The sequence below is a fragment of the Schistocerca piceifrons genome, chromosome 11 (genome assembly GCF_021461385.2).
Source record: "Schistocerca piceifrons isolate TAMUIC-IGC-003096 chromosome 11, iqSchPice1.1, whole genome shotgun sequence".
NCBI lineage: Eukaryota > Metazoa > Arthropoda > Insecta > Orthoptera > Acrididae > Schistocerca > Schistocerca piceifrons.
Genome location: NC_060148.1, coordinates 18,332,619 through 18,404,707, shown reverse-complemented (window position 1 = coordinate 18,404,707; position 72,089 = coordinate 18,332,619). Strand labels below are relative to the sequence as shown.

General features: G+C 43.0%; 1 long non-coding RNA gene across 3 annotated transcripts; it reads right to left on the bottom strand.

Annotated features, from left to right (window-relative positions):
* Positions 1–38,068: 38,068 nt before the first annotated feature.
* On the bottom strand, positions 38,069–66,381 carry LOC124720292. Of its 3 annotated transcripts, none has more exons than XR_007006115.1 (3): positions 66,122–66,381; positions 50,643–50,810; positions 38,069–40,271 (listed from the first exon to the last, which is right to left on the bottom strand). It is a non-coding gene; the product is annotated as an uncharacterized LOC124720292 (long non-coding RNA). The 3 variants fall into 3 exon arrangements; XR_007006117.1 differs by having other exon boundaries at positions 66,161–66,381; XR_007006116.1 differs by lacking the exon at positions 66,122–66,381 and adding an exon at positions 65,684–66,029.
* Positions 66,382–72,089: the final 5,708 nt, after the last annotated feature.

The following is a 72,089-nucleotide window of genomic DNA, read 5'->3' as shown; positions in this document are numbered from 1 at the left end:
CGGCACTGGCCAGTGGAGAGATTAATTATTTCTCACAGAAATTTGTCGCAGTAGATGACAGCAAAATCATTAACTGCACCAATTGAATGCTATAAAGCCACACGATCAGTGCGAAATGTGTATTAAGATTTGAAAGTTTGCTCCAGCGTGGGGAAGGAGATTGTGAGGTTACACAGAATTACTTGACATTTTTAGAACTCTAAGAAATGTCAGAGTGTGGTGTACCACAATAGACCTGGCACAGGAAGCGTAAAGCCGACTGATCACCAATTTCGTTAAAGTTTTGCACCAACTTAGTGCATACAAATGTGATTTATACTCATCTAGTACAATGTGCTGCTCAACCTTTTGTTAAGAAACAGGCACTTTACTTTCACCTGCCTTTCGGGTACCATAAAACAAAGCCACCCATCTGACAGTCATTTTACGCTACCAGTTATGGTAGCATGTCCTCATACCGATTACCAGTCTAGTCCTTGATGCTACCCTTCCACCGCAAACCTATTGCTAGGACAGATGATGTTTGAGCTTAAATAATAATAAAAATAGAAATAACAGATAAAATTGAGATAATAATAAAAATACACATTAGGGGAGTACTGTCAAGATATAATAAGGAGTTACCATTTTTCTCTCGATACACTTCACACTTATGTTATGTTATATGTGACTACATAATTTATAGATAGATATTCATTCCATCATGGCATCATAGGTCAACTATACACCTCTCCAAGTATACCACAATGATTACTGGTATAATATTTTTTCCCTTCGAAACAAATGGCTACCATAACAATACAAGACATTTGTGAAAACCCAGAAGAAAGAAACGAATGTCAAGTTTGTTGGGAGCCACCATCTCTGATTGTGCTAATACCGCTGCCCGCATCCTCCTACGGAATTTACAGGCCAATATCCTTAACATCGATTTGTTGCATGATTCTTGAACGTATTCTCAGCTCGAATATAATGAATTTCCTTGAGACAGAGAAGTTGCTGTCCACGCATCAGCACGGCTTCAGAAAGCATGGCTCCTGCGAAACGCAACTCGCCCTTTTTTCACACGATATCTTGCGAACCTTGGATGAAGGGTATCAGACGGATGCCATATTCCTTGACTTCCGGAAGGCATTTAACTCGGTGCTCCACTTCAGACTCATAACTAAGGTACGAGCATATGGGATTGGTTCCCAAGTATGTGAGTGGCTCGAAGACTTCTTAAGTAATAGAACCCAGTACGTTGTCCTTGATGGAGAGTGTTCATCGGAGGTGAGGGTATCATCTGGAGTGCCCCGGGGATGTGTGGTAGGCCCGCTGTTTTCTATCTACATAAATGATCTTTTGGATAGGGTGGATAGCAATGTGTGGCTGTTTGCTGATGATGCTGTGGTGTACGGGAAGGTGTCGTTGTTGAGTGACTGTAGGAGGATGCAAGATGACTTGGACAGGATTTGTGATTGGTGTAAGGAATGGCAGATAACTCTAAATATAGATAAATGTAAATTATTGCAGATGAATAGGAAAAAGAATCCCGTATTGTTTGAATAGTCCATTAGTAATGTAGCGCTTGGCACAGTTACGTCGATTACGTGTTTGGGCGTAACATTGCAGAGCGATACGAAGTGGGACAAGCATGTAATGGCAGCTGTGGGGAAGGCGGATAGTCGTCTTCAGTTCATTGGTAGAATTATGGGAAGAGGTGGTTCATCTGTAAAGTAGAACGCTTATAAAACGCTAATACGACCTATTCTCGAGTACTGCTCGAGCATTTGGGATCCCTATCAGGTCGGATTGAGGAAGGACATAGAAGCAATTCAGAGGCGGGCTGCTAGATTTGTTACTGGTAGGTTTGATCATCACATGAGTGTTACCAAAATGCTTCAGGAACTTGGGTGGGAGTCTCTAGAGGAAAAGAGGCATTAGTTTCGTGAATCGCTACTGAGGAAATTTAAAGAACCAGCATTGGAGGCTGACAGTAGTACAATTTTACTGCCGCCAACTTACATTTCGTGGAAAGGCCACAAAGATAATATAAGAGAGATTAGGGCTCGTACAGAGGCATGTAGGCAGTCATATTTCCCTCGTTCTGTTTGGGAGTGGAACAGGGAGAGAAGATGTCCATTGTCGTACGACCCTCCGCCACCCACCGTATGGTGGATTGCGGATATGTGTGTAGATGTAGATATTTGACAGGGTCATGAAACTTTCAAACTGTTTCTTGACAATGGTTTGGCAGCACAGTGTATTAGAGCAGCTTTTGAGAGATTTAAGTAAGAAGTGCACCAATAAGTAAGCAAAAGATGAGCAGGAACTCCTATTTGGTGTATTCATCTGTAGTATGCACTCTTCCTGCAGCAAAATGTATCAAGTAGCTGGTCTGTATATAGCAGCACATGTGCTGGATGGGAATGAGTTATTCTGAGGTTAAATGTAAATGTCACATGACCAGTCAGGTAGACCATTTGTCGGGTGCAAGTCTTTCGAATTGACGCCACTTCGGCGACTTGCACATCATTGGGGATGAAATGATAATGATTAGGACAACACAACACCCAGTCCCTGAGAGGAGAAAATCTCTGACCCTACCAGGAATCAAACCCGCGCCCTTAGGATTGACATTCTGTCGTGCTGACCACTCGGCTACTGGGGGCAGATTGATTTTATATGTATTTTTTTATGTTGAAATGTCCAGCCCTGCTAACTTTTAAGACAACTGCTCATTTGAGCCAACATCACTCAAAATTTAATTTCAGCACAGCACACTGAATTTGTACACGAGATTTTCTGTAACAAATGTTACATCATTTCAAATAACTACTTTCAGTTGAAACATAAAAATGGAAAACAGTACACATGCAAAATATACTGAACACTCGGATTAAGAATATTACTCTCTTTCTATACAAAAGCACAATTGTCCTGAGTTTTTTGGCTCTAAGTAACCAGTCTAGTCAGCATTTACCGGGTGTCAAAAAGTCAGTAGAAATTTGAAAACTTAATAAACCACAGAATAATATAGATAGAGAGGTAAAAATTGACACACATGCTTGGAATGACATGGGGTTTTATTAGAACAAAAAAAAAACAAAGTTCACAAAATGTGCGACAGATTGCACTGGACAGCAAAACGTCAGTGACTGCGCATGGCAATCGTGTATAAAAGGAGCTGTAATAAGAGAGAGAATTAGATGTGGCGGCAGTCGCAGGATGTTGACGTTACCTGAAAAGGCACTTTAAGTGAAAGTGTATCATCATAATGGGGAATGTGCTAGTTCAGCGTTACGATCCTATCGCCATAGGAAGGGGATTCGAACGGGTAAAGGTCCGTTAACAAATGCAGCTGTTGCAAGAATGATTTTGAAGTTCCAAGCCACGGGTTGTTTCGGCGATAGACCCCGTAGTGGCCGACCGAGCACAAGGCGTAATGCTGCTTAGACAGTACAGGAAGAAATGGAGACTGTAGCGGGTTCGTCTATGCACAGGGAAGTCAGCGCTCGTGCAGTCACACGTCACACCGGCATTCCATACACTACTGTTTGGTTGGCACTTAGGCGTACCCTCCGATGCTATCCGTACAAAATCCATCGGCGTCACGAAATGTTACCTGGCGATTTAGTGAAGCGCAGGGCATTTACGGTGTGGGCGTTTCAAAAGATGGCGGAAGATGACGATTGGTTGAGTAATGTGTTGTGGACCGACGAAGCTCATTTCACGCTCCGAGGGTCTGGCAACACCCACAACTGCAGAATTTGGGCAACCAAAAACCCTAGAACTGTCGTGGGAAATCCATTGCACGGCGAGAAAGTCACGGTATGGGTTGGATTTACCAATCTACTGTTATCGGGCCTTTTTTTCTTCAAGGAAATGCGTGATGCTGGTTTTGTAGCTGCTACCGTGACGGGTGAGAGGTACGCAGATATGTTACAGAATCGCATCATCCCCAGCCTGGCTGATAAACACCTGCTGGAATGTATGATGTTTATGGAGGATGGCGCTCCACCCCATATTGCTAGATGTGTGAAAGATCTCTTGCGCGCGTCGTTTGCTGATGGTCGTGTGCTCAGCAGCCACTTTCGTCATGCTTGGCCTCCCAGGTCCCCAGACCTCAGTCCGTGCGATTATTGGCTTTGGGTTTACCTGAAGTCGCAAGTGTATCTCTAGGGATGCTAGGTGTTCCAGGTGCCAGCCAGCCATCCGCCGCAGCAGCAGTGGTCCCGTTCCCGGTCCCGGCCTGCAGCAGCGGTCCCACCGGCAGCCAGCCAGCCTGCCAGCCAGCCAGCCAGCCAGCCAGCCAGCCTCCTGTGGCAGCAGCAGCAGCAGCCCCGGCACCGTCCGCGGCAGCAGCAGCTGCGGCGTTCCTGCCGCCCATCGTCGCCGTCCGACCCTGGTCATCCCACCCTGGTCTTCATTCGTCTGCGTCTTCGTCTGCGTCTTCGTCTGCGTCCTCATCTTCATCTGTTCCCAGTTTGTGTCCTTTCCTTTTCGTGCTGTGCATTTTTTCTCCCTGTCGTCATGTCCGCCCCCAACACCACCGCCACCACTACCACCACCGCCACGTCTATACCTCACCTTCCGCCGCCTCCACTACTAGGTGTGCCCAGTCACACCCCCCTCCTTCCATCCCTCCTCTCCTCACTCTCCCTTCACCCTCGCTGTTTGTCGCCCCCTCTCCCCCTTCTTCCTCTCGCTCCTCTCGTTCTGACCCTTTCCCCCCACTCCCCCAGCCTGTCACTGCCGCTCCGGCTAGGGTGGTGGCCCGTCGGGCCACTGTCCACGCCCAGCTCTCCCCGTCGCCTTCGCCATCACCGCCACCACCGTCATCATCGTCGCCGTCACCGTCGCCTTCGCCCTCGCCTTCACCGTGACCGTCACCATCTCCGGCGCCGACTGCTGCATCCACACCGGGACCTGTCCCTTCCCGCCACCTCCCCATCGCTCCCGTCCCTCATGTCACCACCCGCCCTTCTGCCGCCGTCAAACGCCCTAGTGGCACCCCCACCTCCTCCGCTCCCAAAAAGGCCCCGCCCCGACCTCCACCCCCCCCCCCCCCAGGGTGCCATGGATGTCTCCCCGCCTGGCCCTGCTCCCACCTCCTCCTCCTCCTCCTCCTCTCCCCCCAGTTTATACAAGTATCTCCTGTCCCATCCCGATCCTTCCTTTCTCGAGGCCCGGAACCTCTCCCTCCTCCTCCGCCAACATTTCCCTGGTGCCCCCATCTCTCTCCTTACTCCCAGACGGGATTCTGTTCTCATCTCCTCCCCCAGCCCAACCCTCCATACTGACATCCTCTCCCGTCTCCCCATCACCTGTTTTGGTCCCAACGCCTCCCTTACCCCTGCTCCTTCTCCTTCTCCTACCCGCCAACCCCAACCCCCGTGTCGCCTATCGACCCTCACCACCGTGATCACGCGGCTCAGTCCGTCGATCACGGAGGAGGAGGTGTTGGCGGAGCTCAAGGCCCATCCCACACTGGAGGTGCGGACGGTCTGCCGCATTTTCAACTCGGCCGGCCCCACCCGCCTCATGCGGGTTTTCTCTGAGGACACCCCCTCCATTGACCGTCTCCTGAAGGAGGGTGCCCTCCTCTTCCACCAACGGTACAAAGTCGACCCCTCCCGTTCCCCTCCTCAATCCCTGCGCTGCCAGAGGTGTCTGCGCTATAATGCGCACCCCACAGCTGAGTGCCGCGAGGCCCCCACCTGCCCGCATTGTCGGCAAGCGCACTTCCTCCGGCAGTGCCCTAACCTCCAATCCCCTCCCTCCTGTAATACCTGCAATCTCCCCCGTCGCACCTACTCCCAAAAGTGTAAAGCCCAACCCCCTCCAACCACTCCTGAACTCACAGTACCTGTCCGTCCTCTGGACGCCCCCACCCCTTCTGGCAATTCCCTTCGTCCCCCCCCCCCTACCGCTGAGGACATCATCAGGTTCCTCACCATCGTCCTCCAGAATGTTCATCCCTTTCAGCGCCCCCACACCCTCCAACAGATCTCCGTCGCCGCCCGTTCCATTTTTCACCTTAAAATGTATGCCACCTATTCCAACAACCAGGCCCATTTCACCTTCTCCCGTCTTGACACCCTCGTCTAAATCCCTGTCATGGTGTGACAGCACCGTATCCTTTTCAACAACATCCGCTCCCTTCCCGCCAACAAGAACCTCTTTCTGCACACCCTTGCTACCCACCGTGTGGATGCCTTCCTCAATGAAACCTTCCTCCAACCCCACCACTCCATCCACACCTCCCCCTATCTCCTCCACCGCTCCGATAATCCCCTCCCAGTTGCGCGTGGCGGAGTTGCCATTGGTCACCACAGCCAGATCCCCGTTCGGCTCCAACCTCTCCTTCCCGACCCCAGTGAACACCTGATCCTTAGTCTCTTCTTCCCCGGCCTTACCATTACCTGTGCCACCATCTATGTCCGCCCCAACGCCCCTCTTCCTTTCGACTTCCTCTCCCACATCGATCGTACCTTCTCCTCCTACGTGATCGCCGCCGACCTCAACATCCATAGTCGCTCCGCTGCCCAGTTACGGCGGTGACATCGTTTCCTCTCCTCCCTTCACGGCGACCTCATCCCCATTCCCCAGCACACCCGTCCCGAATCCAATTCCACTCCCGATGTTCTTCTCTCCTCCCCCAACCTCCTTGGTCGCATTACGGTGGAGCCTATTGGTAGCGACCATCTCCCTGTCCTCCTCACCGTTTCAGACGGTCGTCGCCCCCGCCCTGACCCTCGTAATGACCCTCCCCCTAAGTACATCCACGAATATTCCCGTGCCAACTGGAATGCCTACCGGGATACCCTCTCCACCCAGGTCGATAGCCACCCTCTCACCTATCGCCTTCCCAATGATGTCACCCATGCCGCCTCCTTTCTCCAGCAGACCTTGTCTGAGGCCGTGGAGGCCCACGTCCCTACTGTTGCCATCCACACCCACCGTCCTACCTTACCCCCACAGGCCGTCGTCCTCCTCCGTGAATCCCATCGTCTCTACCGTGCCTTCCTCCGCACGTGTGACCCGGACACACTACGACGCCACCGGCAACTCCAGCGACACGTTCGTAATTTGCTCGCGGCTAAGAAACGCCGGGACTGGCGACAGACATGCATCCGTTTAAATGCTACCCTCCCTATACACTCGTCCAAGTTCTGGTCCGCCTTCCGTCGCCTTACCGGAACTAAGCCCTCCCCTACTATCCTCTACTCCATGATGATCACCCCTTCCCTGACGCCCTTAGTAAGGCTAACCACTTTGCCTCCTACCTGTCCGATGTGTTTTCCATCCCCGATGATCCCCAGTTCGACTACTCCCTCTTCCCAGATATCCGCGATCGAACTGACACCTCTGTCCCTCCCCTCGCTCCTGGTTTCCAGTACTTGGACAATATTGCTCACACGGACCTCAATACTTCAATCACTACCCGGGAACTCATTACTACACTCCGCACAAAACGCAACACCGCTCCTGGTCATGATCGTGTCATCTACCGTCACCTTCGTGAAGCTCCTGTCTCTTTTCTCTCCACCCTGGCCAGGCTCTACAATGTAGTCCTGTCCACCAGTTACTACCCCGACCTGTGGAAAACCTCCCGTATCCTCATGTTCCTTAAACCCGGCAAACCACTGTCCGCCGTCTCCTCCTACCGCCCCATCAGCCTTACCTCAGTCTTCAGCAAGGTCCTGGAATCTATCCTCACCCAACGCATCCACCAGCATCTCCGCCAGCACCGCCTCCTTCCCGTTACCCAGTGTGGCTTTTGGCCGTCCTTCTCTTCCGACGATCTCCTCCTTCACCGCACTCATCTCCTTTCCGAACAGCTTAAACCTCGTCGCTCCGCAATCTTCCTCTCCCTGGACCTCGAACGTGCATATGACCGCGTATGGCATTCCGGTCTCCTCTTCAAGCTCCAAACCTTCGCCCTTCCCATTAACTACGTCCATCTGATCGGCTCCTTTCTCTCCCGCCGTCCTTCCTATGTCACCGTCCACAACTCAGATTCCTACACCTTTTTCCCTTCTGCCGGTGTGCCCCAAGGCTCCGTCCTCTCCCCCCTCCTGTATCTTTTGTACACGGCGGACATGCCACTGCCGTCACCCCCCGTCCACTTTCTCCAGTTTGCCGATGACACCGCCTTCCTTGCCCTTGCCCCCACCCTGCAATGCTCCCAACGCCTTCTCCAATCCCATCTTGACCGGTTCACCGCTTGGTGCAACCAGTGGTTGCTCAAGGTCAATCCTTCCAAAACCCAGGCGATCATTGTGGGCAAAACCACCCCTTCCTTCCGCCTCCTTGATTTCTATCTCACCGTCTATGGCCGTCCCATCGCCCTCACTCCCACCCTTAAGTACCTTGGCGTCACCCTCGACCGTCGCCTCTCCTGGACTCCCCACCTCCGGACAATCCAAGCCAAGGCACGCTCCCGACTCAGTCTCCTCAAGCTCCTCTCCGGCCGTACGTGGGGTCTGGACCCCTCCACCATCCTCCACACCTATAAATCCCTCATCCGCCCTATCCTTTGTTATGCCCATCTGGGTTGGATCTCCGCCCCCCCCTACCTTTTATAAATCCCTCCAAATCATTGAACGTCATGCTCTCCGCCTCGCCTACCGCATCCGTCTCCCCTCCCCCACGCGGATCCTGTATGATCTCCTCCCCTTCCCCTACATCCTCCTTTTCCTTGAAAGGATCCGGATCCTGTACATCTCCCACAATCTCGATCCTCCTCACCCGCTCGTCTCCCCGATCCTCTCCCACCCCCGCCCGCTGCCGCGCCTGTATTCGCATATCCCACCCGGTCTCCATCTCTCCACCCTCCTTACCCTCTCCCAAGGTGGCTTCCGCCAGCTCCCTCTCCCTGATGATGCCCTCCTCCCCTCCATCTACCCCTCCTACCAACTTTGATCCTCCCGCCCTCCTCCTGTGCTTACTCCTCTGGGCACCCTTCCTCCCTTTTCCCTCCCTCCTCCTTTTCTCCCCCCTCTTCCCCCGGGCCTCCCCTCCCCTGTCTCTCACCTCCTGTCCCCGCCTCCTAAGCCGTGGCATCCTCTTTTCCTCCCCTCTCCCCCTCCTCACCCCTGTTCCCCTCTTGGCAGGTCCCCGGACTCGCACACGCTCAGTGGACATTCGCGCGCCGGAGATCACCGCCATCAGTGTATCGTGTGAGCCGTCATGTTTAGTGTTCAGTTTCACCGTCACGCTCCATTGTTCACCAGTGCCATTGTCTTCTTCATTGTTTGTGCGTCGGGTCTACAGTTCGTAGTGTGGATTGTCATCAAGTGTGAATGGCTTCTTGTGCTTTTATGTTCTTGTGTCTCCTGTTTTTACCCGCCGTTTTTTCTAAGTGATGTCTCTTCTTTGTTTATCTCCTTGTACTCTCTTCGGCTGAAGGGCGGCGTATTGTGCTGCTGCCAGCCTACGTGATTGTTCAGGTATCAAAATTACAATAAAGTAAAAAAAAAAAAATAAGCCCTTTATATTATATGACGACATGCACATTCAGCATCAGTTATGGTTGGTCAAATACTGCTGTGACTCTGAATGTATTATATTAATAAGAAGCAACATTGCCTTTTTCTCCCGAAAATATCAAGTATCGTAACAAATGTGTTTGATTCTGCTTCCAATATGACAGTTTTGGTTAATACTCCACATGCCTACAGGACTTTGCAATGTTAACACAGCAGAACTCAGACATCTGTATAAGTGTAGAGAAATGAAAACAGTCATATGAATGCCTCACTTTTGTTCCGACACAGTTCAAGACTCGGGAGAAACGTTTTACACCTGGTGTTCTACATGGCAACTTCACACACAAGAATTTTTTGCCGACACTACTACCACCTACATAAGTAAGCTTTTCCTGTGTCACTTTCAAGTAATGCACTTAAGCTATTCCTGATTTAACTGGAAGATCTGTACTTCCCCACTTTCATAACAACAGCCTCAAAATGCATATTGTAGACTTCAGGATATGTTCCAAGTCAGTGTCACACCAAGATTGTGGAGAAAGGGGGGGGGGGGGGGGGCACGTCTGTATCCAACAAGTGTTTACCAATAAATAAGTGGCGGAAAATTACGGGTATAGGACGGCTTAACATGTGGAAAATGAGATTTTTATTATTCACTCAATGTATTTAACATTTATTATTCCTTTAAAATCGCACAACAACTTCAATAAAACACTTTAATCAGTCGCACACTTATTTCATAATTACTTCACTTTTAAACTGCAAATACTCTAAGAGCTGTCTTGAATCTTCACGAGTCTCTCTCAACAGCCTTGATGTGGATAGATATGTACAGCAACCAGTAATCAGTCAGAACTGAGTCTGCAAAAACACAAGGATTATTAAACAATTTTTGCTGTCACTAATTACTAGCAATATAACTGACAGAGTAGATTGCTAATATTTGCTATATCACATTTGCTAATATTTGCTATATCACATTTGCAAGAACGATCTCACTGAAGTAATTAAGTCCATCAAAACGCTTAGAAACTAATCACTGAGTGACTGAAATGTAGTTCAGGTACCTATGAACATAACAATATGTTAGAATTCATTTTCTGAACACGAACTATTACGGTACTGTGCGGCTACTTACATATTAATGACACTATTAATATTTTCACAGTTGTTTCTTTAATACAAAATTAAAACCAACGGAAGAATAAACGTAAAACATACTTACCAATGACAGGTTTGTTGAGATGCAATTTTCTGTGTGGACAGATGTAACTTTTTCATACGGTGGTACGTCACAGAAATCGCAGAAGTAGCAGAAATCGCAGAAGTAGCAGAAGTCGCAGAAATCGCGGAAGTAGCAGAAATAGCAGTGGTGGAGGGATACGCGACTTAGGTTCCTTAACTGCGACTCTTAACTGCGACAAATCACAGTTAAGAATAACAGATACTGAAAAGTAGCATTCACAGAAATCACAGATATCGGAAAATCGCAGTTTAGCCCATCACTAATGCTATTGCTTACTAAATTTCTGCGTTCTTCTATCAGATTTATAGACACAGACTGAAACTTCTGTTGTTGTTGTTGTGGTCTTCAGTCCTGAGACTGGTTTGATGCAGCTCTCCATGCTACTCTATCCTGTGCAAGCTTTTTCATCTCCCAGTACTTACTGCAACCTACATCCTTCTGAATCTGCTTAGTGTATTCATCTCTTGGTCTCCCCCTACGATTTTTACCCTCCATGCTGCCCTCCAATACTAAATTGGTGATCCCTTGATGCCTCAGAACATGTCCTACCAACCGATCCCTTCTTCTGGTCAAGTTGTGCCACAAACTTCTCTTCTCCCCAATCCTATTCAATACTTCCTCATTAGTTATGTGATCTACCCATCTAATCTTCAGCATTCTTCTGTAGCACCACATTTCGAAAGCTTCTATTCTCTTCTTGTCCAAATTATTTATCGTCCATGTTTCACTTCCATACGTGGCTACACTCCATACGAATACTTTCAGAAATGACTTCCTGACACTTAAATCAATACTGGATGTTAACAAATTTCTCTTCTTCAGAAACGCTTTCCTCGCCATTGCCAGCCTACATTTTATATCCTCTCTACTTCGACCATCATCAGTTATTTTGCTCCCCAAATAGCAAAACTCCTTTACTACTTTAAGTGCCTCATTTCCTAATCTAATTCCCTCAGCATCACCCGACTTAATTAGACTACATTCCATTATCCTTGTTTTGCTTTTGTTGATGTTCATCTTATATCCTCCTTTCAAGACACTGTCCATTCCATTCAACTGCTTTTCCAAGTCCTTTGCTGTCTCTGACAGAATTACAATGTCATCGGCGAACCTCAAAGTTTTTATTTCTTCTCCATGAATTTTAATACCCACTCCGAATTTTTCTTTTGTTTCCTTTACTGCTTGCTCAATATACAAATTGAACAACATCGGGGACAGGCTACAACCCTGTCTTACTCCCTTCCCAACCACTGCTTCCCTTTCATGTCCCTCAACTCTTATAACTGCCATCTGGTTTCTGTACAAATTGTAAATAGCCTTTTACTCCCTGTATTTTACCCCTGCCACCTTTAGAATTTGAAAGAGAATATTCCAGTCAACATTGTCAAAAGCTTTCTCTAAGTCTACAAATGCTAGAAACGTAGGTTTGCCTTTTCTTAATCTTTCTTCTAAGATAAGTCGTAAGGTCAGTATTGCCTCACGTGTTCCAGTGTTTCTACGGAATCCAAACTGATCTTCCCCGAGGTTGGCTTCTACTAGTTTTTCCATTCGTCTGTAAAGAATTCGTGTCAGTATTTTGCAGCTGTGACTTATTAAGCTGATAGTTCGGTAATTTTCACATCTGTCAACACCTGCTTTCTTTGGGATTGGAATTATTATATTCTTCTTGAAGTCTGAGGGTATTTCGCCTGTTTCATACATCTTGCTCACCAGATGGTAGAGTTTTGTCAGGACTGGCTCTCCCACGGCCGTCAGTAGTTCCAATGGAATATTGTCTACTCCGGGGGCCTTGTTTCGACTCAGGTCTTTCAGTGCTCTGTCAAACTCTTCACGCAGTATTGTATCTCCCATTTCATCTTCATCTACATCCTCTTCCATTTCCATAATATTGTCCTCAAGTACATCGCCCTTGTATAGACCCTCTATATACTCCTTCCACCTTTCTGCTTTCCCTTCTTTGCTTAGAACTGGGTTTCCATCTGAGCTCTTGATATTCATACAAGTCGTTCTGTTATCTCCAAAGGTCTCTTTAATTTTCCTGTAGGCGGTATCTATTTTACCCCTAGTGAGATAGGCCTCTACATCCTTACATTTGTCCTCTAGCCATCCCTGCTTAGCCATTTTGCACTTCCTGTCGATATCATTTTTGAGACGTTTGTATTCCTTTTTGCCTGTTTCACTTACTGCATTTTTATATTTTCTCCTTTCATCAATTAAATTCAATATTTCTTCTGTTACCCAAGGATTTCTACTAGCCCTCGTCTTTTTACCTACTTGATCCTCTGCTGCCTTCACTACTTCATCCCTCAAAGCTACCCATTCTTCTTCTACTTTATTTATTTCCCCCATTCCTGTCAATTGCTCGCTTATGCTCTCCCTGAATCTCTGTACAACTTCTGGTTCTTTTAGATTATCCAGGTCCCATCTCCTTAAATTCCCACCTTTTTGCAGTTTCTTCAGTTTTAATCTACAGGTCATAACCAATAGATTGTGGTCAGAGTCCACATCTGCCCCTGGAAATGTCTTACAATTTAAAACCTGGTTCCTAAATCTCTGTCTTACCATTATATAATCTATCTGATACCTTTTAGTATCTCCAGGGTTCTTCCATGTATACAACCTTCTTTCATGATTCTTAAACCAAGTGTTAGTTATGTCTTGCAAAACTTGATTATAACTGCGACTCTTAACTGCGACAAATCACAGTTAAGAATAACAGATACTGAAAAGTAGCATTCACAGAAATCACAGATATCGGAAAATCGCAGTTTAGCCCATCACTAATGCTATTGCTTACTAAATTTCTGCGTGCTTCTATCAGATTTATAGACACAGACTGAAACTTCTGTGTCTTGCAAAAATTGATTAGATAACCAAAATGCATTTAAAATTCCATCCGCTAGCTGTTTTTTTTTTTTTTTTTAATTGAATTTCAATTCCCCCCAAAGGGGGCGGGCTGGCAGCAGCTTAGGACGCCGCTCTGCAGCCTACAGATTTTCTGACAAAGAGCAGGAGAATAAATAATAATAAAAAACAGGCGATAAAATCGGGGACTTAGTGAGTAACAAGGTGAAAAGAAAATGGGGAAATTAAAATAAGCAACAGAGGGATGATGAAGCGAATAAAAATACATACGGAGCAGACAGGGAAAACAACAGACAGTTAAAAAAACACGGCGACAGTCTGGATTCTGTTCGCAAAGTATATAAAATTCACACCCAGCGACAGCATGGTTTCTGTTCGCAACACAACACTGAATAGGCACTAGAACACAGCACGAAAAAGTCGGCAAAGGTGACACCACAGTCGAGAGCAGGTGGGGGAAACTGGACAGGAGATGGGAAAACAAAAGGGGGGAAAGGAGAGTAAAAGCGAAGGGGGGGGGGAACCGGGAAAGGAGCTGATGGAGGATGAGGACCCATAAGAGGGGTAGGGGGCAGACGCGACAGGGAGGGGGGTAGGTAGAGGAGGGGAATACAAAAGGACTGGGGGGGAGAAGGGAGGTAGGGAGAGCCGTAGTGGGGAGGAAACAGGACGGAAGGGGGGGGGGAAGAGGGAGCCCAGGGAAAGGACAGAGGAAAGGAGGGGGAGGGAGGATCAGAGTTGATAGGAAGGATAAATGGAGGGAGAGAGGGCATCATCCTGGAGGGGGAGCTGACGGAAGCCACCTTGGGAAAGGAGATGGAGGGTGTAGAGATGGAGGGTAGGGGGGACACAACGGTGAAGACGTGGCAGGGGGCGAGGATGGGAGAGGAGAGGAGCAACCAGGGGGTGAGGGGGTTCAAGACGGCGGGAGGTGTAGAGGATGCGGATATGTTCGAGGAAGAGGAGCAGATGGGGGAAAGGAATGAGATCATAGAGGATCCGCGTGGGGGACGGGAGGCGGATACGGAAGGCGAGGCGGAGTGCATGACGCTCAAGGATCTGGAGGGACTGATAGAATTTGGGGGGGGCAGATATCCAGGCAGGACTGGCATAACAGAGGATGGGACGGATTAAGGATTTGTAGGTGTGGAGGATGGTGGAGGGGTGCAACCCCCATGTCCGGCCAGAGAGGAGTTTGAGGAGGCGGAGGCGGTTGTGGGCTTTGGATTGGATGGATCGGAGATGAGGGATCCAGGTGAGGTGACGGTCAATGGTGAGGCCAAGGTAGGTGAGGGTGGGGGTGAGACGGACAGGACGTGCGCAGACAGTAAGGGAGAAATCCAGGAGCCGGAAGGAGCGAGTGGTACGACCTACGATGATTGCCTGGGTCTTGGAAGGATTTAGTTTCAGGAGCCATTGGTTACACCATGCAGAAAAAAGGTCAAGGTGATTCTGGAGAAGGCGTTGGGACCGTTGGAGGGTAGGAGCGAGGGCGAGGAATGCGGTGTCATCAGCATATTGCAAGAGGTGCACTGGAGGGGGGGTTGGGGCATATTGGCCGTGTACAGGAGGTAGAGGAGAGGGGAGAGGACAGAGCCCTGGGGCACACCGGCAGAGGGGTAGAAGGTGCGGGAATTGGCATGATGGATGGTAACGTATGAGGGGCGGTGGGAGAGGAAGGAGGCCACCAGACGGATGTAGTTGATAGGAAGGGCGTAGGTTTGGAGTTTAAACAGGAGACCGGGATGCCAGACACGGTCGTAGGCCTTTTCAAGGTCAAGTGAGACAAAAATGGCGGAGCGACGGGAGTTAAGCTGGAGGGAGAGGAGATGAGTGAGGCGGAGGAGTTGGTCATCAGCAGAGAAGGAAGGTCGAAAGCCACATTGGGTGTTTGGGAGGAGGTGGTTTTGGTGGAGGTGGAGATGGATGCGCCGGGAAAGGATGGATTCCAAGAGCTTGCTGAACACCGACGTGAGACAGATAGGACGATAGGAAGAGGCATCAGATGGAGGCTTATTGGGTTTGGAGAACATCAGGATACGGGAGGTTTTCCACAGGTCGGGATAGAAGCCAGTGGCAAGGATGACATTGTAGAGGGCGGCAAGGAGGGAAAGGAAGGAGGGAGGGCAGTGTTTGAGGTGGCGGTAGGTAACGCAGTCGAGGCCGGGAGCAGTGTTGCGTTTAGTGCGGAGTGTGAGGCTGATGTCCTGTGTAGTGATGGGAGTGTTAAGTGCAGATGGTGGGGTGTGGCCCAAGTACTGGAAGCTAGGAGCAAGGGGAGGAACAGAGGTATCCGTACGGTCCACGACATCAGGGAAGAGGGAATAATCAAAGTGGGGATCATCTGGGATGGAAAAAACATCAGAGAGGTGGGAGGCAAAGTGGTTGGCCTTACTGAGGTTGTCAGGAAAGGGACGGTCATTAAGGAGGAGAGGGTACTGGGGGGTGGGGCGGTTCCCAGTAAGGCGGTGGAAAGCAGACCAATACTTGGAAGAGTTGATGGGGAGCGTGGTGTTGAGGTGTGTACATGTCTGGCGCCAGGCTCGGCGTTTCTTCGCAACAAGCAGGTTGCGGATGTGTCGCTGTAATTGCCGGTGGCGGGTAAGTGTATCCCGGTCACGAGTGCGGAGAAAAGAGCGGTAGAGGCGGCGGGACTCCCGAAGGAGAAGGACGGCCTGTGGAGGCAGGGCAGGGCGGTGAGGGTGGATGGCTTTGGTGGGGATATGGGTGGCGACGGCGTCAGACAAGGTCTGGTGCAGGAAGGCAGCAGTGCGAGATATGTCATCAGGAGACTGGAGGGTAAGGTCGTGGCTGTCAACCTGGGTGTGAATGGAATCCCGGTAGGCATCCCAGTTGGCACGGGAGTAATCATGGACAAGTTTAGGAGGGACGTCAGGGCGAGGAGTGTGGCGGGGATGGCGACCGTTAGAGATAGTGAGGAGGACAGGAGCATGGTCACTGCCAATGAGGTCAAGGACATCCGCGGTGATGCGCCCAAGAAGGTTGGGAGAGGCAAGGACTACATCAGGAGTGGTGTTGGATTCGGGCCGGGTGTGCTGGGGCGGGGGAACCAGGTCTCCCTGGAGAGTGGTGAGAAACTGATGCCACCGCCGGAGGTCGGCAGGATCACGGCTGTGGTAGAGGCGGCGGGACTCCCGAAGGAGAAGGACGGCCTGTGGAGGCAGGGCAGGGCGGTGAGGGTGGATGGCTTTGGTGGGGATATGGGTGGCGACGGCGTCAGACAAGGTCTGGTGCAGGAAGGCAGCAGTGCGAGATATGTCATCAGGAGACTGGAGGGTAAGGTCGTGGCTGTCAACCTGGGTGTGAATGGAATCCCGGTAGGCATCCCAGTTGGCACGGGAGTAATCATGGACAAGTTTAGGAGGGACGTCAGGGCGAGGAGTGTGGCGGGGATGGCGACCGTTAGAGATAGTGAGGAGGACAGGAGCATGGTCACTGCCAATGAGGTCAAGGACATCCGCGGTGATGCGCCCAAGAAGGTTGGGAGAGGCAAGGACTACATCAGGAGTGGTGTTGGATTCGGGCCGGGTGTGCTGGGGCGGGGGAACCAGGTCTCCCTGGAGAGTGGTGAGAAACTGATGCCACCGCCGGAGGTCGGCAGGATCACGGCTGTGGTAGAGGCGGCGGGACTCCCGAAGGAGAAGGACGGCCTGTGGAGGCAGGGCAGGGCGGTGAGGGTGGATGGCTTTGGTGGGGATATGGGTGGCGACGGCGTCAGACAAGGTCTGGTGCAGGAAGGCAGCAGTGCGAGATATGTCATCAGGAGACTGGAGGGTAAGGTCGTGGCTGTCAACCTGGGTGTGAATGGAATCCCGGTAGGCATCCCAGTTGGCACGGGAGTAATCATGGACAAGTTTAGGAGGGACGTCAGGGCGAGGAGTGTGGCGGGGATGGCGACCGTTAGAGATAGTGAGGAGGACAGGAGCATGGTCACTGCCAATGAGGTCAAGGACATCCGCGGTGATGCGCCCAAGAAGGTTGGGAGAGGCAAGGACTACATCAGGAGTGGTGTTGGATTCGGGCCGGGTGTGCTGGGGCGGGGGAACCAGGTCTCCCTGGAGAGTGGTGAGAAACTGATGCCACCGCCGGAGGTCGGCAGGATCACGGCTGTGGTAGAGGCGGCGGGACTCCCGAAGGAGAAGGACGGCCTGTGGAGGCAGGGCAGGGCGGTGAGGGTGGATGGCTTTGGTGGGGATATGGGTGGCGACGGCGTCAGACAAGGTCTGGTGCAGGAAGGCAGCAGTGCGAGATATGTCATCAGGAGACTGGAGGGTAAGGTCGTGGCTGTCAACCTGGGTGTGAATGGAATCCCGGTAGGCATCCCAGTTGGCACGGGAGTAATCATGGACAAGTTTAGGAGGGACGTCAGGGCGAGGAGTGTGGCGGGGATGGCGACCGTTAGAGATAGTGAGGAGGACAGGAGCATGGTCACTGCCAATGAGGTCAAGGACATCCGCGGTGATGCGCCCAAGAAGGTTGGGAGAGGCAAGGACTACATCAGGAGTGGTGTTGGATTCGGGCCGGGTGTGCTGGGGCGGGGGAACCAGGTCTCCCTGGAGAGTGGTGAGAAACTGATGCCACCGCCGGAGGTCGGCAGGATCACGGCTGTGGTAGAGGCGGCGGGACTCCCGAAGGAGAAGGACGGCCTGTGGAGGCAGGGCAGGGCGGTGAGGGTGGATGGCTTTGGTGGGGATATGGGTGGCGACGGCGTCAGACAAGGTCTGGTGCAGGAAGGCAGCAGTGCGAGATATGTCATCAGGAGACTGGAGGGTAAGGTCGTGGCTGTCAACCTGGGTGTGAATGGAATCCCGGTAGGCATCCCAGTTGGCACGGGAGTAATCATGGACAAGTTTAGGAGGGACGTCAGGGCGAGGAGTGTGGCGGGGATGGCGACCGTTAGAGATAGTGAGGAGGACAGGAGCATGGTCACTGCCAATGAGGTCAAGGACATCCGCGGTGATGCGCCCAAGAAGGTTGGGAGAGGCAAGGACTACATCAGGAGTGGTGTTGGATTCGGGCCGGGTGTGCTGGGGCGGGGGAACCAGGTCTCCCTGGAGAGTGGTGAGAAACTGATGCCACCGCCGGAGGTCGGCAGGATCACGGCTGTGGTAGAGGCGGCGGGACTCCCGAAGGAGAAGGACGGCCTGTGGAGGCAGGGCAGGGCGGTGAGGGTGGATGGCTTTGGTGGGGATATGGGTGGCGACGGCGTCAGACAAGGTCTGGTGCAGGAAGGCAGCAGTGCGAGATATGTCATCAGGAGACTGGAGGGTAAGGTCGTGGCTGTCAACCTGGGTGTGAATGGAATCCCGGTAGGCATCCCAGTTGGCACGGGAGTAATCATGGACAAGTTTAGGAGGGACGTCAGGGCGAGGAGTGTGGCGGGGATGGCGACCGTTAGAGATAGTGAGGAGGACAGGAGCATGGTCACTGCCAATGAGGTCAAGGACATCCGCGGTGATGCGCCCAAGAAGGTTGGGAGAGGCAAGGACTACATCAGGAGTGGTGTTGGATTCGGGCCGGGTGTGCTGGGGCGGGGGAACCAGGTCTCCCTGGAGAGTGGTGAGAAACTGATGCCACCGCCGGAGGTCGGCAGGATCACGGCTGTGGTAGAGGCGGCGGGACTCCCGAAGGAGAAGGACGGCCTGTGGAGGCAGGGCAGGGCGGTGAGGGTGGATGGCTTTGGTGGGGATATGGGTGGCGACGGCGTCAGACAAGGTCTGGTGCAGGAAGGCAGCAGTGCGAGATATGTCATCAGGAGACTGGAGGGTAAGGTCGTGGCTGTCAACCTGGGTGTGAATGGAATCCCGGTAGGCATCCCAGTTGGCACGGGAGTAATCATGGACAAGTTTAGGAGGGACGTCAGGGCGAGGAGTGTGGCGGGGATGGCGACCGTTAGAGATAGTGAGGAGGACAGGAGCATGGTCACTGCCAATGAGGTCAAGGACATCCGCGGTGATGCGCCCAAGAAGGTTGGGAGAGGCAAGGACTACATCAGGAGTGGTGTTGGATTCGGGCCGGGTGTGCTGGGGCGGGGGAACCAGGTCTCCCTGGAGAGTGGTGAGAAACTGATGCCACCGCCGGAGGTCGGCAGGATCACGGCTGTGGATATTGAGGTCGGCCTAGCTTTTTTTTTTTTTTTTTTTTTTTTTTTTTTTTTTTTTTTTTTTTTTTTTTTTTTTTTTTTTTTTGAATTTCAGTTCCCCCCCGAAGGGGGCGGGCTGGCAGCAGCTTAGGACGCCGCTCTGCAGCCTACAGGTTTTCTGACAAAGAGCAGGAGAATAAATAATAATAAAAAACAGGCGATAAAATCGGGGACTCATTGAGTAACAAGGTGAAAAGAAAATGGGGAAATGAAAACAAACAACAGAGGGATGATGAAGCGAATAAAAATACATACGGAGCAGACAGGGGAAACAATAGACAATTAAAAAGACACGGCTACAGTCTGGATTCTGTTCGCAAAGTATAGAAAACGCACACCCAGCGACAGCATGGTTTCTGTTCGCAACACAACACTGAATAGTCACTAGAACACAGCACGAAAAAGTCGGCAAAGGTTACACCACAGTCGAGAGCAGGTGGGGGGAAACTGAACAGGAGATGGGAAAACAAAAAGGGGGGAAAGGAGAGTAAAAGCGAAGGGGGGGGGGGGAACCAGGAAAGGAGCTGATGAAGGATGAGTACCCATAAGAGGGGTGGGGGCATAGCTGTTTGCGGCAGTTGGGAAATATGTAGAATGTGTTACCACAAACATTGGTGAGTATGAAATATTTTCGCCCGAAATAATGAGGAGGTATTGGCGCTTCTAGCAATCCCATTAATTAAATATGTTCAAACAGTTGATATCGCGCAGGAGATGTCAGTTATTTCTGAGATGTTCTTGTGAAACTTCCAAATGCGAAATGGGTCAAGTAATATGCGAGAGGCTCTCAATGACACTTGTTTCTTGACGTTGCCAACAGATGGCAGACCAACACGTTGGCTTCGTACTCACGCAAAAACGTCAGAGCGCAAAGCAGAATGCATCTCAACTCACCGTGCTGCAAACTTCTGCCTTTCCAGCAAAACGGCTTATGTGTTTTAAACCCTCATTTATGCAACATGTTAGATCGGCAAAGTTTCACAAATGGGCAGACAGAAAGAGAAGTGTACGGGGGACAGATTCTATAAGGATTCAACGTTCACCTTTTGCATTGTAAACAACACACATACAGTACTTGTTAGTAGATCCCGCAGCAGTCCAGAATTTTTTTAAAATTTATTTAGCAGCTTATGATGTACATCTAAGGAGTAAGTCCAAGTACATATTTGCTTTGTCAGTTTTCCAATAAACTACATTACTCATACTGATACTAACTATAGTTTTGTTAAGATAACTAATAAATTTTAGTCACAACATTTCTGGAAATTAACATCATAGTTACAAAATTTTAGATACTGTAAACTGAACGGATTTTATGAGCCATACGTAATATATGTACCTAAGTTACAGAACATTTAATTGCAATAATTATGTACTATTGGTCCATTATTTTGTATATACGGTATTTCTCTGAAGAAGGGAAATTTGTTAACATCGAGTATAGATTTAAGTGTCAGGATGTCGTTTCTGAAACTATTTGTATGGAGTGTAGCCATGTATGGAAGTGAAACGTGGATGATAAATAGTTTGGACAAGAAGAGAATAGAAGCTTTCGAAATATGGTGCTACAGAAGAATGCTGAAGATTAGATGGGTAGATCACGTAACTAAGATGAAGTATTGAATAGAATTGGGGAAAAGAGGAGTATGTGGCACAAAGTGACAAAAAGAAGGGACCGGTTAGTAGGACATTTTCTGAGGCATCAAGGGATCACAAATTTAGCATTGGGGGGCAGCGTGGAGGGTAAAAATCGTAGAGGGAGACCAAGAGATGAATACACTAAGCAGATTCAGAAGGATGTGGGTTGCAGTAAGTACTGGGAGATGAAGAAGCTTGCACAGGATAGGGTAGCATGGAGAGCTGCATCAAACCAGTCTCAGGACTGAAGACCACAACAACAACAATAACAACGGTATAATACAGCCACACGGCACATACATATTCTGGATCCTGTTTTGTTTACAATTATAAAAAAATTAACAGTAATAATACTGTAGAAAAACGAAATCTTTAGATAAATAAATGCTGTCAAGAAGTTAAGACCTTTTACTTTCTCTTTTTCTCTATACTTGTGTACTTTTTTTTAGTGTACTATGCCTGTTTGCTCCAGTTATTTTCGTTTGAAATAAGTTCTGTGATTGAATATAAAGGGGTTTGTGATAGCAGTTGTTTGATTGCCTGTTTAAACTTATCCTTCAATTTGGCATTAGTGATATGTGCCATGTAACCACTGCTTCTCTCATATTGAGTTGTGTTTTGCTGCGGAATTCTTAATTTCTTGCTGTTTCTGTTTTGTAAGCATAACTAACTTAGGTACAAGATTCTACACTGCTCATGGTCTTCATCTGAATCAACTCGGAGAGAAGCATGTGAGTAATGAATCATATAAGTAGCCAATGAGTTAGGCATAGCAAAAATCGAAAGCTCTGAGTCAATACCACTTAGATTTGGTGAAGACTCTTTTTTATAGGTAGCAAAGAAGGGCCGAGAGTAACAGGTTTGCCCAGATTCACACTGGACGACCAGATTAAAGATACGAGTAATATAATAAATGTCAGTAACACTAGAAAGAAGAGTAGCAGTAATGACGATTGCCCCCATAAAAAAAAATACTCACCAACTTTGCCTCTCAAGGTAGGTTATCTCAATATTGAAAGTATAAGAGGAAAACAAGTAATTTTAAACGAATTTGCAAATGAGAACTTATTTGATGAGTTATGCCAAAGTGAGCACTGGTGCAAAGGAAATGAAATATCTTTTCATGTACTAGATGATTTCCTCTTAGAAAATAGCTTTAGCATAGAGCAGCATATTCATGGGGGTGTATCAATTTACATTAAGAAAGAATTACTAAATCGTACTAATGAACTAGATCTATGATTTCTAGGCAGTGAGATACATTTTGAAGCCACAGGTGTATATCTGGATCATTTAAAAATTGCTGTTGTATCTAATTATAGATCACCAGACGGAAGTCTACTAATGTTTTTAGAGAAACCTGAGATTTTACTAAATTTCTTTCGTAGTCCTCACTGGAAGAAATATAGTATAGTTATTGATGGTGACATCAATGCTGCATTTGATGTATACAAAGATGTGCACACCGTAAATGAATTTAAAAACCTGTTAGGACAATTCAACTTCATTTTTACGAACTGCAAACCCACAAGACAGTCTGCTTGTCTCGACGACATACTTACAAATGTCAATAGAGAGTTACTATCTTCAGATGTAGCTGTCTTTGATTTCTCAGAGCATGACTCAGTTTGGGTAAAAATAGGTACAGATAAGCGTAATAAGGACTATAAGGAGTTTAAAGAGCCGAAAATAGTCATCACAAGACACTTAACGCAAGAAAAATTGTCTAATTTCATGGTCTCAATCAGTAATTGTGACTGATCACATATGTTTAACAATAATGCCCAGGGTTCTGCCAATACATTGTTCGACAGAGTTTTTCATTCTTTCTTAAATATATTCAAGACCATCTGCCCTCAATATAAATGTAAAGTTAACATTAAAAGTAACAGTAATAGACATAGGGATAAGAATCCATGGTATACCGCTCAACTATCCAATATGAAAAGGAGGTTGTTGTTGTGTAGAGATTCTTACAGACTTCAGAAAACTGATATGGCTAAACAAAGGTAATCAAGAGCAGAAAAGGAATATAAGTATGTTTTAAATGAGGCCAAAAAACAAGAAATCTAGTCAGCATTGAGTCATCAAAAAATAAATGCAAAAAAGCATGGACCATAAGAAATTCAGTGGCTGAAAGCAAGCAGAAAGCTGAGGTAGAAATTTCAGCAGACGAATTTAATAACTACTGTATAAAATCTGTTTACCAAATTATGGGAAGCGTTGGGAGGCCGCAAGAAACTGTAGCTGATCTCATTAAATATCATAATGTAGACTACACCCTGAAAGACAGATTCCTTTTAACAGATGGCGCCGAATGAAATTCGCGAGTGTGTTAGTTCCAGTAATAAATGTAAATTTAATGAAGAAAAGTGTGCATTTTGCAGAAATGTCGGTTGGTATTGTGACCAGTTATGTATTACGTGTTATATTGTGTTAAAAGTATCTGAAAAAAACTGTGATGCATCTATAGACTGTGAAAAAGAAACCATGTTGACGATCGGTAAACAGAACAGCATGAGTTCCGCAAATAAAAGCAAACAATCCGAAGTTTGTGTGAAGTGTAAGAAGTTCGACGTATTTAGTGATGGGAAGTGCATCTCTTGTTATTTAATTATGAAGGTCGTAGTAAAAAATGAGAAACTCAGTGTTTGCTTAGCATCAACTTCATCATACAGCCCCGAAATTGCGCTTCAAGAAATAACAAACAGCAAACTATGCTCATGCAGAAAGAAAGTCGTTACAGGTATTATGTGCTTTAAGTGTAAAATTGTTTATCATTATAACTGTGCAAAGGTGGACTCAAAACAAGTGATATGGAAATGTGATAATTGCGTAAAAGTGGGCACTATAGACAGCAAGGAAGAAATAATTTCCGTGTTGTTAGAAGAACTGCAAAGACTGAAAGCTGAAAATGTCACATTGTCTGCCAGAAGTCAACAGAACAAAAGTGAATCCCAAGACGAGAGCACAAATTGTCACCAGCCCAAGAAGATACCAAAACATCTCGTTTCTCAGCAGTTATATCATCTGAATACAAGCAACCGTTTTAGTGCCTTAAGTGATAAAATTGATGAAACAGAGAAATCTACTCAGGTGGTAGGACGAGACAATGTTCCTAAAAATTCGACAAAAAGACCAATTGAGAGTCAGCCAACGAATAAGATTTTATTACTATCGGACAGTCATGGGCGAAACTGTGCATCATTGCTAAATGAATTTTTGAAACCCAAGTACTACACATCATCTGTTGTTAAACCAAATGCATGCCTCAGTGGTGTAGTTGAAGGGGCATCAGATCTTACTAGTGATTTCAATTTGGACGATGCAGTTATTATCCTTGCAGGAATAAATGACATTCGTAAGAAAAACAACTTTATTCCAGACTTAGAAAAGTTGACTGCAGCACTTGATCATACAAAGCTATTGTTATGTACCGTTCCCTACTGTTATGACAAGCCAGAAGTCAACGAAACAGTGTACAGATTTAATGAATATATAATGAATTTGTCATCTAATTTTGTTAATGTGAAAGTAATTGATGTCAATTTATTCTTGCAAAGGCCTGATTACACTAATCATGGACTACACCTGAACAAAACAGGAAAGCTCAGACTGTGCAGGAACATTGCTTCATCAGTATCAAACCCATGGAAACGGTGTGATGTAGTAAAAACACTTACAACCAGCTCTGCAAGAAAGGTCAGATTTTGTACCGGTACTGTAGAAACCAATTCATGCCAAGATAGACAGGGAACCAATGTGAATACAAGAAACAGATGTATAGCTGTGTCTCACCCTGTCACTGCCAATGACATATTAATACCATATGATGAAGTTCCACCCAAAGAACCTCAAGGACTGGAAAATAATTCCGATGCAGTATCTCCAAGGATAAAAGGTAATCTCTGATTTTCTACGAGAGAAAGAAGAATTCCAAAAAGAAACAGTGATTTTTTATGGCCAGCACCCACCCGACCTCGCCAACGACATCTAGTGAACAAATCTCCAGCTGCGACATAGGTCTTAATGTATCCAACACAGTTTTGAGTGCAACGGGGACTAACGGTGTTAATGGACAAGCAGACCAGCAGAAGGACAGTAGAGGTAGCTATAAGAATCTTATTATTCTTCATCAAAATATCAGAAGTCTCAAAAGTAAATTAGAGTTTTTATCCGTAAATTTAGGGGACATGGACACTGTTGACCGTCCTCATGTTTTATGCCTTACTGAGCATTATGTAACAGTTGGAATTGATGGGCTGCAGCTTGATGGGTATGATCTAGCTACTGATTACTGCAGAACAAGTAAGGAGAAAGGTGGTGCTGTAATTTATATAGACAGTAAAATCATTTATAAATCTTTAGATCTAAGTAAGTATTGTGTAGATCAACATTTTGAAGTTTGCGGGACTGAAATTTCTGCAAAGGACATGTTACTTACTGTGCTTGCAATTTACAGAGCTCCAGCAGGGAAGTTTTGCATCTTTATGAATAAGTTAGAATCTCTTTTGGCCAAATTGTTCTCTAAAACTAGAAATTTAATAATTGTAGGTGACTTTAATGTCAACTTCTTAACTGATAACAACCTCAAAACTGACCTGGACCACTTAATGAATTCTTACAACTTGGCTGCGATGGTTACCTGGCCCACTAGAGTTACAGAAAATTGCAAGAGCCTTCTAGATAATATTTTCATTGACAAGAATAGAGTCAACAGTGTTAGTGTGAGCAAAGTAATTTATGGCCTGTCTGACCATGATGGACAACTTCTGAAAGTAAATAACATCAGTTTGTGCAATAAAATCTCCCACACCTATAGGTCCTATAGATGTATAAACACTGAAACTGTGTCTGCCTTTAACGACTATTTGTCACAGATAGATTGGGAGCCAGTGTACAGCACATCAGATGTTAATGATAAATTTAACCTTTTTTTAAATGAATTTATATCTGTATTTGAAATGACTTTCCCAAAAAAAACTGTCAGAAAGAACAATGAGGTTTCTTCCAGTAAACCATGGATTACTGGAGGTATAAAAATTTCTTGCAGGACTAAGAGGGAGTTACATGCCTCACTAAGAGTATCAAATGATCCCCTTCAAAGGTCTCATTTTAAGTTATATTGTAAAATTTTAAAAAGGGTGATAAACAAATCCAAGAGCCTGTATATTAAGTCTGAAATTGATAAATCTGAGAACAAAATAAAAGCAGTTTGGAATGTTATAAAGAGAGAGTGTGGCAAGAGTAACAAGAATGTTAATACCACAGAGATAAGCTATAAGGATGAGGTTATTCATAACCCTGTAACAGTTTCCAACATATTCAACAATCACTTCATAACTGCAGCAGAACAAGTAGGTTGTAACGGTTCCTTAAATGCTGCTACGCATTTATTACACAGAGCTAACCCTAACACGTATGACCCAATTTGTATTGCCCCAGTTACTATTACTGAAGTTAAAAATACCATCAAGGCCTTAAAAAATAAAAATTCCACTGGTATTGACAACATTTCACCAAAAATACTGAAGCATTGTAGTGACCACATATGTCAAGTCCTGTGTCACATTTTTAATGAGTCTATCCAGCAAGGTGTTGTCCCAGAGAGATTAAAGCTTGCCGTTGTGAAACCACTTTTCAAGAAGGGTGACAAAACTAATTTATCTAACTACCGTCCAATATCACTACTAAGTAGTTTCTCAAAAGTATTAGAGAAACTAATGTATACAAGAATTGTAGAACATCGTAACAGCCACAACATACTCAACAGAAACCAGTTTGGTTTCCAAAAAGGTAGATCAACTGAGCAGGCTATTTTTTCTCTCACAAATGAAATTTTAGAGTCAATAAATAATAAAATGTCACCTATTGGAATTTTTTGTGACTTGTCTAAGGCCTTTGACTGTGTGGACCACAACATTCTCTTACATAAGGCTAATTTTTATGGCTTGCGAGGTAGCATTGGTAGATGGATAGAATCATATCTGCAAAACAGAAAACAGAAGGTGATAATTAATGGTGCCAATGATAGTCCCATTTCTTCTGATTGGGGCACATTAAAGTGTGGTGTGCCTCAGGGATCCATCCTAGGACCTTTGCTTTTCCTTATCTTCATCAATGATCTCCCACTTTGCACAGACACCGAGTGTAAATTTACTCTTTTTGCCGATGACACCACTATTCTGCTTGAAAGTCGAACTAACAGTGACCTAGAAAATAAATGTAATGCTGTACTCGTTGACATCCTACACTGGTTTAAGTGCAACGGACTAACTCTAAACATTCAGAAAACTCAGTATATGCAATTTCACACATCTCAACAAGAAAATGAAGTATGCCACTTAAACTGTGGTAACCAAAATATACTACACTGTGAATCATCTAAGTTCTTGGGCATTCTAATTGATGGCAAGCTGAACTGGTCTGAGCATATCTTAGACCTACATAGAAGGCTCAGTGTAGCAACTTATGCTCTGCGTGTAATTACCCCCATTGGTGATGAGGACGCTACTAAAGCTGCCTACTTTGGTTATTTTCATTCTATCATGTCGTATGGCATAATATTTTGGGGCAACAAGCCTTTAGCCAAAAAAATATTTACTGCACAGAAGAGAGCTGTTAGAATCATGAGTGGTGTTCATCCAAGATATTCTTGCAGAAGTCTGTTTCATAAGTTACAAATATTAACACTTACCTCTCAATTCATATTTTCTTTGATGATTTTTGTTTCTAACAACCTATCTCTTTTTAAAACTAATAGTGAATGTCATGATCATAATACTAGGTCTAAAAATGATCTACACAGGGATCTGAAACATTTAAGTCTTGTTCAGAAAGGTGTTCATTATTCAGCCACAAAAATTTTCGACTCCCTTCCATCAGGTATTAAAGATCACATTAATGTCTTACCTACTTTTAAATGTAAATTGAGAGAATACCTAATGGTAAATTCCTTCTATTCTCTTGATGAGTATCTACAGATAAAGCAATGATTTTTTATACTGATAAAAATTTGTTTGCTATAGATCACATTAACTGTTTAATTTGGAAAATGTACTATATTTCCTTTTTAGGTATTGTTTTATATTACTTGAGCTATACCTTTGATTTGATTTTAACCTACAAACTTATTCATAATCTTATGGTACATTTTTGTCATTTTATATATGTGTATTATTTGTTTAATTTGGAAAATGTACTATATTTCCTTTTTAGGTATTGTTTTATATTACTTGAGCTATACCTTTGATTTGATTTTAACCTACAAACTTATTCATAATCTTATGGTACATTTTTGTCATTTTATATATGTGTATTATATCTGTTGTATGTAATCATGACTCATTCCACATCCTTGTGATTTATCACAATACGGATTAATTGAATACGAAATAAATAAATAAATATAAATAAAGAGGTCACACCAGATGTTGTTTTAACTATTGTAAATAATTTTAGGCCCTCTGATAGTGATGATATATATGGTCTTTCTTGTAACATGTTAAAAAAGATAATTGGGCACATAGTATATCCTCTTACTAAATGTATAAACAGATGTCTAATTGAAGGAGTATTCCCAGATGTATTAAAATTATCCAGGGTAGCTCCCATTTACAAGAAAGGAGACAAAAATTGCCCCTCTAGCTATCGGCCAATATCTTTGACACCTATTTTATCTATAGATTGAAATCCATCATCAACTCCCAGTTGTGTGATTATCTGACATGTAATAACATAATTACTGCGGTACAATTTGGCTTTAGGAAGTCCATGCCATTGACTCCCTGATTAAAAAAGTGCTAAATGCTTATGAAGGAAAATATTTTGCTCAGGCTACCTTTTGTGATCTTAGCAAAGCCTTTGATTGTGTGGAGCATATTTCACTCGTCAACAAACTAGTTTATTATGGAATTACAAACAGTATTTACTTCGTGATACATTACCCGTGTTAAAATGGACCATTTATCAGGTGCAGAAAAGGTCGATATCGTGTTGATGTATGTCTATTGTGATCAAAATGCCCAACGGGCAAGTGCTATGTATGCTGCTCGGTATCCTGGAGGACATCATCCAAGTGTCTGGACCTTTCGGTGGATGGTTACTTTATTTAAGGAAACTGGATGTGTTCAGCCAAATGTGAAACGTCAACCACTACCTGCAACAAATGATGATGCCCAAGTAGGTGTTTTAGCTGCTGAAGCGGCTAATCCGCACATCAGTAGCAGACAAATTGCGCGAGAATCGGGAATCTCAAAAACGTCGGTGTCGAGAATGGTACATCAACATCTATTACATCTGTACCATATTTCTATGCACTTGGAATTGCATGGCGACGACTTTGAACGTTGTGTACAGTTCTGTCACTGGGCTCAAGAGAAATTGTGGGATGATGACAGATTTTTTGCACGCGTTCTATTTAGTGACGATGCGTGATTCACTAATAGCGGTAACGTAAACCGGCATAATATGCACTGTTGGGGAACGGAAAATCCACGATGGCTGCTACAAGTGGAACATCAGCGACATTGCCAGGTTAATGTACAGTGCGGCATTATGGGAGGAAGGATAATTGGCCACCATTTTATCGATGGCAATCTAAATGGTGCAATGTATGCTAATTTCCTACATAATGTTGTACCGATGTTACTACAAGATGTTTCACTGCATGACAGAATGGCGATGTACTTCCAACATGATGGATGTCCGGCACATAGCTCGCGTGTGGTTGAAACGGTACTGAATACCATATTTCGTGACAGGTGGATTGGTCGTCGAAGCACCATTCCGTGCCCCGCACATTCACTGGATCTGACGTCCCCGGATTTCTTTCTGTGAGGAAGGTTGAAGGATATTTGCTATCGTGATCCACCGACAATGCCTGACAACATGCGTCAGCGCATTGTCAATGCATGTGCGAACATTACGGAAGGCGAACTACTCGCAGTTGAGAGGAATGTCGTTACACGTATTGCCAAATGCATTGAGGTTGATGGACATCATTTTGAGCATTTATTGCATTAATGTGGTATTTACAGGTAATCACGCTGTAACAGCATGCGTTGTCAGAAATGATAAGTTCAGAAAGGTACATGTACGACATTGGAACAACCGAAATAAAATGTTCAAAAGTACCTACATTCCGTATTTTAATTTAAAGAACCTAACTGTTACGAACTGTTTATCTAAAATTGTGAGCCATATGTTTGTGACTATTACAGCGCCATCTATCACAAAGCGAAAAAAGTGGTCCAACTAAAACATTCATATTTCTTTACGTACTACACGAATATGTAATAAAATGGGGGTTCCTTTCTAAAAGAACTCAGTTAATATCCGTTTGACCTATGGCAGCGCCATCTAGCGGGCCAACCATAGCGCCATCTGGTTTTCCCTTTCAAGCCAGACGAGTTTCGTTCTTTGTAGTTTTTTCGATTGACATTTATTTCGTGAGATATTTGGCCCGGTCTCTATCAATAGTCCACCCTGTATAATTACACTATAGCTTGCAACGTATTGAGGTCGTTTCTAAGGTGCTGTTCACGGTCAAATAGAAATACACAATCTGCAGGCTTAGGTAGCCAGCACCTGTATTTATGCTGAACCAAACGTTTTTCGCAGCTACCGCTGAGGACATCATCAGATTCCTCAGCATCGTCCTTCAGAATGTTCATCCTTTCCAGTGCCCCCACACCCTCCAATAGATCTCCCTTGCTGCCCGTTCCGTTTTCCACCTAAAAATGTACGCCACGTACTCCAACAACCAGGCCCATTTCACCTTTTCCCATCTTGACACCCTCATCTAAATCCCTGTCATGGTGCGACAGCACCGTATCCTTTTCAACAACATCCACTCCCTTCCCGCCAACAAGAACCTCTTCCTGCACACTCTTGCCACCCACCGCATGGATGCCTTCCTCCTCAATGAAACCTTCCTCCAACCGCACCACACCGTCCACACTTACCCTACCTCCTCCACTGCTCCAATGATCCCCTCCCGAATGCACATGGTGGAGTTGCCATTGGTCACCACCGCCAGATCCCAGTTCGGCTCCAACCTCTCTTTCCCGACCCCACCAAACACCTGATCCTCAGTTTCTTTTTCCCCGGCCTTACCGTTACCTGCGCCACCATCTATGTACGCCCTCACGCCCCTATTCCCTTTGACTTCCTCTCCCACATTGACCGTACCTTCTCCTCCTACGTGATCGCCGCCGACCTCAACATCGATAGTCGTTCCGCCGCCCAGTTATGGCGGTGGCATCGGTTCCTCTCCTCACTTCAAGGTGACCTCATCCCCATGCCCCAGCACACCCGTCCCAAATCCAACTACACTCCCGATGTTATCCTCTCCTCCCCCAACCTCCTTGGCCACATAACGGTGGATGTCCTGGAGCCTATTGATAGCGACCATCTCCCTGTCCTCCGCACCATTTCAGACGGTCGTCGCCCCTGCCCCGACCCTCGTATTGACCCTCCCCCTAAGTATGTCCATGACTTTTCCCGAGCCGACTGGAATGCCTACCGGGATACCCTCTCCACCCAGGTCGATAGCCACCCTCTCACCTATCACCACCCTGACGATGTCACCCATGCCGCCTCCTTTCTCCAGCAGACCTTGTCTGAGGCCGTGGAGGCCCACGTCCCTACTGTCGCCATCCACCCCCACTGTCCTACCTTACCTCCACAGGCCGTCGTCCTCCTTCGTGAATCCTGCCGTCTCTACCATGCCTTCCTCCGCACGCGTGACCCAGACACACTATGACGCCACCGACAACTCCAGTGACACACCCTTAGTAAGGCCAATCACTTTGCCTCCTACCTCTCCGATGTATTTTCCATTCCTGATGATCCCCAGTTCGATTACTCACTATTCCCCGATGTCCGAGATCGAACTGACACCTCTGTCCCTCCCCTCGCACCTGGTTTCCAGTACTTGGACCACATTGCACACACGGAACTCAATGCCCCTATCACTACACAGGATCTCATTGCTACACTCCGCACAAAATGCAACACCGCTCCTGGTCATGATCGTGTCACCTACCGTCACCTTCGTGAAGCTCCTGTCTCTTTCCTCTCCACCCTGGCCAGGCTCTACAATGTAGTCCTGTCCACCGGTTACTATCCCGACCTGTGGAAAACCTCCCGTATCCTCATGTTCCTTAAACCTGACAAACCGCCGTCTCCTCCTACCGTCCCATCAGCCTTACCTCAGTCTTCAGCGAGGTCCTGGAATCTATCCTCACCTGTCGCATCCACCAGCATCTCCGCCAGCACCGCCTCCTTCCCATTACCCAGTGTTGCTTTCGGCCATCCTTCTCATCCGACGACCTTCTCATTCACCTCACTCATCTCCTTTCCAACCAGCTTAATTCCCGTCGCTCCGCAATCTTCCTCTCCCTGGACCTCGAATGAGCTTATGACCACGTATGGCATTCCGGTCTCCTCTTCAAGCTCCAAACCTTCGCCCTTCCCATTAACTATGTCCGCCTGATCGGCTCCTTTCTCTCCTACCGTCCTTCCTACGTCACCATCCATAACACAGATTCCTACACCTTTTTCCCCTCCGCCGGTGTGCCCCACGGCTCCGTCCTCTCCCCCCTTCTGTACCTTTTGTATACGGCGGATATGCCGCCGCCGTCACCCCCCATCCACCTTCTCCAGTTTGCCAGGGACACCGCCTTCCTTGCCCTTGCCCCCACCCTGCAGCGCTCCCAACACCTTCTCCAATCCCACCTTGACCGGTTCACCACTTGGTGCAACCAGTGGTTGCTCAAGGTCAATCCCTCAAAAACACAGGCGATCATTGTAGGCAAAACCACTCCTTCCATCCGCCTCCTTGATTTCTATCTCACCATCTATGGCCGTCCTATCGCCCTCACTCCAACCCTGAAGTACCTTGGCGTCACCCTTGACCGTCGCCTATCCTGGACTCCCCATCTCCGGACAATCCAAGACAAGGCACGCTCCCAACTCCGTCTCCTCAAGCTCCTTTCTGGCCGTACGTGGGGTCTGGACCCCTCCACCATCCTCCACACCTATAAATCCCTCATCCGCCCTATCCTTTGTTACACCCATCCAGCCTGGATCTCCACCCCCCCTACCTTTTATAAATCCCTCCAAATCTTTGAACGCCATGCTCTCCGCCTCGCCTATCGCATCCATCTCCCCTCCCCCACACGGATCCTGTACGATCTCATCCCCTTCCCCAACCTCCTCCTTTTCCTTGAAAGGATACAGATCCTGTACACCTCCAGCAAACTCAATCCTCCTCATCCGCTTGTCTCACCCATCCTCTCCCAATCCCGCCCGCTGCCGCGCCTGTATTCCCACATCCCACCCGGTCTCCATCTCTCCACCCTCTCCCATGGTGGCTTCCGCCAGCTCCCACTCCCTGATGATGTCCTCCTCCCCTCCATCTACCCCTCCTATCAACTTTGATCCTCCCCTCCCCCACTTCCTGTGTCTTTCCTTTAGGCACCCTCCCTCCCTTCTCTTTCCTTTTCCTCTGTGTCCTCCCTCCACCCCTCTTCCCCTGGGCTTCCCCTCCCCCTTCCTCCCGTCTCCCTATCTCCCCTGCCCGTGGCATCTGCTCTCCCTTCTCCCTCTCCCACCCCCCCCCTCCTTCTCTCTTGGCAGGTCCCCGGACTCGTACACGGTTAGTGAACATTCGCGCGCCAGAGATCAACGCCTCATGTTCTGTGTGTGCCGTCGTTATGTGCTTAAGTGATTCAGTGTTATTCGTTTTGTGCACCTACATTGAGGTGAGACAATTTTCGTCTATGTATGTGTCGAAGTGTCTGAACAAATTTTGTCTTGGACTCTACGCCCGTGAACGGCTCCATGTATTTTAAAAAGTGCTTGTCTCCGTTTATATGTCTACCTTATTTTTTTCTTTAAATGTCTTCATTTGTATCTTTTGTGTTTCTCTGAGGCCCAAGAGCGGCATAGTATGCTGCTGCTGGCCTGCCTGTACACAGGTTTCAAGATAACAATAAGGAAAAAAAAAGAAAACACAAAATGTTGGTTAAGAGTTTCTTTATTCAGGTAATATTTGGAATTTCACGGAGCAACAGTTCCATGCCGGTGAAGTAGATGCCAACAATGGGTTGTAGTAGTATCTGTAATACATAATTCTGACCACGTATGATTAATCTTCTGCTTGCATAGTCGCATCCCATCTCCGTTACGGCAGTAATTATGTTTGCTAGTCTGCTCTGGAGTCTGGCGCATTTGTGTATATCCCTGTCTCCTCCTGAAATTCCCAACAAGCATCTCCACAAGAACGGTATTTGAAGACCACCAGCATATCTCGTCGCTATAAGTCAAAACTGGTAATATTTGCAATATTCGCCTTTCAAACAAATCGGAAACTTAGTTTTGGAAAGCCTATATCGAGTTTAGAGTAAAGCAGGCCAGGTTACTTTTACTTTTCTGTTTATTTTTCTTCTCTGTACAACTTGCAACTTTATCCATTTGCTCCTTGCGTGATAGTTTAGCTTTTTGTATCGAGTTTCGAGCATACTTTCAAACTTTCTGTTTTAGGTTCTTACCTCGACTGCCCTCCACGTGCATGTGGATTACATGTAAACACATTGCTGTAAGCCAAAGCAGGGTGTTTCACGTAAAAATACATCCCGCGTTTCGTCTCACCCTGTGGAACTCGCGGATTAGGACGAAAAGTGTTGGTTAAATGCCATGAATATATGCTTTCATACCAACAGGTTCGGGATTAGTCTTCCCTCGCTCCAGTACTGAAATCGCAAATTTTTCCCTGTCAGTTGTGCTCAGGTTTGGAAATCCAGGCAAGCAGAACACAGCAGGTGGTGTAATGGCGGAGATTCTAACCCAGCCAGCTGCACGTAGTGTAGAGGAGTAACGCGAGAGTGCAGTACCTGCCCGCATTGCAGAGTACCCGGAGTCGCGTAGTACGCACTGTCACCAACAGATGGCATGCGCGAGCTGCAAAGCATACAGCTTTGTATAGGGAATGTACGGCCAACTTGCAAGTGGCACTGAACTCCTGGGGATATATTGACTTCTGCAGCATGATTAGCCGTGTACATTTAAGAAGTGCACTCTGCCGTCTAATGCACTGCTAAAACTGATCTGTGGCATGTTAGATATTTAGCAATAAACTTTAGCGAAATGAGTCGAAAAGCATTTGTTGTGGCGAGCATGAAACAGATTTTCCTTGCTATTCTTTATTAATAGCGAAACCAGATTTCGCAGTTCTTGTTGCGGTATCGAGTTTAAAAGCCTGTAGCGAAATTAGCGTTAGTTTAGTCCTATCCAATAGTCAGCGGGAGACAAGGGAACCAATATTATTCCACAGGTGCAAGGAAAATGCTATCGTTAATTTTAAGCTCTATATCGACTTCTTGTTCCTGCTACTTGGTACTACGAAAATACGAACACTGTATCTTCTTCTTTAATACGAAGTGAAGCATTGGATTCAAATATATATGCAAGGTTCCTTAGTAAATAGAACTGATAAACGTTCCTATACGATTACACATGCCTTTTATTTTAGTCAGATCTATCCCGTAAAATGTTGCCTGCAAATTGTTCTATGACATTAGAAGAATGATTATGAAAAGAAAAGAAAAAAAACTGTGTTCAAACAAAACTAGGCCTACGATCAGAAGGAGCATGTAGGAAACAGTAACAATTGTACTAGCCTTAATACAATTCATTTTAGCAACCAGGTTGCAATTGTAATAATAGTCTCCTGGTAACAATGATTACTGAATAGTAGGTCATAGGTTCGATATTTGCACAGTGCATAATTTTTTTTTTACTTTTTGTACATTATATTGTGTGGAACAAACTACAATTTATTATTATGAACATCCTAAATATAAGTTTAAACCATACTGTACACTCAATGAGGTCAAATTTTTTACCAGTCATGATGACTTTGTACGGCACCACTCACTATTTCTCATTTAGTATGCTAACAGTGGAAGCTTTATCTCTTTAAGATTTCTATTTTGTAGTTAAATTACCATAGAACCAAACTGTTAGCTCTTCTGACTTTTTTGCTATTCGAATGGATTGGAAACTAAGTAACAGAAATGTAGAAAGACAAAAGGCCAGAAACGAATAAATTTAACTGAATGGTTAAGTCAAGTTCCTGCAACCTTTCCCATTGTGACTAAAATCAACCCCAAAACAAGAAAATGTATAAGGACTTATGCTGCAGTGGTCAGATATTGAGATTAAAATAACAGGCCTGGAGGTGCTCCTGATAGTAGGAGCATGAAATTAGCTGAATTAGCAGAAACGTGCTCACAATCACAGGAAACTTACAACCAATAACAGAACATGGTTCTGGGTTTGCTGATGGATTTGCTCCCCAAATTTAAATTAATTTTTGAATATGGCTTTCAAATAAATGATTGACATTACACTGTATGATGGTAAATCATATGCTGGAAAAGTCACTGCAGCAGATATATAAGGCAAGTTTTTTAAATAAGTTGCATTTCTAGGACCAAGAAAGGAATAAAGAAATAGGTTTTGGCCAGAAAGCTAAAATGGAGTTTTGTACTGTAAAGAAAGTGTATTAACAGAAAAGATAAATCTCACCCAATATCTGTAAACAGAAAGGGGATTGGTGCATTATAGCAGTGAACATCTACACTAAGTATCTGAAAATATTTGAGGGAATGTATTTACTATATAGTATTACTGAAAGTGTTGTTCAACTTGTAAGACAATATGTGCACTATTATTTGTAATGTGTGTTATTAAAAATATCCTGAAGAAATCTTATTTTTACATTTTTGTCCACTTAACTTAAAAACTGTTAATAACAGGTGTACATAAATATCTTTGAATTTCAAACTAATCCTGCATTACTGACCTAGAACAATTTCTTTAAGTTTCTTATTAACCACTAACTTACTTTTGGGATTGCTAATAAGTTACTCAGAGTATTCCATGTAGGTAAAATAAGTGTTGTCTAAGACTAACCTAAACTTAGCAAGAATGGCAGTGTAACTTTATCAGTATAAATATTAAAATATTACAGCAATGGGTTAACTTGTCTATATTTTTACTATCAGAAGCATTCGGTAACTTTAACTACAGCATGTACCACAGTTGACTGCATTTCCGCTCACACATTCGTGATTTCAACATAAATTGTCAGATTATGAAGAGAAATAAAAATAGCAGTTACAATACAAAATGTGCATGACATTTACATGAAATAACCTTCAAATTTCACCATGTTTTGAAACAAGTATTCTTCAAAAAGGGTGGCCTACCTGTGAACCATCACCAGATTTTGTACGTGCTATTTCATTCTGGGCTAGGAAAGAGTATGGAGTACAAGCTAATTTCTTCCTGGAAGTATTTATACTTTTTCCCTCTCTACAATATTACATAAAATGTAGATACACCGTATGTATAAAAGCCTATTAAAACTCAGAGAAACAAATTAATGAAAGCAAATGAAGCACAAGGAAGAAACAAAGGTGATGGTAAAGCACAAATGTCAAATATGTACACAGGTTGAAGGATGAAGTTTTTATTTATATATGTATCATTCTTAACCCTTGACAGGGACAGAGTCTGCTTGCAAAATGTAACAAATATTACATGAGATAATAATAACATTCCACACTCAGAAAGAATCATGGAACAAAAATTTTATAAAAATCTCTAAGTCAAACAAAAATGAGATTATTTGAAGAGAAAATCTTACCACAGATTTTGTACCTCAATACGTTAACGACAACCTTAAGAAGTTTCAATGTCAATTTTCCAAATTATTTAGTAAAAAGTGAATCTGGAAGTCGCAGATTCTGCAATAATTTTCTCATGGCCAAGCTTCTACTGCCCTGTGTCACTACACTCTGGTATCTTTTATTTGCCTCATTTAGAAGCATATGTACTCTTGTTGCCAACAAAGTGTATTATTTTCTTCTGTATAAAGTGGCTGGCTGGGAAAACTACTTTCTCCTCCACTGATGCAAACACAGAAGTGGCTATATCAGAGACCAAAAATTCACTTGTGAGTAACTTCTTCTTGTTGCTTCTCAAATGAACTTTTGCCATTTGCAATACACTGAAAACCTCACTTGGTGGCTGAATAAGTGAGGTATCTGTAAAGGACTTCAGATGTAAAAGCATGTTCACAGACGTACAGGGATTTTCTTTAGATGCGATTAGGCTCTCCTCGCAAAATTTCCAAAGTGCAAGGCGCTTCATAGCTTGCCTAACACTGTGACAACATAAATAGTAGAGAGACTGGTGCTCATCATCACACGCCATGTTACAAGTGGCTCGTCAACTTCCTCAGCACACTTACCCTCATCTTCACTTACAAATTACCCCACTAATTCTGCCAGGAATCTACTGTCTTAATTTTCATTATCAGTGGTAGAAATAAAGAATTAAGAAAGAGTAACAATCATCAGTGCTGTTTTCAGTTCTGATGGTGCTGATACTGGATTTTTGAAGAAGACCATTGAAAACAGATTTCCTAAAGCATCTTGTGCAAATCTACTTGTCAGCAGAAATTTAAAATTCTTCTCATTCATGAATGTGTCCTGCAATTCCAAAATACCTACAGTTGACAAAACTACAAAGACTGAACTGGTTTCCAGGCACCCTTCAGGCCAATTTTCAAGTTTTCAAATAAACACAGAGTGTCCTCCAGATGACAGAGAGCCTCACTGTATGTTTGTTCATCAGAATGACTCAGAGCCATAACTGGAGCTCTACATGTCATGAGGCGAAACCACTTATGAACGTGCTTTAGAAACCGTGCTGTGGTTAAAGCATTTTTCTGCAGTTTCTCTGTCCTGACACCATACTCAATGGCTGCTGCAGTCTGGCTGTTAATTAGGGCAGTAGCCAAGCCAACTTTCATTTTATCATAAAGGTTTGGCATCAAACACCTCTCATGTAGTTGTGGTGCCAGTTTAAGACTTAAACCATTGTCTATCTCAAGCAACTGTTTTACACGATTTATATGTACCTCATTACAAGGTAGATATCGTTCCTCAACAACATTTTGTGAAAGGAAGACTTATTGCCCGGTGACTAAGTGGTTCCTCATATTTTCTAAATGTGTGGTGTATCTCTGAGGAAAATTAGCTTCCTGTTATCACAAGGATAATGGCAAAAATTGACTAATTTTGAAAACCTGCCAACAACAATTCAAAATTCTTACCATACAGCTCGATTTTGCCCTGCCGTATCTGACACGACGTAGTGAACATTGATACCGAGTGCCTCAGATTCACTAAATGCTTATAGTGATGTTTTTGACATGAGAACTGGAAAATGATGGCCTGTGTAATGGTAAACTATTGTATGTTTCCATTTTCAGGTAATACCACCCAGTATAACAACTAATGCTCCAATCATATTCCAATGATGGAATGATACGACCCTCATCCATGAGGAGAGGAGCACATTTTTCATCTGGCAGCATGAGGTCAAACTTAACTTTCAGGAAACTCATTAGCTCCCTCAGCACACCAGGTCTAAATTACATCTCAGGGTTCTGTCTGAAGGAAACGGAAATTTATTTTCTGCCATGTACAACCACAAGCTAGTCTTAATTCTCAGCCCTTTCTGGAGTGATTCCACTGACCATTTGCTACCTTTACATGTCCCCTTTGTTAATACTGCAAACAGATCTGCACCAAATAAACCATGCAGGCTGGCAAGAAAGTTGTCTTATTCTAAACACACTCTTGTCTCCCCCCTTTCTGAGAGAAGTTGAGTTTTCTCTTCAAAGCTAAAATTTCAGCCCGAAGCTGTTGTACTAGGTTCTTCAGAGTGGTGACTTCATCTCCTGTTGCGTCCAGATTCTCTGGAGGACTGATGTCACTGGTCACATTTGAAGGCTCTCCAACCTCTGGAACACAAATTTGCAATATTACAATCTTCAAAAATGAAAAAGTATTTAATACTATAATATGCTTTCAAGCAGCCAGAAATTGTTTCTCAGTAGGATGTGGTATGTGATTTAAAGATTCATCATCATCATCATTTAAGACGGATTTTGCCTTTCAGCGTTCAGTCTGGAGCATAGCCCCCCTTATAAAATTCCTCCATGATCCCCTATTCAGCGCTAACATTGGTGCCTCTTCTGATGTTAAACCTATTACTTCGAAATCATTCTTAACCAAATGCAGGTACCTTCTCCTTGGTCTCCCCCGACTCCTCATACCCTCTACTGCTGAACCCATGAGTCTCTTGGGTAACCTTGCTTCTCCCATGCGTGTAACATGACCCCACCATCTAAGCCTGTTCGCCCTGACTGCTACATCTATAGAGTTCATTCCCAGTTTTTCTTTGATTTCCTCATTTTGGACACCCTCCTGCCATTGTTCCCATCTACTAGTACCTGCAATCATCCTAGCTACTTTCATATCCGTAACCTCAACCTTGTTGATAAGGTAACCTGAATCCACCCAGCTTTCGCTCCCATACAACAAAGTTGGTCGAAAGATTGAACGGTGCACAGATAACTTAGTCTTGGTACTGACTTCCTTCTTGCAGAAGAGAGTAGATCGTAGCTGAGCGCTCACTGCATTAGCCTTGCTACACCTCGCTTCCAGTTCTTTCACTATGTTGCCATCCTGTGAGAATATGCATCCTAAGTACTTGAAACCGTCCACCTGTTCTAACTTTGTTCCTCCTATTTGGCACTCAATCCGTTTATATTTCTTTCTCACTGACATTACTTTCGTTTTGGAGATGCTAATCTTTATACCATAGTCCTTACATTTCTGATCTAGCTCTGAAATATTACTCCGCAAACTTTCAATCGAATCTGCCATCACAACTAAGTCATCCGCATATGCAAGACTGCTTATTTTGTGTCCACATATCTTAATCTCACCCAGCCAGTCTATTGTTTTCAACATATGATCCATAAATAATATGAACAACAGTGGAGACAGGTTGCAGCCTTGTCTTACCCCTGAAACTACTCTGAACCATGAACTCAGTTTACCGTCAACTCTAACTGCTGCCTGACTATCCATGTAAAGACCTTTAATTGCTTGCAAAAATTTGCCTCCTATTCCATAATCTCGTAGAACAGACAATAACTTCCTCCTAGGAACACGGTCATATGCCTTTTCTAGATCTAAAACATAGATACAATTCCCTGTTCCACTCATAACACTTCATTATTTGCCGTAAGCTAAAGATCTGGTCCTGACAACCTCTAAGAGGCCTAAACCCACACTGATTTTCATCCAATTGGTCGTCAACTAATACTCGCACTTTCCTTTCAACAATACCTGAGAAGATTTTACCCACAACGCTGATTAAAGAGATACCTCTGTAGTTGTTACAATCTTTTCTGTTTCCATGTTTAAAGATTGGTGTGATTACTGCTTTTGTCCAGTCTGATGGAACCTGTCCCGACTCCCAGGCCATTTCAATTATCCTGTGTAGCCATTTAAGACCTGACATTCCACTGTATTTGATGAGTTCCAACTTAATTTCATCCACCCCAGCTGCTTTATTGCACTGCACTCTATTGACCATTTTCTCCACTTCCTCAAACGTGATCCTATTTCCATCATCATTCCTATCCCATTCTACCTCGAAATCTGAAACATTACTGATCGTATTTTCACCTACATTGAGCAACTCTTCAAAATATTCCCTCCATCTGCCCAAGGCATCCACAGGATTCACCAGCAGTTTTCCCGACCTGTCCAAAATACTTGTTATTTCCTTCTTACCTCCCTTTCGAAGACTGCTAATTACACTTCAGAATGGTTTTCCAGCAGCTTGATCCAATGTCTCCAACCTGTTTCCAAAGTCTTCCCAAGATTTCTTCTTGGATGCTGCAATTATCTTTCTTTCTACAACATAACTTTCTCTGTCTACCTGAGTTCTAGTATGTAGCCATTTTTTATACGCCTTCTTTTTCCTTTTACAGGCTGCCTTGACTGTGTCCTTCCACCAAGCTGTTTGCTTCCTCCTACTTTTACACACTACTGTTCCAAGACATTCTTTAGCCACTTCTAGTACTGTGTCCCTGTACCTTGTCCATTCCTTTTCCAATGACTGTAATTGACTACATTCAACTAACTGGTACCTTTCTGAGATCGCTGTTATGTACTTGTGCCTGATTTCCTTATCCTGAAGTTTCTCCACTCTTATCCTCCTACATATGGACCTGACCTCCTGCACTTTCGGCCTCGCAATCCCAATTTCACTGCAGATTAAATAATGATCAGTGTCATCAAAGAATCCCCTGAATACACGTGTGTCCCTCACAGCCTTCCTGAATTCCTGATCTGTTAGTATATAGCCAATGACAGATCTGGTTCCCCTGCTTTCCCACGTATACCGGTGAATGTTCTTATGTTTAAAAAAGGAATTTGTGATTACTAAGCCCATACTGGCACAGAAAGCCAAGAGTTGCTTCCTGTTCCTGTTGGCCTCCATATCCTCTCCAAATTTACCCATAACCTTTTCATACCCTTCTGTTCGATTTCCAATCCTGGCGTTAAAATCACCCATGAGCAGAACACTGTCCTTGTCCTTTACTCTAACAACTACATCACTGAGTGCCTCATAAAAACTGTCCATCTTATCTTGATCAGTCCCTTCACAATGCGAATATACTGACACAATCCTAATTTTCTTGCTAGACACTGTCAAATCTATCCACATCAGTCGTTCGTTTACATACCTTATTGCAACTACGCTGGGTTCCATTTCTTTCCTGATGTAAAGCCCTACACCCCATTGTGCAATTTCTGCTTTGACTCCTGACAAGTAGACCTTGTATTCTCCCACTTCCTCTTCTTTCTCACCCGTTACCCGAATGTCACTAACAGCTAAAACGTCCAGTCCCGTCTTACTTGCAGCCTCTGCCAGCTCTACCTTCTTCCCAGAGTAGCCCCCATTGATATTAATAGCTCCCCATCTCATTACCATTTGTTTGCCAAGTCGTATCTTAGGAGTCCCTGGTTTGTCAGTTAGAGGTGGGACTCCATCACCTCCAAAGGTCCGAGGCATTTTGCTCTGATTGTTGCCAGCATCATATTTAAAGTACCAGGGAAGCAGGTTGCTAGCCTTACTTGCCCTGAGTCCCATTGGGTTTTACCCCTAACGGCTGAGGGACTAACCGGTGGATTTGGTAGTCTTTGCCGTATGAGCACAAAGGTGACCACGACTCAGAATATGTCCGAGATGCCCAGCCTTATTCCAAAGTAACTGGTATCCCGACTGTCGGGACCACTTACTTGGCCACTCATACGTTGCCCATGGTTCATGAACTAGGACATGACTACAGGAACCCACACCATGAACCATTAAAGATTCATAAGATGCCAAAATCTTAGTTTCAAGGGACAGAGGCAACTCTGTGACAATATGAGTTGTAAAATTCCAGGTGGGCTCTTTTTGTTGTTGTTGTGGTCTTCAGTCCTGAGACTGGTTTGATGCAGCTCTCCATGCTACTCTATCCTGTGCAAGCTTCTTCATCTCCCAGTACCTACTGCAACCTAGTCCTTCTGAATCTGTTTAGTGTATTCATTCTTGGTCTCCCTCTACGATTTTTACTCTCCACGCTGCCCTCCAATACTAAATTGGTGATCCCTTAGATTAGATTAGATAAGATTAATACTAGTTCCATGGATCACGAATACGATATTTCGTAATGATGTGGAAGGAGTCAAATTTTCTAATACATGACATAATTAAGTTAATTTAACAACATAATTAAGTTAATATAACAACTTTTTTGTTTGTTTTTTTCTTTTTTTTTTCTTAATTTATATCTAAAAATTCTTCTATGGAGTAGAAGGAGTTGTCATTCAGAAATTCTTTTAATTTCTTCTTAAATACTTGTTGGTTATCTGTCAGACTTTTGATACTATTTGGTAAGTGACCAAAGACTTTAGTGGCAGTATAATTCACCCCTTTCTGAGCCAAAGTTAGATTTAATCTTGAATAGTGAAGATCATCCTTTCTCCTAGTATTGTAGTTATGCACACTGCTATTACTATTGAATTGGGTTTGGTTGTTAATAACAAATTTCATAAGAGAGTACATATACTGAGAAGCTACTGTGAATATCCCTAGATCCTTAAATAAATGTCTGCAGGATGATCTTGGGTGGACTCCAGCTATTATTCTGATTACACGCTTTTGTGCAATACATACTTTATTCCTCAGTGATGAATTACCCCAAAATATGATGCCACATGCAAGCAATGAGTGAAAATAGGCATAGGAAGCTAATTTACAAAGATGTTTATCACAAAAATTTGCAATGACCCTTATTGCATAAGTAGCTGAACTCAAACGTTTCAGCAGATCATCAATGTGTTTCTTCCAATTTAATCTCTCATCAATGGACACACCTAAAAATTTTGAATATTCTACCTTAGCTATATGCTTCTGATTAAGGTCTATATTTATTAATGGTGTCATACCATTTACTGTACAGAACTGTATGTACTGTGTCTTATCAAAATTCAGTCTGTTTACAAGAAACCACTTAGTAATTTTCTGAAAGACATTATTGACAATTTCATCAGTTAATTCTTGTTTGTCAGGTGTGGTTACTATACTTGTATCATCAGCAAAGAGAACTAACTTTGCTTCTTCATGAATATAGAATGGCAAGTCATTAATATACAGATTATATAATGGTAAGACAGAGATTTAGGAACCAGGTTTTAAATTGTAAGACATTTCCAGGGGCAGATGTGGACTCTGACCACAATCTATTGGTTATGACCTGTAGATTAAAACTGAAGAAACTGCAAAAAGGTGGGAATTTAAGGAGATGGGACCTGGATAAACTAAAAGAACCAGAGGTTGTACAGAGATTCAGGGAGAGCATAAGGGAGCAATTGACAGGAATGGGGGAAATAAATACAGTAGAAGAAGAATGGGTAGCTTTGAGGGATGAAGTAGTGAAGGCAGCAGACGATCAAGTAGGTAAAAAGACGAGGGCTAGTAGAAATCCTTGGGTAACAGAAGAAATATTGAATTTAATTGATGAAAGGAGAAAATATAAAAATGCAGTAAGTGAAACAGGCAAAAAGGAATACAAACGTCTCAAAAATGAGATCGTCAGGAAGTGCAAAATGGCTAAGCAGGGATGGCTAGAGGACAAATGTAAGGATGTAGAGGCCTATCTCACTAGGGGTAAGATAGATACCGCCTACAGGAAAATTAAAGAGACCTTTGGAGATAAGAGAACGACTTGTATGAATATCAAGAGCTCAGATGGAAACCCAGTTCTAAGCAAAGAAGGGAAAGCAGAAAGGTGGAAGGAGTATATAGAGGGTCTATACAAGGGCGATGTACTTGAGGACAATATTATGGAAATGGAAGAGGATGTAGATGAAGATGAAATGGGAGATATGATACTGCGTGAAGAGTTTGACAGAGCACTGAAAGACCTGAGTCGAAACAAGGCCCCCGGAGTAGACAATATTCCATTGGAACTACTGACGGCCGTGGGAGAGCCAGTCCTGACAAAACTCTACCATCTGGTGAGCAAGATGTATGAAACAGGCGAAATACCCTCAGACTTCAAGAAGAATATAATAATTCCAATCCCAAAGAAAGCAGGTGTTGACAGATGTGAAAATTACCGAACTATCAGCTTAATAAGTCACAGCTGCAAAATACTAACACGAATTCTTTACAGACGAATGGAAAAACTAGTAGAAGCCAACCTCGGGGAAGATCAGTTTGGATTCCGTAGAAACACTGGAACACGTGAGGCAATACTGACCTTACGACTTATCTTAGAAGAAAGATTAAGGAAAGGCAAACCTACGTTTCTAGCATTTGTAGACTTAGAGAAAGCTTTTGACAATGTTGACTGGGATACTCTCTTTCAAATTCTAAAGGTGGCAGGGGTAAAATACAGGGAGCGAAAAGCTATTTACAATTTGTACAGAAACCAGATGGCAGTTATAAGAGTCGAGGGACATGAAAGGGAAGCAGTGGTTGGGAAGGGAGTAAGACAGGGTTGTAGCCTCTCCCCGATGTTGTTCAATCTGTATATTGAGCAAGCAGTAAAGGAAACAAAAGAAATATTCGGAGTAGGTATTAAAATTCATGGAGAAGAAATAAAAACTTTGAGGTTCGCCGATGACATTGTAATTCTGTCAGAGACAGCAAAGGACTTGGAAGAGCAGTTGAATGGAATGGACAGTGTCTTGAAAGGAGGATATAAGATGAACATCAACAAAAGCAAAACAAGGATAATGGAATGTAGTCTAATTAAGTCGGGTGATGCTGAGGGAATTAGATTAGGAAATGAGGCACTTAAAGTAGTAAAGGAGTTTTGCTATTTGGGGAGCAAAATAACTGATGATGGTCGAAGTAGAGAGGATATAAAATGTAGGCTGGCAAGGGCAAGGAAAGCGTTTCTGAAGAAGAGAAATTTGTTAACATCCAGTATTGATTTAAGTGTCAGGAAGTCATTTCTGAAAGTATTCGTATGGAGTGTAGCCATGTATGGAAGTGAAACATGGACGATAAATAGTTTGGACAAGAAGAGAATAGAAGCTTTCGAAATGTGGTGCTACAGAAGAATGCTGAAGATTAGATGGGTAGATCACATAACTAATGAGGAAGTATTGAATAGGATTGGGGAGAAGAGAAGTTTGTGGCACAACTTGACCAGAAGAAGGGATCGGTTGGTAGGACATGTTCTGAGGCATCAAGGGATCACCAATTTAGTATTGGAGGGCAGCGTGGAGGGTAAAAATCGTAGAGGGAGACCAAGAGATGAATACACTAAGCAGATTCAGAAGGATGTAGGTTGCAGTAGGTACTTGGAGATGAAAAAGCTTGCACAGGATAGAGTAGCATGGAGAGCTGCATCAAACCAGTCTCAGGACTGAAGACCACAACAACATATTAAGAACAACAAAGGACCCAAGACCGACCCTTGTGGAACCTCATTCTTGATAGTTCCCCAGTTTGAGGAATGTGCTGATCTTTGCATATTATGAGAACTGCTTATTTCAACTTTCTGTACTCTTCTGGTTAGGTACGAATTAAACTATTTGTGCACTGTCCCACTCATGCCACAATACTTGAGCTTGTCTAGCAGAATTTCATGATTTACGCAATCAAAAGCCTTTGAGAGATCACAAAAAATCCCAATGGGTGGTGTTCAGTTATTCAGATCATTCAAAATTTAATTGGTGAAAGCATATATGGCGTTTTCTGTTGAAAAACCTTTCTGGAAACCAAACTGACAGTTTGTTAGTACTTCATTTTTACAGATATGTGAAGCTACTCTTGAATACCTTACTTTCTCAAAAATTTTGGATAAAGCTGTTAGAAGGGAGATTGGACGGTAATTGTTGACATCAGATCTATCCCCTTTTTTATGCAAAGGTATAACAATAGCATATTTCAGTCTATCAGGGAAAATGCCCTATTCCAGACAGCTATTACACAGGTGGCTGAGCATCTTACTTATCTGTTGAGAACAAGCTTTTAGTATTTTCTGGAAATGCTATCAATTCCATGTGAGGTTTTGCTTTTAAGCAAGTGTACTATTTTCATAATTTCAGAGGGAGAAGTGGGTAAGATTTCAATTGTATCAAATTGCATAGGTATGGCCTCTTCCATTAACAGCCTAGCATCTTCTAATAAAGATGCCTCAGAACATGTCCTACCAACTGATCCCTTCTTCTAGTCAAGTTGTGCTGCAAACTTCTCTTCTCCCCAATCCTATTCAATACCTTCTCATTAGTTATGTGATCTACCTATCTAATCTTCAGCATTCTTCTGTAGCACCACATTTCGAAAGCTTCTATTCTCTTCTTGTCTAAACTATTTATCGTCCATGTTTCACTTCCATACATGGCTACACTCCATACAAATACTTTCAGAAACGACTTCCTGACACTTAAATCTATACTCGATGTTAACAAATTTCTCTTCTTCAGAAACGCTTTCCTTGCCGTTCCCAGTCTACATTTTATATCCTCTCTACTTCGAACAACATGAGTTATTTTGCTCCCCAAACAGCAAAACTCGTTTACTACTTTAAGTGTCTCGTTTGCTAATCTAATACCCTCAGCATCACCCTACTTAATTCAACTACATTCCATTATCCTCGTTTTGCTTTTGTTGATGTTCATCTTATATCCTCCTTTCAAGACACTATCCATTCCCTTCAACTGCTCTTCCAAGTCCTTCGCTGTCTCTGACAGAATTACAATGTCATCGGCAAACCTCAAAGTTTTTATTTCTTCTCCATGTCATTACTTTTCCATTTCATAGTATTAAGAGCCCAAAATATTCCGGAGATGGGCTCTTAATACTATGGAATGGAAAAGTAATGCCATATACTAAAGTGAAATTGTAGGCGACCAGTTATATTTAATTCCCAATAAACACTACCACAGTGTTTACAAAAATCCTTAGCTCTTTGCTAAGGCACCAAAGAAATCTGACAGCACTGTAATTTAACAGACCTTCACTATACAACAGTTCAATAATAAAAGAGCTTGTGTGGCCTGAATACTTAAATAACAAGAGCTGTGAAGCCAGTCATACTTCCTGATGTGGGTTGTAGCGCGGAATACAGTTAAGTGCAAGTAAATATTCTTTACAATAAAAGATTAAATAATGACCAAACTCAACCACAACATTAGACATCTTAGCACCTGTTGTGCCACGTATTGCCAACAAATGTAATGCTCTGTATACAGAGTTAAAAAAAAGGTACAGAAAAGCCACAGGCTTTGACATAAAATATAAACAGCTGTGGTAACTAATCAAACTATCAATTTTCTCACTGTAGTATAATGTTTGACTGTGAATTTGAATATGGTATTTACAGTATCCAATGGCAAGCAGTAGAAGAAACATAGCTAAAACGCATGAGAAAAGACTTATTTCATCAGATACCAATAGAAGTGGACTGTGTACGTAAGAGATGTGGCCGTGCTTGCTAAATTAACTTGTGACAAAGTATTTTGTTCCCACCACTAACAGACCCTGGACGTGCCAGTTTGAAAAATATACAGTTGTTGTAAATGAAATGTTTGAGTCTGTTTCTGTACACAACTGAGAGTTTAAATGAGAGTATTAAATATAACTTCAAAAGAAGAAACTCTATTATATTATTTTGAGCTTTTCCTCATTACAGAGGCTTATCTCCAACATAATAATTTACTTGGAAATTACAATACAAACAATCAACGTTCTTAAACAATATTCCTCCAGGTGTTTCGATCTTGTGTGTCTTCTTCCTCTGTGCCCATTCTCCTCATTGTGTGCTGTACATTTTGGAGCCAGGTGGTCATAGGTCGTCGTCTTCTTCTTCTCCCCTCCGGTTCCCACTCCATTATCAATTTTGGTATTCTGGTTTTCTCCATTCGTCATACATGCCCGTACCACTGTAATTTCTTCGTGTCCATTACGTCACATATTCTTTCTTTTATTTCCGTTCTCCTTATTACTTCGGTGTTCCTTATCTTTTCTTTCCTGGAGATTCTTGCTGATCTTCTCCAAAAGTCCATCTCTGGGGCTTGTAATTTTTTAATGTGCTTCATGTTAATCGTCCAGGTCTCCGTTCCATACAGAACCACACTCTCCAATATGGATTTGTATATTAATTTTTTAGTTCTGCTCATTATATTCCTGCTCCATAAGACTGAGTTAAGCATCCCAATGACCCTCCATCCGCTACTAATTCTTTTATTGATTTCTGACCCTGATTTTCCCTCCATTTCTAAAATGGATCCCAAATAACAGAAAGTGTTTATCTTTCTGATTTTCTTTCCTTCAATGTATAGCTCATCTGAATCATTAGTCAAGTATTCTGTTTTTTGGTAATTAATCTTCAAACCCCAAGTTTTGTATGCTACTGTTAGTTGATTGCACATATAGTTAGCATCCTCCCCATCTTGTGCTATGACTACTTGATCATCAGCAAAGAATAAATGATGTAGATAAACTCCTTCTCTTATTTCTAAAGAAGAAACTCTAAGCTATGTATTTACAACAACTATTAAAAAGTAAATGCATATTGTACTCAATTGACAAAGTATTTACTACAACAACTTCTACGATACAAGTACGCCCACTATTTGCAAGCATAATGCTGTGAAGGGAAATTCTGTGTGTCCTACTGATCAAAACAACAAATGTGAACCGTTAGCAGTTACACAAGATATTCACAGTACTGTAATTCAGCAGCGTGTGACAGCATGACATATATAAAAAGCTACTGAAGTCGTGAATGTTATTTTCCAGTTACCAGTATCCTCAGTTTGTTTCTCTAGTGGGCCAACAGGTTTCTCTCAGAAGGAGCTTTACATCCCACTGGTGGCTTATGATGACAAAAAATGGTTGTCAGAGCATTTGGTTTAAGTTTTACCACTCCACAAGCTCTTTTGGTTTCAAACTGGTCTCGAGTGAAGTGATTCTGGTAAACAGAAACAGTACTATCAGCCAATTTAATTACCAACTTCATTATTTAAGCGATATAAAAATTTCAAAACTGTACATATAACTATATTTTATAATATAAAATATATGAATCTGCAATATCAATAGAACTGAGCACACATTACTAAAACTATATGCAGTGCAAGGTGGTCAGAGGCCTGTGAATTAGGTACAGTAGCTATACACAAACACTGTCGTTCTAATCAATCTCTCAGCTTCTACCTGCAAAATAATTGAAAAAAATTTTATTTTACATGAGATAACTAACATCTTTCAGGTAATGTATCTTTGTTTAAGTTTAGTTTTCATGAGATTTAGGTTTCCTGTGTATCAACATATATTGTACGATGCACATAGTCTAAGTCTACCTATAGTCTATTCAAAATTACTTTTGTATATACAGCTGCGACAGAAGGGGGGGGGGGGAGGGGGGGAGAGAGGGATGATGATGATGATGATTATGATTGGTTTGTGGGGCACTTAACTGCTCGGTTATCAGCAACTGTACAAATCCCCAACTTTTGCTCACTCCAAACTCTCCACTTTTATGAATGATGATGAAATGTTCAGGACAACACAAACACCCAGTCATCTCGAGACAGGTGAAAATCCTTGACTCCGCTGGGAATCGAACCTGGGACCCCACACTCGGGAAGCGAGAAAGCGACTGCAAGACCACGAGCTGTGGATAGGGGGCGGGAACGAGGTCAGGTTACAGTTGGAAGGAAGGGTAGATGTCACGGCGAAGTTCAACATCCGAAAGGGGGCGGTGCTGGAAATTGCCCTGATGAAGGAGATGGAGGGTGTGGAGCTGGAGAGAGAGAGAGAGGTTTTTTTTGTGGTTTTAGGGCGCACAACTACAGTGGTCATTAGCGCCCAGACTAAATTATGAATGCACTGCGAGGCACAAGGTTAAAACAGCAACTAAAAAGGACAACACTATAAAAGGCACATTAACAGGCAAGGGATGAAAAGAAAACAGCATGATCAAATGTCCTCAGACAAGTTTGTCAAGTGGATAAAACGAAGAACGTGAGCACCTGCTCCTGGGTCATCCGCTAAAATTTCACACAGAGTACATGGCAGGCCGAGATCAACGCACAGTGTATTAAAATTCGGACAGGACGTTAAAATGTGGCGCACCGTCAGCAATTGCCCACACGGGCAGAACAGCACTGATGCAGCCGTCAGCAGATGGCAGTGGCTGAACCGGCAGTGTCCAATCTGTAACCGGGCGAAAACGACCTCCTCCCACCGAGAAGGGCGTGAAGAGGTTGTCCGAGCTGCGGGGAGAGGTTTCGAGGCCCGAAGCTTGTTTCCAGTAAGTGGAGCCTAATCGGCATGCCACAGTGATAAAATGTGCTGACAAATGACCCTGCTACAATCGGATGAAGGCTCACAACGAGAAGCTATCCGAGGCTGGAGGACCGCAGCCTCGGCCACAGCATCTGCAGCTTCGTTCCCAGGGATACCGGCACGGCCAGGAACCCACATAGAGGTAACCGGAGAACCGTCGTCTGCCAGCTGCCGAAGAGAGTGTCGGATCCGGTGCACGAAAGGGTGAACCGGATATGGATCACTGAAGCTCTGGATGGCACTCAGGGAATCGGAGCAGATGACATAAGCAGAATGTCGGTGGCGGTGGATGTAAAGAACGGCCTGGTAGAGGGCAAATAGCTCAGCTGTGAAGGCCGAACAATGGCCACGGAGCCGTTATTTGAAACTGTGCGTCCCGACAATAAAAGAACACTCGACACCGTAATTGGTCTTAGAGCCATCTGTATAAATGGAGATCGTATTAATGTACTTCGGACGAAGTTTGACAAACTGCGAGCGGTATTCCGAAGCTGGGGTAACCTCCTTTGGGAGCGAGTCGAGGTCGAGGTGAACGCGAACCTGAGCCTGGAGCCAAGGTGGCGTTTGGCTCCCGCCCACTCTGAAGGTTGCAGGGAGTGGAAAATCAAGTTGCTGAAGGAGGCAACGAAAGCGAATTCCAGGGGGTAGCAGGGCAGATACATACAACCCGTATTGACGGTCGAGAGAGTCGTCAAAAAAGGAACGATAAGACCGGTGGTCGGGCATTGACAGTAGCCGACAGGCCTACCGACAAAGCAGTATAACGTGCCGGTAGCATGAAGACTCTCGACAGGACTAGTATAGAACGCTCCGATCGCAAGACGTAACCCCCGATGTGGTATAGAGTTGAGGCGGCGTAAGATGGACGGACGTGCAGAGGACTGCACAAAGCTCCCATAATCCAGCTTTGAGCGGACGATCGACCAATGTAGGTGAAGTAGGACGGTTCGAGCCGCTCCCCACGACGTACCACTGAGAACACGGAGGACATTTAGGGAACGGGTACACCGGGCAGCCAAATATGACACATGTGGAGACCAGCTAAGTTTCCTGTCAAATGTAAGACCTAAAAATTTTGTTGTCTCCACGAATGGAGCACAACAGGACCGAGATGTAAGGACGGTGGGAGAAACTCTTCGTAGTGCCAGAAGTTAATATAGACCGTCTTCTCGGCAGAAAAACTGAAGCCGCTGGCGACACTCCTGGAGTAAAGACGGTCAAGACAACGCTGAAGACAGCGCTCCAGGAAACGTGTAGGCTGTGCACTGTAGTAGATGTTAAAATCGTCCACGAAAAGGGAGCCTGATACATCAGCTGGGAGGCAATCCATTACTGGATCGATCACTATGGCGAAGAGAGCGACGCTCAAAACGGAGCCCTTTGGCTCCCCATTCTCCTCGCGAAAGGTGTCTGACAGGACAGAACCCACACATACCCTGAACTGTCGATCCATTATAAAGGCACGAATAAAAAGAGGGAGGCGACCGCGACATGGCACAGGTTGTAGGTGTTGGTTTGTTGTTGCTGGAGTAGGTGGGGATGCTGGGACGCTGCTTCTGGACCCACATGTAGTGATGGTGATGTGGAAATGGAGCAAGAGTGAGGGTGAAGGCACAGCTGACTGGTGCAAGTGTCACAGCTGGCACAGTTGGCAGTGTTGGCAAAGGAGCTGTAGTCCATGCTGGACAGATGTCATACGCAAATGAGCAGACTGTTACATGTGGGAAGGCAGAGAGATAGAGGTAGAATGAACATGCGCATGCGCATTTGCATTTGTGGGAAGACGGATGGAGTCATCTGAGTAGTACGATAGGAGAGAAGATCAGTTCACGGCCGAAACATGTTTTGGAATAAATAACAATAACAAATTTCACTTTTATCTCAATTGAGTTCCATGGCAGTATTGGAATGGCCTCCTGTCTTGTTCACAGCACTACCGTATGTTACAAAGGTACTTCTCACTGTCTTTCCTTCTTTTGAGTTCAACTCGAAGTCTGTACCATCGTATGTTACGGGACCACTGCTTTTCACAATATATATAAATGACCTAGTAGATAATGTCGCAAGTTCCGTGCGGCTTTTCGCGGATGATGCTGTAGTATACAGAGAAGCTGCAGCATTAGAAAATTGCAGCGAAATGCAGGAAGATCTGCAGCGGATAGGCACTTGGTGCAGGGAGTGGCAACTGACCCTTAACATAGACAAATGTAATGTATTGCGAATACATAGAAAGAAGGATCCTTTATTGTATGATTATATGGTAGCGAAACAAACACTGGTAGCAGTTACTTCTGTAAAATATCTGGGAGTATACGTGCAGGACGATTTGAAGTGGAATGATCATATAAAACTAATTGTTTGTAAGGCGGGTGCCAGGTTGAGATTCATTGGGAGAGTCTTTAGAAAATGTAGTCCACCAACAATGGAGGTGGCTTACAAAACACTCGTTCGACCTATACTAGAGTATTGCTCATCAGTGTGGAATCTGTACCAGATTGGGTTGACAGAGGAGATAGAGATGATCCAAAGAGGAGCGGCGCATTTCATCACAGGGTTATTTGGTAAGCGTGACAGTGTTACGGATATGTTCAGCAAACTCGAGTGGCAGACTCTGCAAGAGAGGCACTCTGCATTGTGGTGTAGCTCGCTGTCCAGGTTTCGAGAGGGTGCGTTTCTGGATGAGGCATCTAATATATTGCTTCCCCCTACTTATACCTCCAGAGGAGATCACGAATGTAAAATCAGAGAGATTCGAGTGTGCATGGATTCTTTCTGGCAGTCATTCTTCCCGCGAACAGTACACGACTGGAACAGGAAAGGGAGGTAATGACAGTGGCACGTAAAGTGCCCTCCGCCATACACCGTTGCGTGGCTTGCAGAGTGTAAATGTAGATGTAGATTACTCATAAGTCTGGTTTCTGTCACTGGAAATCATTCATAGTGAAATCAAACTTACCTATACTATTTGACACGAAAAAAGAAAACAGCTTATAGATATTGTAGCATCGTTTGTATGAAGCATTCCACATTCACCCGCCATGTTCCCCCCCATGAACCATGGACCTTGCCACTGGTGGGGAGGCTTGCGTGCCTCAGCGATACAGATGGCCGTACCGTAGGTGCAACCACAACGGAGGGGTGTCTGTTGAGAGGCCAGACAAACGTGTGGTTCCTGAAGAGGGGCAGCAGCCTTTTCAGTAGTTGCAGGGGCAACAGTCTGGATGATTGACTGATCTGGCCTTGTAACATTAACCAAAATGGCCTTGCTGTGCTGGTACTGCGAACGGCTGAAAGCAAGGGGAAACGACGGCCGTAATTTTTCCCGAGGGCATGCAGCTTTACTGTATGGCATGGAGAGCTGCATCAAACCAGTTTCAGGACTGAAGACCACAACAACAACAAAAACAACAACAACACCATGTTCTAGTAAGAGTGAGAGGAAAACTGTGATCTGCGATGTAAAACGCAAAACTTTCAAATGAGAGTTTAGAAGTGCAAACTTTTTCTTGCACTGGTGTCAAATGTTGCATGCCCCGTGCTCATGAAGATGATACACCAACTTTATATATTATTTATTAATTGAGTAGAACCTGCCAGTCAAGAGGACAATAGCAACATAGATTTTGTTATTTTTAATTTTTTTCTTTTTTATATAAAGCTAAGACAACTCTAGGTTTTGAACTGTAAGCTCCAAAATTGCTGCAAACAGTTGGAATTCTTAAGGATATGTTTGTGATTCAGATATATTAGCATGTGATATCTGTAGTTATAGGTACAATGATAAATTTATGGTTAATATAAATAGCAATTTCGAAAGATTTCATGTATCATCATCTATTTCATTGTATACGTGATTGATGAGTTGTCACGTGTGATGTGAAGTGTGGAGACACAGAAAGACCAAGTTTACAATTTGTAGCTACAAATATTTATAACAATATAAACATTTCAGTGAATCATTTATAAGTTACAGTCATATTAAACAAAATTTCTTCCCACACAGTTAAAGAAACAAATTTTTGCCTCTCCTGATATATTTGTACAGATAAGTAAGGTCTTTATACTAGCTCTAAGCATCCTGTGGTTGAGCAGATGCAGTTTTGAGCAGCATGAGAAGAATCTAACTTAAATAATAGTGAAACGAGCATTGTGTGTGTGTGTGTGTTGCTAATTAACATGTAATTCAGTTCTGTAGGCACTTCATATAAACGTCATTTCTTCTGAATTCTTTCAAGTTAAGTGTCCATGAAAGATATGTCCTATCTCTGATATGGAGAGCTTTTGTGTGTATTTTTTCTGGACTACTGGACTTAAAGACTACAGCCTAATTATATAGAAGAGTAAAAATGGGTTAGGGAGCAGACTGGCGGGGTGGACGTAATTATGGCTGTAATGCGAATGTATTGCAAGTGGACAGGACAGGTAGCCAATTGAATTAATGGTTGGTTGAACAAGGAAGGTTTCCTCGCATTCAAAGACACATGGTGAAAATATGGACATGAGGACTTCCTGTGGGATTTCAATTGAGAAACAAATACCTCTTCATAAGTTGTCCAATCTACACATCTAATTCAGCACCCTTCTGTAGCACCACATTTACACAACTAGTTTTCATCCTATGTATGTATTTGTTGTCCATGGTTCACTTCCACATCCTGTTACACTCCAGACAAATACTTTCAAAAAAAGACTTTCCAGTAGTCAAAATTATAATTACGTGATGTAAATATACCTCATTCTTTTTCAAAGAAGCTTTTTTATATACTGCCACACTCCATTTTAGTCCTCTCTAGTTTGGCTGGTGTCAGGTATGTTGCTGCCAAAACAGCAAAATTTGTCCAATACTAGTAGTGGGTCTTTTCCCCCTCTTAATTCCTTGTACATTACCTGCTGTAATTCGACTACATCCCTTTACCTTGTTTTAAATTTTCCAGTGGTTTCTGTTTACTTGCATCCAGACTCGTGCAGGGCATGCCAAGTGATTTGGCTAAGCCCTTAACCTCAGTACTTCTGAAGCCACTATACGGAAGTATATTCATTCACATGAAACAATGTGTTTACAGTTACCAGTCACTGTTTAATTTATTTCCTCAATGTGCTTCAAAGATTTAAACCTCAATATCAGGTGGATTATTTGTATTAATATGATGTATGTATTGGGTTATGATTTTTTGCTAACCTGAGGCACTGCCTGTAGGGAAACAAATCACTATTTGGAACATGACTCTGTGGGGATCTTTGACTAAAACCTAAACGTAAATCTAAATGTACACACAAAACTGTTGTTTTAGAATACCCCTGTTTACCACAGGCTAGTTTCTGTGTCACTATACATCACAATAAACTGACACACTTCGTTGACAAAGATGATGTTTAGAAACTGATAGACACAAAGACTGTACAGCAGAAACACTATTTCAAAATACTAAGAGCATACAGTAAAAACGCCCAGAATTTCTGAGTATGCGTTAAAGTATTGTGCATATCTGTGGTTGAGTACATGAATAGATATTTTAGATTTAGTATTTAAAATGGTACATGAATCTTTTCTTCTAAATTTACATAAATTAAACTTTGTACTCATTTGTGTGTTCAGGTGACCTGTTAAAAACATGAAATGTGATAATTATAGTGCTAAAAATGGTATAATTATACATAAATAACAATTTGGTTTGGGATTCAGAGACAGAGGACAAAAGGAGTGGCAGAAGAAGAGAGAAATACTGGTTATCCTAGAGCTATGGGTTTGCTAGGATTCCATCTGTTGCATGCTATAACCAATTAGGATGACAAAGGATCCAAACTCTTTTGTCATTTTAAGTAGATCTAGTGAGTACTGGAAGTATGCTAGTCAAATGTTCATATAGAAAATATTAATGAAACATAAAAATTACGAAATTCATGGTGAATATGAAGTGGAAGGTAAAGGTAGTGTATATGTGTAAGAGAGAGAGAGAGAGAGCTTGTGCAAGTGCATCGAGTGGTGTAGGGTGCTGTTAAAACCAGAGATGACAGACACTGTTATATATGTTGGCAATTAGGATGGACTCAGTCTGTTTTCTTTGATACACTACTGGCCTTTAAAATTTCTACACCAAGAAGAAATGCAGATGATAAACAGGTATTCATTGGACAAATATATTATACTAGAACTGACATGTGATTACATTTTCATGCAATTTGGGAGCATAGATCCTGAGAAATCAGTATCCAGAACAACCACCTCTGGCCGTAATAACGGTCTTGATACGCCTGGGCATTGAGTCGAACAGAGCTCACATGGCGTGTACAGGTACAGCTGCCCGTGCAGCTTCAACACGATACCACAGTTCATCAAGAGTAGTGACTGGCGTATTGTGACGAACCAGTTGCTTGGCCACCATTGACAAGACGTTTTCAGTTGGTGAGAGATCTGGTGAATGTGCTGGCCAGGGCAGCAGTCTAACATTTTCTGTATCCAGAAAGATCCGTACAGGACCAGCAACATGCAGTCGTGCATTATCCTCCTGAAATTTAGGGTTTTGCAGGGATTGAATGAAGGATAGAGCCACGGGTCGTAACACATCTGAAATGTAATGTCCACTGTTCAAAGTACCCTCAATGCGAACAAGAGGTGACCGAGACGTGTAACCAATGGCACTCCATACCATCACGCTGGGTGATACGCCAGCAGGGTGATGACGAATACATGCTTCCAATGTGCGTTCACCGTGATGTCACCAAACACAGATGCGACCATCGTGATGCTGTAAACAGAACCTGGATTCATTCGAAAAAATGACATTTTGCCATTCGTGCATCCAGGTTCATCGTCAACTACACCATTGCAGGCGCTCCTGTCTGTGATGCCGCGTCAAGGGTAACTGCAGCCATGGTCCCCAAGCTGATAGTCCATGCTGCTGCAAACGTCGTTGAACTGTTCGTGCAGATGGTTGTTGTCTTGCAAACGTCCTCATCTGTTGACTCGGGGATCGAGACGTGGCTGCACAATCTGTTACAGCTGTGTGGATAAGATGCCTGTCGTCTCAACTGCTAGTGATACAAGGCCATTGGGATCCAGCACGTCATTCCGTATTACCCTCCTGAACCCACCGATTCCATATTCTGCTAACAGTCATTGGATCTCGACCAACGCTTGCAGCAATATCGCGATACGAGAAACCGCAACCGCGATAGGCTACAATCCGACCTTTATCAAAGTTGGGAACGTGACGGTACGCATTTCTCCTCCTTACACGTGGCATCACAACAACGATTCACCAGGCAGCGCCGGTCAACTGCTGTTTTGTATGAGAAATCAGTTGGAAACGTTCCTCATGTCAGCACGTTGTAGGTGTCGCCACCGGCGCCAATCTTGTGTGAATGCTCTGAATAGCTAATCATTTGCATACCACAGCATCTTCTTCCTGTCGGTAAAATTTCACGTCTGTAGCATGTCATCTTCGTGGTGTAGCAATTTTAATGGCCAGTAGTGTATTTGTATATCTGCAGTGTTTCAAGGATGCCTAATTATCTGCCGAATCATGTTGCACATGACGAAAGATATGTTTATGCCTTTACATATCGAGATAATCAAATATGAAATACTAACCACAAATGGTAGTGTGTGGAAGATCTCATTTTATGTTTGTTTTCTGTGCTGTGATTCTTCTGCAGTTATTTGAGTTTTTCAGGGAGTATACTATGGAGGTGGTGTTTTATCATTTCAATTTATTGTTTACATTTATCTTCAGAGTGTTGTAGTTGGGTTGCTGTTCCCGTTGACAACACATTAGAATGCTACCATTTTGTGGCTGTGGGATGACAGGAGGAATTGTGGGTGGCAGAGCATTGTTGAAGACTTCCAATAAATTTCAATTTGATGTCTATTATTCATTATTCTAATGGTCCCGTCTAATAAGTTTACAGTGTCACTTACTTGGTTCTCAGCTGTGATCTTCATACCCTCTTCGGAGGTGCTGGAGGGTTAGTTAACTCACTGCTAGTTTATTGTGATGCATATGACCAAGAAAGGAGCCTGTGGCCACTGGAGGTATTACATTTTAGTTATTTCATTTACATATTTAGATTTATGTTCAGGTTTTAGTCAGTGACCTTCACACAGCCATGTTCTAAAATAGGGATCTGTTTCTTTACACACAGTGCCTCAGGTTGCCCTAAAATCCTAACACAATACACACCTTGCATTAACACAAATAAATCCACCTGTTGCTCAAATATTTGTCTGGACCGTAGCCTTATATGGAAGTGAAACTTGGACAATAAACAGTATAGACAAGAGGAGATTAGAAGCCGTTTCAATGTAGTGCTGCAGAAGAATGCTAAAGATGTGGTGGGTAGTCTGAATCACCAATGAAGAGGTATTTGTTTTTGAACAACTCCATCGCTTTATTTTACCAATTTCATGTTTGAGACTAGTTTTGACCACTGCGACCAGCAATGATGCCTCATTCCAGATCGACATGAGGCAGATCCCAAAATGAATCACAAAGACTGGAATATAAACACACAAAATAAAAACAATATAGTATGGCCACGGCACTTCTATACTACCACAAACAGTTTATCACTTGCCGACCCACAAATAAAATTCTCCAATGAAAATAATGGAGAAGATCATGATCGATAAAGAGGTATATTATCTGAGAGGACAGAAATTTACGGCACCATCTGCCTAAATGTAACAGGAAACATCAAGAAGTAAAAAGTAACAGTTAATTGGGTACTTGAGGAATGTGTTGGCAGTAGAGATTTTAGATAGAGTCAAACCCTTGAATACTGTAGGTAGGTTCAAATGAATGTAGGTTGCAGTAGTTATTCAGAGATGAAGAGGACTGCACATGACAGACTAGATTGGAGATATGTACGAAATCCGTCTTGGGAGTGATGACCACAACAATATCCAAGCAGCAGTAATTTAGGTACGAAAAGCCATCAGACTGACCAAAGGCAAGAATACCTGCATGCTGGCTGACCCTCTTTGAATTCCAAGCAGGTGCTTGTTCCTCTCCTGTTTATCTCTTACTTTCCGTTTCTCATCATAAGTGAAGAATCCAACTACAACCTTTGGGTCCACCAAATTTGTATGTGTCTATTCTGGCTGAAAATTTCAATAACTGTTACATTCCTTTAATAACGAAACTTATACAGAAGTCACAAATGCACAAAGCCACAGAGAAAGGAACACAAAGTCTAAAGGAGTTTTGGACTTGTTTCACTTAAATAGTTCTGTCAACTTAGAGCAGAGTATGGAAGCCAGTCTGGAGAAAATACAAGAAGTAACAGCACACATGTTTAAGTATTGCAGCACCACAACCAGCCGTGATTGAAGTGAGTAGAGAGAATAAGGTGGGAGAAGGAGTTGCCATATATGTCAAAAGTTATCACTGTGTAGAAAGCTTAGATACTAAAACGTTTTGTCTAGAGCATTGTATAGAAGCATGTGCCTGTCAACTTAAACTGAAGGAGGGCTCTTGTAACAGTATATAGGTCCCCTTCAGGAAACTTTCATTTATTCCTGGAAAACTTGGATGCCTTGTTGTGCTATCTGTCAGATAGGGGAAAGCAAATTATTATTTGTGGGGACTTCACTGTTGATTCACTACTCGGGTAGTCAAGGACAGCAGCACATTGATAGATAACACTTTTATAGATCAAGATAGGTTTAGTAACATAAATTCTTGTCCTGTCGAGAATGGCCTTTCTGATCATGGTGCTCAGCTAGTTACAGTATATGACATAGCTCCATTCAGTAATTCAAAACTAACCTCCAAAGTTGTGTGTTCAACTAATGACTCAACAATTAGAAATTTCAGAGAAAATCTTCAACAGTTAGACTGGGATGAGGTGTACAAGGAACCCGATGCTAATTTAAAATATAACTTATTTCATGATACACTTGTAAGAGAATTTGAAAACTGTTTCCCCAATAAAGTAGTTAAATCTAATTGTAAGAAACCATGCAAAAAACCTAGGCTTATTAAAGGAATACAAATATCTTGTAACCACAAAAGGTAACTGTATCTAACAACAAGAAAGAGTAATGACCCAGAAACAGCCAAATATTATAAAAACTACTGTCCTACATTAAGAACGGTTATTAAAAAGTCCAGAAGCATGTGCATCATGTCTGAGATTAATACCTCTGATAACAAAATCAAAACAATTTGGAATATTATTACAAGGGAGACAGGACAACCAAGAGTACAGGACGATGACATCATCATCGAGGTGAGTGGAAACTTGATAAACAACAAGCCGGAAGCCAAAAACATTTTGAATAATCATTTTTTAAATGTTGTAGAGAAAATAGGATCTAAATGTTCATTAGAAGAAGCAAGGCAGTTAATGGAAGAGGCCTTACCCACACCATTTGACACAACTGAAATTCCACCCACCTCTCTTTCTGAAATTAGGAAGATAATAAACTCTCTCAAGAATAAAAGCTCACATAGAATTGATGGCATTTCCAGCAGGATAATAAAAGCTTGTCCCCAAGAAATAAGTGGGATTCTTGGCCACATATATAATAGCTCTCTGAAGCAGGGTATTTTCCCAGATAGACTGAAGTTTGCCACTGTTAAACCACTGCATAAAAAAGGGGATACGTCTGATGTCAACAACTACCACCCAATCTCTCTTCTGACTGCCTTATCCAAAATTCTTGAAAAAGTAATGTATTGTAGAGTAGCTTCACACCTTTGTAAAAATAAAGTTTTAACAAAATGTCAATTTGGTTTCCAGAAGGGATTTACAACGGAAAATGCTATATATACTTTCACTAATGAAATATTAAATGCTCTGAGTAACCGGAAGTCACCCGTTGGGATTTTTTGTGATCTAGCAAAGGCTTTTGATTTTGTAAATCATGGAATACTTCTAGATAAGCTCAAGTACTGTGGTATGAATGGGAGAGTGCTCAAATGGTTTAAATCATACCTAACTGGAAGAGTGCAGAAATTTGAAATAAACAGTTCACATAATATGCAAAAAATTTTATTTGGTTGTGGTTTATTATGTTTATGAGGTTGCGTGTATAGTTTTTTGTGTGTGTGTGTGTGTGTGTGTGTGTGTGTGTGTGTGTGTGTGTGTGTGTTGGTCATGTTTATATCTGGTTAGATAATTTGTGGATCATGTGTGGGGGTGGTGGTGCTGCTGGTATCGGTGAGTAGGGTTTGTGTGTTTTTGATGACCTGTAAGGTCAAGGGAAGTGTTTAGTTCCAAATTTGGTGTTTTCTTGTGGTTTTTGAGGCAGTGATGATTGCTGAAGTGGTTGTAGGTTTGGGTTGTATGAATTGGTATCTGTAGTTTCTGTTGAGCTATATAGGTCAAGGGAAATGTTCGATTCCAGTGGATATTGTTTCTAGTTGATTTTGGGAAGGTTGTCGTCGTCTTATTTTATCGTTTGGTTTAGTGGCTTGTGTTTATTTTTAGTTTGTCCCTACCCTAAAAACAACCCCCCCCCCCCCCCCCTGTCCCGTTAGTTTCATTATATTATCGGAGAAATATGTGTTTGATGGTTTTTCGATCTATTTTCGTGTTTGTTGTCATGTTTACATAATGACGTTTTAGTAGTGATATGGGAGTTGCTGTGAATGGTCGATTCCGCCATATTGGTGATGGTATTGGTCAAAGCACACAGGTGGAATCGGATGTTTCCGTTAAGCCGAGAAACTAGTTGAGCATCTTGGAGGAAGCATAAGGCAACACATATTTTGGTTAGAGTCAGATTACAGACAGACAGCTTTGAGAGAAATTAGAACTGCATAGCATCGTAAACTATGGAATAGTTTCTAGGAAAGTTAAATGTTTGGTCCGTCAAAACATTAGGATGCTGAATAAAGAGTTACTTGAGCTTCTTTTTTGTTAGAAAGGTGTGTGAAATTTGGATGTGTGTTTTGTGCCACTCTCAGCACCATGTACTCACGGTGATGGAGAAATAAGATATAAGGGATTACAGGCTAGCATCATGTATGTGTACACTTAACCTGGAAAAATGAGGAGTTTTAACACAAAAGCAAAAATATGGAAACAAGGAGTTTCTTTGTAGATCGCAATGTAAAATAGTGTGCTTCTTGGTTGTTACTAGAGAATAATACACTTCTAATTATAACACTCCTCAGAGGTCTATGAGACTTTCAGTGATTTAAGAGAAATCTACATGAATTACTGAGCTATCTGTGAAACAAGCTGAACCAGTCATTAGTTTGTGACGATTTTAATGCACTTCTTGAAGGATTCCGAGAGGTAAAAAGTACTATAACCATTATTTGGGTGTTTGAATCTGATTTTCGTAGTTAATTTTGCAACTTGTGAGCAGGAAGATAGTAGGATCCCGAATCAAAGCACATTTATTGACACAGCTCAGGCTGAAACAACTGATGTGCAACAAATCGTTAATTGAAGAGGGAAATTTATTTAAAGTCCATAATAGTTTAAGGTCATATTCAACAAAACTACTACATTTTAATGGCAGTCTAAAATATTTCCAGGAACACGCATGTTCCGACTAATAATGCAGACATCTTTAGCGCATTTCTGCACAGTAATGTATTATGGAATAATTGCATGCCTAAGTTAATAGCAAAGAGATGAACTATTCATGCATCGATTATCTACTGAATGTACACCACATTTCTCATTTTAAGTCTTCAAAGCATCTATATACCTACTACAGTTTCACAGTCACTCATTTTCATGGCTATCTGTATGGGGATGGATGAAATTATTTTTACTTTTTGTCCCATTTAAAAAATACAGTAGCTACAATAAAAATTAATTTTTATTTTAATAGTTACTGAACCTAGTTTTCCTTTCACAGCATACACCAGGTAATTCCATTCATTTCTTTTATTGGAATACTTAAGTATCTTGTAATGGAAAATTTATGGACACCAAGCTGGTGGGTCAGAATGTTTAACATCCTATTAATTAAACCATAAAATTATAAGTATTCCTATAGTATTTCAGGCTGTTGTGATTCAGCAGCAAACGATAGTATGAATAAGATGTGCAAGTTACTGAAGCTATAAAATTAATTTTTCCCTTTTCCTGTCTCCTGGGGGCATATTTCAAAAACATCTTCCTCTCAGCAACGGCCTTGCGTACAAGTATTGGTTTACAATAACAAAAGCTGGTTTAAGTATCACAAACGCAGTAGTTCCTTTGGTTTAGAATGGCTCTTGAATAAAACTATTCGATTAATCAGTGAAACTATAATTGGCTGACCCCATTACGTCTGCTGTGTATTAAAGGTGAATAAATTTCGTAACTGTCCGTTACAATTACATTTGGAAATGAAAAAGATGTTCATTTGCAAAACAACACAACTTTAGAAATATTACTGTTAATCGCAACACACAAAGTGCACATGCTGGAGTGGAGTAATACTCACGACACCTCCTCATCTGTGGCATTCCACTCTTTGAATTGCTCGAAAGCAATTTTATTTTTATTTTAAAAACTTAACATCTGCTCTTATATGACGTTCATTACTTGGCATGTGTTCCGGTACCGCAATATATTACACATGTTGAAGGTCTATTTGCACTTGAGATAGTTTACTGCAACAGCCTCTTACACAACAACTGTAAAATAACGAGAAATCAACTATACTGTTCTCATTATATTTGTTTTCCTTTCACATTTGTCTCGTTTCGTTTTAATTCGTCACTTCCCGTGATGTTACACTGAACAGATATAAACAAATGAGAAAAGCATGCTTCAGGAACTGCACGCTACAAGTTGAAACGAGATTTTGTTTTGCTGGCTCAGTTACTGGTGACATAATTTTGTGTTTTACCACCACGTGTTCACCAGTAAAAGCACCAATACTGTACCTTACGAATTTAACCTCAACATTCTGCAACTAGTTACGTCACGAGCTGTAGAAGTAAAATACTGCTACGTGACATACTAGGCGGGGAATCTTACATTTTCCAATCGACGTTAATGCGTGAAAATTGCTCTTACTCCACATAATGCAGTTGCTTTTGTGTTCTGCCAGTTTGCTCTGCAGAAGTTCATCAGCTATATTCTTCTTCTTGCTGCTTCCCTCTCTTCTTGACTTCGAAAGTTCAGCTAAAAGCACAGCATTGTTGACTTATTCAAGACAAAAATACACAGTACTTGCTATTTTAAACGAACAACGTGGCTACAAATGCCACGAAGTGCAGTCAGCTGTACGCCGTGCGTATCCAATGACGGCCATACTTTCGCAGGCAGTGACACTACGTGCTGCCGCCCGCAGCTGCTGCCCTCTCGCGCCGCTCCTCTACACTACGTGCAGCCGGCCAGGTGTGGATTCTCCGTCATTAAACGCCGTGCACTTTTCTCCATTGGTCCACCGTAGCAGTAACGCAAAAGCAACAAACAGATAAAAGCTAAGGTGAGTTTTTACATTAACGGAAATTGAAGATAGTGATTGTCGACTGGATGGGCAGGCAATGACATAATTAGGAGAGTAAGAATGACGTGGCGTAATCGGTAGTGTTTCCAACACTATACGATCGTACCAAACCTCCGCTTTGTCCGAAAGGGAAGCACTACGATTGTGTGTTCAGACTTGCAGCAGTGCAAGAACTGTTCAGAAGCTGTGTCCACGTGCACACTATGAGTTGCTGTGGTGAGACAGGCATATGCATGAATGAGTCTGAGAACTTAGTTAAGTGGTGGTCTTCTTACCCCATTACCACTGTGCCTATCGCTTGCATCTGTAGTTCATTCAACCCATAGACGTTTAGACACGAGTCACGAATATACGTTACGGTATCCAGCAAAAATTGGTATACTGTTAATATACCGTACTTTATAAACGTTTACCTGTTCTTCCAAAATTTATTACTTACCGAAATTCTGTGCTTCGATCAGATTTGTAGACACAGACTGAAACTTCTGTGTCTTGCAAAAATTGAGTAGATGACGGAGATTTGTAAATGTCGATCCAATTGGCGGCAGTTCGTAAATATGTAAAATGTGTTACCACAAACATTGGTGAGTATGAAATATTTTCGCCCGAAATAATGAGGAGGTATTGGCGCTTCTAGCAATCCCATTAATAAAATATGTTCAAACAGTTGATATCGCGCAGGAGATGTTTGTTATTTCTGAGATGTTCTTGTGAAACTTCCAAATGCGAAATGGGTCAAGTAATATGCGAGAGGCTCTCAATCACACTTGTTTCTTGACGTTGCCGACAGATGGCAGACCAACACGTTGGCTTCATACTCACGCAAAAACGCCAGAGCGCAAAACAGAATGCATCTCAACTCACCATGGTGCAAACTTCTGACTTTCCAGCAAAACGGCTTATGTGTTTTAAACCCTCATTTATGCAACATGTTAGATCGGCAAAGTTTCACAAATGGGCAGACAGAAAGAGAAGTGTAGGCGGGACAGATTCTATACGGATTCAAAAAATCGAGTATCACAAGAATCCCATCATTTATACTCAGCTGCCTGCTCAACACAAAAGAAAACCGAGAAATAAGTGAATGCAAAGAGAAATGAAGATATGGTGGAATGGCTACAGGAAATATGCTACAAAATAGGAGAGAAAAATGTTTTCAGAAGGACTGGTTCAGCTAATAGAAAAGTCGATAAAAAAAGCAAAGGTGTCAGTTATTAAGAGTAAGAAAGAAATTCCACTGTTAGAAGGAGAGGAAAAAGTTTCTTTGTTGTGGCTTTAGGGTCCAAAATAGCTGAACTCATAAGCATCCATGTCATACCTTAAAAAGGTCAATTACCAAATGAATTTGAAACTGATAATACTCCCAGCGTGATCGACTGGAGTAGAGGGATAGCTAAAAAGGCCCACCCTTTGAGGAGGATGCTCATGCAGTTGAACATTAAATTTCCTTCACCATATTACTGTGACAAATAAAATGTGAAATGCAATCTACAGCTCATGCTATGTCTGCTAAAATATCTGATAATTCAGATGGCAAACTTACATTAAAACATAAACAGTTATAAAATCGGCATCATGTCAGAAAATGGCGCACTGTCAATGGTCAGTTGCAGTAAGCAAAGAGTGGTGTGGGGTCTCCAATTAACAAATGATGGTGACTGAGATGTCAGTGCCCAATATGCAAGTGAGCTAAAGGTATCTCCTCATGACGAGAGGGGCAACAGGAAGTCATACGAGCCATTGCCAGGTGTTTAATTTTTTGGAGTTTGTTCTCTTATGGAGAAGACCAGTGTTCTTGACAGATGGCACAAATATTTTCGATGTGTGGCAACACACAGATCATCTGAAGGGACATAACAGCTAAAAAGGCATGGGTAGTTGGACTGCAGCCTCATCAGCAGCTTCATTCCATGACATTCTGACGTGACCAAGGACTCATGAACATCACATCAGCTCCATCATCAGTGAGTGAGTAGAGGCGTTCTTGGATTCGTTGTATTAAGTGATGGTATGTGTATAGTACACAGATGCTCTGGAGGATACTAAGTGAATTGGAACATAACATGCAACTAAGAAGCCAGTGTCTTAGGAAAGAAGGGAGCAAAATATGGAAAGAGTACAGTCAGGCAGAGGGACTTCCTGCTGACATGACAGAAGAAGAAATATGAGTGGGTATTGAAAGCACAGAGATGAAACAGAGGAGTTAAAATTTCTAAAATCACTGGGGGGACATTGCAATCAAATTACTAATTCAAACTGGTGTGCAGAAATCATATGTCTGAAGACATACCATTAGACTTGCAGACAAATATCATACACAGCATGACGAAGATAGCAAGAGTGGGTAAATATGAGAACTATTGAACAATCAGCTTAAAGGCTCAAGCAACCAAGCTGCTAACAAGAATAATAAACAGAAGAATGACAAAGAAACTGAGGATCTGTTTGATGACGATCAGGTTGGCTTTCAGACAGGTGAAGGCAGCAGAGAGGAGGTTCTGAATAGCACTTGATAAGCAGGACTTAAGAAAAATGAAGACACAGTCATACAATTTGTCGACGTGGAAAATGTGTTTGGAAATATAAAATGGCGCAAGATGTTCAAAATACTGAGAAAAATAGTGGTAAACTATGTGGAAAGATGGGTAATATAGAGTATATACAAGAAACAAGAGAGAACAATAAGAGTGGAAGACCAAGTATGAAGCATTCAGTTTAAAAATGGTGTGGGCTTTTGCCCCTACTGTTCAATTTATGCTTTGAAGAAGCAATGAGAGAAATAAAAGAAAGCTTCAAGCACGGAATTAAATTTCAAGTTGAAAGGATATTAATGATAAGATTCACTGATTACATTGATATCCTCAATGTGAAAGTGAGGAAGAATTACAGCACCTTTTGAATGGAATGAACAGTCTAATGAGCACACTTCATGGAATCAGAGGAAACTAAGGAAAGGTGGAAGTAAAGTGGAGTAGCAGAAATGAGATCAGCAATAAACATACCATCAAGTTTGGGGAACATGAAGCACGTGAACTGCAGAAGTTCTGCTAGCTTGGAACAGATGAAGCAAGAAACAGACTAGCACAACCAACTGGGGCATTACTGCCAAAAAAAAAAAAAAAAAAAAAAAAAAAAAAAAAAAAAAAAAAAAAAAAAAAAAAAAGAAGCGTACTAGTGTCAAATTTTGCCTTTAATTTGAGGAAGTAATTTCTGAGAATTAGGTTTGGAACACAGTATTGTTTGGAATTGCATCACATAATGTGGGAAAATCGGAAATTGAGATAATCAGTGAGTTGCACATCTTAACGAACGATGGTGTAAATGGCTAAAAATGTGGAAAACATTGAGAAAACACGAAGGGACAGGACATGTGTTAAGATATCTGGGGACAACTTCTATGGTACTGGAGAAAGCTGTAGAGTGTAGAGACAGACAGAGACTGGAATACATCACATGCAAGTACCACCCTGAAAAGAAGGGCTGGCGTAGGAGTAGAAATCATGGTGGATTGGATTAAACCAGTCAGAAGGCTGAAAAAAAAACCATATTAGACTAAGCAAGGCTTATAGTAGCTATGCATACTTGGAAGTTAAATCATTCAATATAGGTACTGTATTAGAATCATACACTACCTCATTAAAAATCTTTTTATAATGAAATGCAAAACTGGCTTTTTATACTATACAGAAGGTCACTGATTGTGCAAAAGGAATATAAACATGTAACTTATATCTTTGGATGTTTATACAGATATCCGTATTCTTCATTGTCATCCTCACAGCAGTGTTGCATTATTATATTACATATTGCTGTGTATTATTTACTCTGCGCAAATTATGACAACATCAATAGCATGCAAAATGCTGTATGATGGCAAATAAATTTCTAAGTATTTTCATTACATAAGATTTTTGCTGATTAAGTTTTAGTGCAGGCAATGGAAGAAGCTCTTTTTGTAATACCAAGGTACTCATGATTGAACACTGTGAGTGACAGGACATAAATCTTGTAGCAGTTACGAAGCACTGCATAGGCCAAGCTAAGTTGGCCCTACTCATGTCTCACATATCCAACACCATGGTCTGCACTGAGTTAAGTAACACAGAATACTGCTTGTAAAATTAGAGAGTAAGCTCATGAAAATCCCTTACCAAGTGGTTTTGTTCCACTTTCATCTCAGTTTCTTCTTCTTTCTTCACCCACAGACTTCTTTCATATTCCATGGCTGCCACACCTGTAGATTCCTGAAACCTGAAAGCCAAACAGAGTAATGTAGCCACATCAGATACAAATTCTCTCTCTCTCTCTCTCTCTCTCTCTCTCTCTCTCTCTCTCTCTCTCTCTCTCTCTTGCTCAGAATGGTGGACACAGCGATATTGCCTCTACCTCATTTCGTGACCAGCATGCAACTAACAAAACAAAAACAAATCCAAAAGTCATTTACAACAATCTGAAGAAGAACATGAAACTAACGGTACAGCAGCAGAAATAGGTGGTGTTTTGGGCGGGGACAAACAAAACAAATGACATTCTTAACCTAATTCGCACACCGATACGAAAAATAAATAGGGCCAGGAAAAAGGAAGCACTCAATCTGGTATAGTTACATTCCATTAACATATTTAGGTAAGCTGAACTACACAGCAACGAATGAGTAAATCTCCACAAAATTGTATAGGAAAAGTCTCAGCCATACTAATTCCCAATACACAATGAAGAACATTCCGAACTGAAAACAACAAACAAATATGATCTGCTAGATAAAAATGAAGATACAGTCAACCAGGGAAATAAGAAAAATGATTTCATGTCTCCAAGAAGTATCGGGAACTGAGAAAATACCGGTATTGGTGCAGTTTTGCTTGCTGACAGCCATGGAAGAAGACTTGCACAAATTCTTCATTATCAGCAAGATTTATATGTTACAAGTGTTGTGAAACCTGGAGCAGGTTTGCAAGATGTTCTAAAAGCCTATAAAATCAGTAGTTGTGTGTCGCAGAATCAGTGTATTGTAATTTTTAGGTGGCTCAAATGACGTGTGTAACAATGAACTAAAAGTAGCAAACAGAATCTTAAGAGATGCACTATGTACATTAGGTGACCAGAAATTGATTGCGATTGGTATACCTCACAGGCATGACCTTATAGAATCTTCTTGTGTAAATAAAGAGATTCAAAAAGCAAACAGGGGTTACAGAAAGATCTGCAAGACCAATTCAAATGCTTTTTTTCCCCTTGTTGATTATTTAGAAAGACAGCATTTCACAACACACGGAATGCATCTAAATAAATGGGGCAAATCACAAATTTGCCAAAAAATCAAGGCCTTAGTGAAAAGTGTTTTTTATGACAGTCAGAAATGTGACAAAATTTCACTGCCAACTGTAAAGGAGATGTGCAAAATATCTTTCCTACAAATAAATCCTGCTACAGCAGTACTAGAACAAAAACAATCGATTGTAGTGCAAAGTGTTGAGACAGAAGTTATAACAG